The 67,912-nt window shown below is 49.7% G+C and overlaps 2 protein-coding genes across 2 annotated transcripts in view; both read left to right on the top strand.

The window, feature by feature from the left end:
* PRDM16 (PR domain containing 16) overlaps positions 1-8,945 on the top strand; it is a 325,812-nt gene extending 316,867 nt beyond the window's left edge. The window contains exons 15-16 of the mRNA XM_015411108.1: positions 2,786-2,960; positions 8,811-8,945. Of these exons, the coding sequence (XP_015266594.1) occupies positions 2,786-2,960; positions 8,811-8,945 (310 nt within the window). The remainder of the gene's footprint in view (positions 1-2,785; positions 2,961-8,810) is intronic.
* Positions 8,946-25,019: 16,074 nt separating this feature from the next.
* Positions 25,020-64,606, top strand: ARHGEF16 (Rho guanine nucleotide exchange factor 16; the record flags this gene model as incomplete). Its single annotated transcript, XM_015411097.1, has 9 exons — positions 25,020-25,119; positions 36,402-36,990; positions 48,613-48,664; positions 51,977-52,149; positions 54,361-54,417; positions 57,177-57,337; positions 61,618-61,770; positions 62,573-62,702; positions 64,532-64,606. Coding segments are annotated over exons 2-9 (1,362 nt in total), but the record flags the coding sequence as incomplete, so codon positions are not given.
* Positions 64,607-67,912: the final 3,306 nt, after the last annotated feature.

Here is a 67,912-nt window from a genome sequence, read left to right as displayed (position 1 = left end):
AAGGTAGCTGGTGGTCATTGGTGTCCTGCACATGTACCCAAGCATCTGAGGCCTCCCTGTATCTCTTTTGGCTTGGATAGTATCCAGTCGGTTGCCCTCTCTCTCTTCGGTAAGTAATGTGAACTAGGGAGAATCACGGAGAGGACACTGTCCAAGTCAAGAGGTGTGCTGACTAGAGAGCGTCTAGTAAGCAGTCTGCGTTACATTATTGGAAGCACAGCAGTGCCGAGAAAGTTGAGCACGTGTTTCACATTTCCTGACGTTGACCAGGCCTTCCCTGCCACCCCCATGGAGACACCCCAGAGGACAGGAGTGGTGGGGTGGCCTGATCTCTTCCAGCCACAGAACGGTCATACCTCACACCGACCTACGCAGGCAACAGGGAAACTTGAGATGCCTCGTTGCACATGTGGTACATCCAAGGTAGCTGGTGGTCATTGGTGTCCTGCACATGTACCCAAGCATCTGAGGCCTCCCTGTATCTCCCTGGCTTGGATAGTATCCAGTCGGTTGCCCTCTCTCTCTTCGGTAAGTAATGTGAACTAGGGAGAATCACGGAGAGGACACTGTCCAAGTCAAGAGGTGTGCCGACTAGAGAGCGTCTCGTAAGCAGTCTGTGTTACATTATCGGAAGCACAGCAGTGCCGAGAAACTGGAGCACGTGTTTCACATTTCCTGTCCCCATGGAGACACCCCAGAGGACAGGAGTGGTGGGGTGGCCTGATCTCTTCCAGAACATGGCCCGTGGCACAGAAGGGCTTTGGGACCCTTCTAGCTCCCTCCGGGACTCAGCAGATTTTGTGTGAACTCCGGAGGTGGGGAAGCAAATGGACAGATTCAAGTCCCATGGTCAGATCCAGACTCAATTTGGACCTGCCCCATTACCTCTAGGAAACTTCCAGCTGACGAATACAATAGAGTGCAGGGAGAGGGTACCCCAAATATTTCCCCCAGTTTGTTTCAGCAGATGCTGGGGCACGTGTTAAGTTTGCCCCGGGAAAGCTGCCTAAGCGAGGATCTCCCAAATCTGAGTTGTCCAACCATCCACCTTTTTAGGGCGTCCCATGTGGGTCAGCATGACCCCACAGCAGATTCATGACATCTCTTGGTGGAGGCATGGAGACTTAGGCCTGTGTTGAATATTCTCTGTCTTTAGTATTCTTAAAACTACACCATTTGATACAGCCAAACAACTTATTTAAAAGAACAGCAACACACTAATTGCCTTGCCAGGTATTTTTGGTGTTCTGATTCTGTTCAGTGCCCTTTTGTTCCCTCTGCTGCTGCCGCTACTTGGCACCATTTTATTTTCTTTTGCCCTCACTGCCCTTGACCTACCCCAAATATTTCCCCCAGTTTGTTTCAGCAGATGCTGGGGCACGTGTTAAGTTTGCCCCGGGAAAGCTGCCTAAGCGAGGATCTCCCAAATCTGAGTTGTCCAACCATCCACCTTTTTAGGGCGTCCCATGTGGGTCAGCATGACCCCACAGCAGATTCATGACATCTCTTGGTGGAGGCATGGAGACTTAGGCCTGTGTTGAATATTCTCTGTCTTTAGTATTCTTAAAACTACACCATTTGATACAGCCAAACAACTTATTTAAAAGAACAGCAACACACTAATTGCCTTACCAGGTATTTTTGGTGTTCTGATTCTGTTCAGTGCCCTTTTGTTCCCTCTGCTCCTGCCGCTGCCACTACTTGGCACCATTTTCTTTTCTTTTGCCCTCACTGCCCTTGACCCCATTTGCCCACTCTGCTGTTTAATCCAATTGGCTGTGACAGCATTTGTGGTTTTGATTCCCTTTGTCGTCATCACACCAATGACAAAATCAGACCAGTCACCATAGTCAATCGGATTATATTGCAGTGAGGGCAAATGAGAACAAGGGCAGTGAGGGCAAGGAAGGAAAAGGTGCAGAGAAGGAACAGAAGTTGCACTGCAGGGTGTCTCAAAGATCTGTCAAAAATAGTAGGGTTTGTTTTTTCACAGAAAAAATTGACATAAAATGAGGTAAGTACTTCTGGCTCAGCCCACAACACGATATGACAGCAGATGTGATAACATCATACAAGCAGGGTGGAGAATTCTCCACAGACACATATTCTAGACCGTTGTCATCATCTGTCTGCCACATTTTTATCCTGCCCTTCCTCCAAAGAGATTGGGGTGGTACATAGGGTTTTCGTCTCCATGTTATCCTCACAACAACCCTGTGAGAATGGCTAGGATGAAGCACAAGATGATTGCTGAGAGTCACCCAGTGAGATTGTCAGCTGCAGAGGGATTGCCTTCCCAGACCCAAATCCAGTACTCTAACCATGACACCACCCTAGCTCTTATGAATGCCATCCATTGTTGCAACCAGAGTAATATGTCTAAGGTCACCTTGATGTTACACCATAATCACATGATTAGTCAGCTGACAATCACTTGGGAAAATCTCCCAGGAGAGGCCTCCAAACGACCATCTTTGAGCAGCAGCCCCCAAAAAGCAAATGCCAGCAAGGCTGAACATTCACCACAACACCTGTGATCTGAACTCACGCAACCACATTTCCCACGCTTCATTCTGTTCCTTGTGTCATGTGTCAAGTCCCTTGTCTGCCTTGTCGGTCGTCTGTGTGTCTTCCCCTTTCTCGCGTCCCGCATGTGGCTTCTGGCAATACCATGGTATGTGCATGTCTGCTCTGAGTTTGGCGACACTCACCTTGGCCATATTTGTGAACCGTCAGATGCGCTAACAGGTCAACCCCTTCCCTCCCCTCCTGGTCATTGGTACAGGTGTATTGAGGAGGACGAAGCCGGCTTGTTAGATTTGGAGCAGATGCCGCATTTTGGGAAGGGGCTGGATCTACGCAAAGCATCCGAGGAATCTTTTGAAGTTAAAGATGTGTATAATCCCTCCTTAGACTCTGAGGCAATTAAACAGACTCTGTACAGGCAGGCTAAAAACCAGGTAGGTGTGCCTTGGGACTTTTCTTTAGCTGCCCTCCAGCAGTTCTATGGGATTAGCCAACTTGCTTTCTGTCCGGATAAAGCTAGGGTCCTCAAGACCAGGGTCCAGTGCGGGAATCTAACAGCCCAGTGGTGTTCGGGAACTAGACAGAGTGTTTTCATCCAGTTTTACAAATTGAGTTTTGCCCATTCTGTGCTCATAAGAGATGGGCTGTGTTTGGATGCCGTGATAAACCATGGTTTTTAAATCTCTGCTTGATCAAACCCTGGTTAGCTGTGATGTTACAGTTCTCATAATAAACCAAGATTTATAAACTGTAGTTTGAGTCAACCCTGGTGAGTTCTGATAGCCAAATGCGGTTAGTCCAACAAACTGGGGCTTGTTGGGCAGTGCCAAGCTGAGATTTCAAACCATGGTTTGCAATTGGTTTCTTAACCACAGTTCATACGATTTTGTGTGGTTTGTTGTAACATCTAAATGCATAAATTGCAAATTCATTGAAGTATTGCTCCCCTTTACAACCACTTGTCCATAGAGATGGTATGAGGAGGATGTCTTCCTTATTGTGAGACAACACACAGAAAGAGTGGGGTTTGCACACGGTCTGGGGTAGGATCCACATGTCATTGAATATTGCCAAATAGGAAAATTTGGGAGATGACTTAAAAATATCCAACAACATGTGGCTGTAGCCTGGAATTTATTACATACCTCTGGTAAACAAGCTGGAATTTGTTGCACAAACCACAGTTTAAACAAACCATGGTTGATTCTGAATGCAGTCCCGGTAGAAAAGGAACAGAGAGGATATCCACACTCCCATCATATGTTGGTTTTATATCTGCTAAACTATCATGGCTTCCCCTGAAGAACACTGAGAATTTTAGTCTTCTCTGTGGAAGATCCTTAGTCTTCTAAACCACTAAAAGCCCAATGTTTTCTGGAAAGAAGAAGTATCTACTAAAATTTGTTTAAGTTTGCAGTATAGGTATGCCCTGGGGGGAGAAAGAGCATCTGGCAAAAAATTACAGGTACACCTATCTAGGAGGAAATTTGGTTTCCAACTTCTTTTGCTGTTCAGGAGAGAACTCATTTTCTGTTTCCACGCATGCCTCAGTCTTTGTTGTCTTCTTACTAATACGCTTAAATTGTACTAATTATTTATGGACATTGTGTTATCTGTTGCTTTCCCTGTAGTGCTGGGCTTGTTCTGATAGAAGAATTTTGTATGTCAAATACACACACATATAAGTGAGACAATTATATACTGATGCAGGCAGCAAATCTGGGAGATGAATGAGGGAGAAAAGTATTTTCCATCTGAATCCCTGAGGTCTCCTGATATTCATTTGGGAGACCTCTGCGTGCCATCTGTGATGGACTGCACTTTCAAAAGCTTAGAAGTGCTGTGTAAGCAGATAAAGGACTGTGAAGGGTTAATTCTTTGCAGAGCCAGAGAGCCTTGAGTGACACGCTGTTCCAAGAGCATCAGCTGAGCAGAGAAAGACTTTTGAACTGGATGCTGAGGAGACAGTCAGATTTCTGCCTTGACTGAGTTGAGTCAGATTTCAGCCTTAGCTGAGAGCAGTTTTACACATGTGGAGAACTGGGGGAAAGTTGGCAAGAAAGGTTGGGAAGTTAGGTGAAGACTCCCATTCAGGCCAAAGAAAGGGGATAGCTTTTCTAGTGAGAGGAGAATTTCCCTACCCAGTCAGAGAGGGAGTTAGCTCTGAGGAGTGCAGAGACCCCTGGTCTGGTGTGGTTAGAAACTGCCTGTAGAGACCTTAAGAGTCAGTTAAAAACTCAAGACAAGTTCTGGTGTTTCAAGAGAAGGGGTTTGGGTACAAAGAGTGTACTGGCCTTCTGGAAACCAAAAGAGTCAGAGAACACTCAAATAAAGTGTGCTGGGGTTTTTGGGAAAACACTGGAACAAAAGCCTCTCGTCATAACGGTTTAAGTAACTGTGAAAAGCTTAAGAACCCCTCATTAGCCTGAAACATAAGAACAAAAGTTTGTGCATGTACTGGTTTTACCTTAGAAATGTCAACCCCTGATTTCACCTGACCTTTCCCCTCTACGTTAAATAAAATATTTTGTTATTTTTGAATTTCAAAATACCCCGAGTGCCATGGGGGCTCCTGATCCTTTCCTCAGGTTCCTGGGCTGAGCTAACAGCCAAAATATCATATTGTGAGAGGGTGGGATAGTCAGAGATCTTTAGCAAAGAAGAGAACACATTACTAGGGTGGTTCAGTCAGTAAAGGGAAAGAAAAACAAGAGAAATTTTGCCTCATACCATCATAGAGATTAAACAAATTCTCCACTTGCACCTGGCTGGATGACCTTGGGCAAGCCGTAGTTCTGATAAAGAGCTGTTCTTGAAAAAAGAGCAGTTTCTGCCAGAGCTCTCTCAGCCTTACCTACCTCACAGGGTGTCTGTTGTGGGGAGGGGAAGGGAAAGGAGTTTGTAAGCCGCACTGAGACACCTCTGGGTAGTGAAGGGCGGGGTATACATCCAATCTCTTCTTCTTCTTCTTCACTCTTTGTGGGTGGGAAATCTTCCCATCATATTGTGTAAGGTTGTGTGGTCTGTATTTGGCATGCGTTTCAGAGGTGGGGACTTCCTCCTGATACCCCTCTTCTATATAAGTCTTGTGCAGAAGGGATTTGGATTCATAATTCATTCGCAGAAGGTTGCCACGCTCAGCTCTTAGCATCTCCATCCAAAGAATCTCCAGCAGCCAGTGCTGCCCATCAGAACAGACAGGGCTATTTTTGGGCAGGAACGGAGTTCCGGCTGGCTCCCAAGTTGGCCACGCCCAGCAGGAACTCATTAGCATAATAGACCACCCCCAACAGCAGAAACTCATTAGGATTGGCTACATTAGGGGTATGTGGCCTAACATGCAAATGGGTCCCTGCTACAAAAAAGCCCTGAGTTTTGACAACGAACAAGGTAAACAGAGTAACAAGCAAAAGGTGGGTGTGGCTGGGTAACCACACTTCTCACACTTCTGGTAACATGGGGGTGCGGCCTAATGTGCTAATGAGCTGTGCTGTCAGGGGTGTGGCCCAATATGCTAATGAGTTCCTGCTGTTGGGTGTGGCCTATTATGCTAATGAGTTCCTGCTGGGCTTTTTCTACAAAAAGAGCCCTGAGAACAGATAACACTGAGCTAAGGTGGGCCAGTAGCCTGACCCAGTATCAAGTCGCTTCGTACATTCATGGACATACTGGATCAAACTAATGGTCAATGATCCCCAGCATGGTGCCTGTGGGTACCATACAGTGCCCACCAATAGGTTTCTTGGTGCCCATTTGCTTCTTTCCCAAAGCAAATTTCCCAAAGTCCTAGCTGCCTTTCACCTCACTGGAGCGAGAGGTATTTCAGAAGACCCCAGGAGGATCGCCTGTGTGTTTAAACAGGGTACCCCTTGACGGTATTTTAGGACGCCGAGAATAATAGCAGAGTATCTCTGTTTCTATATGCAGAGTATTTACATTCATTTACACTGGACTCTGGAGATAAACACACAGGCCTTCTGTAGCAAATTCACTATGCAGAGTGACTAAGTGCTACGCATACAGTTGATTCCAAATCAGAAAGAGACAGCAATGAACAAGCTGAAATATATATTTACATCCACCAATCAGGTTACAATATTCACAATAGCTGAGTCATGGTGACTGTTCCAGACGTCTGATGCAATCTTAGTCACCTGACTGTCAGACTAGATCAGTATGATCTGACACATTGGCTCATGACTCACTGACATCTTGCCAGCAATATTATAAAATGCTGTCACCCCTTTCACCTTTATCACAGCTCCCTCTGTCATAGGAGGATGCTTGTTGCGCAAACTCCCGACGTTTCGTGATCAGCTTCAGTACCCTACGGCAGCCACTGTGTGATTGAACACAGCCCCTCTTGGCAGTCATTTTGGGGAGGAGCCCACTCCTCATTCTCGAAATTCTATAAGTGCCTACAGGCTTCAAGAGTCTGGGCACCCCTGCTCTAGCCCTACGGTAGTAATCCAAATATCGCAAGAGATTTGAAGAGAATAAGGTACTAACAGTGATCCCGGTTTGGGGGGAGTAATGCACAGGGCTGTTTTTGGGCAGGAACTCACAGGAGCGGAGTTCCAGCTGGCTTCAGTTGGGCATTCCCACTAAAGCCAGAACCTCTGTGTGCATGGCTGCAGAGGGAAGGCCTGGAGAGCGACCCCCCTGGCAACTTTGAGGTGGGTGGGCCGGGGGGGGGCCTGGAAGGATCAGGGAGGCATTTAAATGCCTCTCCCCTGGCCTGCCCAAGGGCCGGCTTGCCTGAGAGTCCCACAGCTACGGGGCGCCCGAGTAAGCCAAGGAAAGGCATGGGGGTGTGACCTAATATGCTAATGAGCTATGCTGTCAGGGTGTGGCCTATTATGCTAATGAGTCCCTGCTGGGCTTTTTCTACAAAAAAAGCCCTGCGTTATATGGCAGCCAATTACGGGAGTGCACTTCAAAAGAAGTTCATTTTTATTTTGGATTATTTTTTTAAGGGGATAACTCTCAATATGCTGAAATTTCAGGGAGTTTGAGATGGTTTTGCAAATTTGGGTGCACAGTTTTCGGTTTGGGGATTTCAACACCTGAAAATCATGTCCTTTAAAAGCAACAACGTGAGATTAAAGGGATTTTTTTTGTCTTGTTCCATTTCCCCTCTCCTATTTTTCCCTCCTGCCACAAGGTAGCAGGAGAAAGGAAGGGAGGAAGCACACCCTGGAAAAAAAAATTTTCGAAATGCTACTATTTTCTGTTTGGATACTTGGCCTCCAAATTGTGGAGGCCTGGTCTACCCACATAGAAACCAACTGCACTGCAAACTGTAAAGTGCATGTCTGCTGCCCGAGGCATTTGTTCTCCCTACTTCCCTATTCCTGTGCCTCCGGAAACAGTCCTGAAATTCCAGGAGATATATGTTATTAGTTGTAGATTTTCTGGGCTTTATGGCCGTGGTCTTGGCATTGTAGGACCTGATGTTTTGCCAGCAGCTGTGACTGGCATCCTCAGAGGTATAACACAGAAAGATGGAGTACTCTCTGTGTCGAGGTGAGAAGAAGATATAAATTACCAGCCTCGCCATTCTCTCACAGCCATTGGATATTGAAGATGGCGAAGTGGATGATATTGAGCACTATTTACTGAGATGCTCGGGGCACGAATCACTTAGGCAGAGATTTATATAACCTATCTTACCTTTGCACAGTGGATTCTCAGAACAGGAGTTGGTTGTTTTTTTGCTCTCTGATATGGATGTACATGTTACCAGCAGAATGTCCTTATTTGCTTTGGCGGCAAAAAAGATAAGATTAAGGTTAGGATTCAGTGCAAGTCAGTGAAGGGATGTCTTCATGTAATGTACATGGGTGTGTATGTATTTTTGTTTTGTTATGGCCAATGGCTAATACAATAAACTTGATGATGATTATTGAAGATAATTGGGGCTTCCTGTTGATGAAGGTGGCAAAAACTTTGCCCCTAGTGATCACATCTCCTCCCTCTACTGTCTACCCAAAGAGGCATCTGCACAACTCCTTGCTAGCGGACTCCAGAGCAAGGGCCGAACAGTGACATTTAGACGCCAGAACTAGAAAACCCAAAATGATACTGACCTGGGGCACAGGCTCCCAAATCGTTCTCTTGCACAATTAATGGGACGAAACCCCACCTTGCAAGTCCTTGAGTTGCACCAAAATGAACCCCACCTTGCAAGTCCTTGAGTTGCAATTTGTTTATTTATCTGCTGATAGGGATCTGGCATGCCCATGCCCTTTCTCCTATGCTGTGTTTTCTTCTTTCTCCTGTAGGCTTATGCAATGATGTTGTCCCTTTCCGAGAACACTCCCCTCCATCCTTCTTCCCAGAACTCTCTGGACGCTTGGTTGAACATGGCAGGAGCGGCTTCTGAGTCGGGGGGCTTCAACTCCGTCGGTCACCTCTGAGAGGTTCGTGGAGGCACCTGGCCACAATCCCAGTGAGGAGACTGAGGTATCCCCCCCACCAAAAGGCCTCTCGGACATTCTAGAAAGTGGGGAACTCACCAGAAGGCCTTCCCACTGGGAGAACAAGCCCATCATGGACAAGTTGCCTCCCGTTTCCGATTTTGCTGAAACCGCCAACCTCAGCAACCCCGGGACCCTGCCGTCTCCAAAGCGTAGCACATACCATGAGTGAATTACTTCCTGCATGGGAAATAACAGGTGCACTTGTCGTTAGCGAATCAAATACTGTCCCTTTCTCCCGTTAGGACCGTATTGCTGAGCCAGCAAAAACCTACTTGTAAAACAAACAAAAACAAACTTGAAGTCCTCTGATCCTCATATCCAGTTCTACTTAAGAAGACAATGATGACTTTCCAGGCCAGGTCTATTTTAACGAAGTCACTGGATTTCCACTGAGATTAGGACATTGTTGATTTTCCTCTGCTTCATTCCCCCCACCCTCCAATTTTTACAACCGGTGTCAAATCCTATTTCCTTGGATCCATGTGCGTATGTAGTGTGAAACCCTTCTTAACGATGCCTTGGTGTGGTCAAGAACAGTCTCTGAACATACAGTCCTTGTGGTGGGTAGCTTTCCGGGTAGCTCAAGTTCACGCTTTATGTCACCACGCATCCCACCCCCCATGGCCTTGGGTCTACTTCTCACCCATTGTCTCATTTCTTAACAGAAGGTCTTTGGTACAGAGTCCACTCTGAGCAAAGGAGCCATCGAGACTGTGATAGGAAACCCATTTTATGATCTGTTATTTCGCTTCCCACAAGATTTTCTTATATTACAAAATGATCTATAAGACTAAAGTGAGGGGAAATGTGGTCTTTGTCTCTCTCCTGGTTGCCAGGCATGACAATTTCTGTATAGCTGAAAGCAGAAATGGTTCTGGAAGAAGGCATTGCTAAAAAGCAAAATTGGCTTCCCTGAGAAAGGGACCTGGTTTATGAATTTCTGTGACCTCTCTCAAGTGTATGAAGCTGTCATTAACCAAATTAGACCATCGATACCCCTAGACTGGTAGTTCCTGACTAGCAGTGGCTGTCCAGGGACTCAGGCCGTGAGAGGCCTTTCCCAGTTCTGTTTCCTGAGTTCATTTAACTGGAGGTAGTGGTGACTGAACCTGGGACCTTCTACATGTCTGCCGCAGAGCCAATAGGCCCTCCCCAACACATGAAATCTCACTAAAATCACCAAAACCCTTTCTGCTCTCCTCAGAATCTCTGTCTGTCTCACCTCAGCAGGGCTTTGCCAATTTGCCTCAGAATTTCACCTGTGGTGAAACATTGGTGGATATTCTAGCACAGCAGCATGTGTACCCACCAACATTAGATGACTGTATTTTTGTGTCTGTGAATTTTGGGATTGCTCTTTGGATATGCCACCCATCTGAAGTTGAAGTTTGGTTGTCAGCCACAAGAGAGAATGCCACAGTTTTCCTTTGCTGGTGGGCTGGAGAGGTCTCATCGGGTGTCTTCCACTTAAAACTTGTGGGTGTTTGATACCAGAAGTGACGTCAGATCATTTCAGGGTTGATTTTGTTTGGCAGCTCTTAAAACACAAAGGGCTAGCTTAGAAATCGGGTTGTTTTGTGTGTGCTAAAGGCCCTTTAGTTGGAACCCTCAGTGAAGAGAATCACATCATAGCAATCCCGGCATGCACTGTGTTTCAGCATCCAAGCTACTGCCCTAATATAGATGCATTCATTCACCTCATTCCTACCCCACAACAGAAGAATATGAACAGTCAAATTCCACTGTCCCCTATCCTGAAATCTAAAGGGTTAACTGTCCCACTAGATTCCGGGATCAAAATCCAGACTCAGGTTCAAAAGACCAGGTTTGCCCAGATAATATGAGAAGGAGGGTCGATTGGTTTGAGGGATACTCGTTATGGATTTTCCCTCAGTGCCAATATTTTCAAATCATCCCAAGGGACATATCGCTGGACTGGCAGAGTCCAGTCTTAAAATTTTTCCTGGGTTAATTCAGTGATTTTAAAAATACGTTTAGGAAAAATTCTATGGCAGTCCTGAGGAAGAGGAAAGGCCAGATGACCACCAGGAGTCAAAGAGTCTCCCTATTTGCTTCTGTGGCTAGAATGAGATGGTATGAAGGACAAATGGCTGCCACTGAAAACTCTAAGCCCTGTGCTTTCTCTTCCACAACACCCTGTAATGTCTAGTTAAAACAACAACAAAAAAAGGTTGATGCGACATTATCAAGTTCTGCAGCCCTCTACCCAGCTCACTTCATGGTATGTTTCTTGCATGGGTGGGGGAACTCACAACATGAAGACTCGAGTCCCAGAGGTCATTTCGGGGGGGGGAACGCAGTTCCCCCGGGTGAGGTACGGGGGCGGGGCACATGACGAAGTCCCGCCCCCTGCTTCCGGCCGCCCCGCTTCCGGCCCTCATTTAGCCAGGAGGAGGCAGGAGAAGAGGGAGGGTAAGTTGCTTCCTCCCTGCCTCTCCCCACCCCTGCCTGCCTGGGGCCAGGAAGGGCCTCCACAGGGCTTTCTTGCCCTCCCGCCGGCCTTTCAGATCCACTGCCGGGCCCCTCATGGGGCTCGGCAGTGGAGCTGCAAGGCTGGCACCGGCAGCCGGGACCGTTGGGGGTGGGGTGTGTGGCCTTATGACACATTTCCGGTGATGTCAGGAGGTGTGGCCTTATGACACACTTCCAGTGATGTCAGGGGTGTGGCATATGCTAATGAGTTATGCTAATGAGTCCCCCTAGCTCTTTTTCTACGAAATGACCCCTGCGTAACGTCATGCCCTAGCCTAAGAAGTCACCCATCTGTGAGATGTTATATTGAAGACTCTGCTTTGTGGAGGGAACAGACAAGACTTGCTCTCCTTTTTTAGCTCCTTGCACAAAACTCTTTTCACTGTATGTTGCCCACGGACGGTTAAAAGAGGTTATCCTCTAAAGAGCTGCTTCTTACATGGGCCTATCTACACATATCAGTGTTATATTAGGTTAACTGTCCTGACCTCCTTTCAAAGAATCGTCGTTTGGCAAAGCTTTGAGTCCAGTAGCACCCCAGAGACAAACAAGGTTTTGGGGGTATAAGCTTTTGAGAGGGAGCGCTGTCTTCATCAGAACCTCAGAAGCTCACATGCCAAAACCCTTTTTGGTCTCTAAGGTGTTACTAGACTTGAATCTAGGTGTTCTGCTGAATACTGGGGTCCCCCCAACCTCCAGATGTCACCTGGAGATCTCCCACTATCACAAGTCTTCTCCAGGTGACAGAGATCAGTTCCCCTGGAGAAAATGGCTGCTTTGGAGGGTGGACTCAAAATCCCCCCCCGAAGCCCCCCCCCCCCCCAAACCCCCCCCCCCCCGGGCTTAACCCCCCCCCCCCCCAGATCTCCAGATATCTTCCAATCCAGAGCTGGCAACTCTACTGCAGACCAATATGGCTGCCCTCTGAGAGTAGTTTGGCAACCACACTGAGGAGATTTTGTTTTAAGATTAGCAGTCCCACCCCTCCTCACAGAAGTGCATTTCCCAGGGTTCCCTGGAGCAAGGGAACAGCTGCTAAACCAGTTTGTCTGTAGTATAGATGCACCCTTCAGGTGACAATTGACCTAACTGTGAGGGATGCTTTGCAAGCCAAGGCACAGGCAGAGAGTCTCAAACACAAGGTTCGGATTTCCCAAGGTCGTCTTCTTCGAGTTGGGCTCATGCCTTATCAGTTGAATGGATTTTTTAAAGTTTCTTGAATGCCCTTTTCAAATTTCATTATTTGTTTCTAAATGTAGCATTCATGAATACAATGGGGGAAAGTCTGACAATTAGTGGAGTCAGTCTCGTTAGAGATCAACAACCCCCATGAAATTGTTTCACACCTCCTGGGTGTTTTTTTGAAGTTGGCAACCCTGGTCTCCGCTCTTTGTGTTTTCCCACATGTGTTATTTCCATTGGTCGTGTGGCCATACTGTGTCTTTTTTTCTTTTCCAGATGTGTTTTGCTTCCTCTGGTGGTCACTCCGATCGTTCATAACTGTTTCTCCCTTTCCTCCCCCTAAGAGAGGACTTGACGTTCTTCAGAAGCCTAGGATGTCTCTAGTGGGCTTATTCGCTAGTAAGTTCCTGTTTCTTGGGAGGGGGGGGTCTTTTTTGTGTGTTCCACACACGTTTTGCTCTCTCTAGTGGCTGATTCGATATCACACAGGTTTATGTCTGGCATAAAAACCTGCAGTTTAAATCTGTTCAGGAGATATGCTGGAAATAAGCCTGTGTGATATTGAATTGACCACTAGAAGGAGCAAAATATGTGCGGAACAGGGGGAAAACCCCCAAAGAAACAGGAACTTACCAGTGAGTAACGTGAGAATGTGGGGGAAACCCTGGTGTTTGTAGGACTTCCCCGAACTGCTGGGAGGAAGCTGCACAAACCAAGATCAAATTAAGGCACCCCACTCTGTGTCCCAATTTTCATCTGTACCTCTTGCTTCATTCAGTGCATTGCAGCTCACGAATTGGAGCACTTGGTGGTGGTGGTGGGGAGACATGCTTTGTTATGTTTAGCTGACTTCACAAACCTTCAACAAGCCTCTATCATCCAGAATTTGACCAACCCTTGGAGATGATGTCTTGCGCATCCTCTGTGTCCAGATGTGCAAAGAGAGTAAATTTGCACGACTCCTTCTCCTTCCTCACAGGGGCTGTTTATGCACCCCCCAGCCAGGGAAGAAAAGCTAATTTCCCTTTCCAGTGAGACCCAGAAGTCTTTACAGAGGTGCAAGAATCAACTGCCACCTGCTTTTAGCATATTGCGCAAAGCAGTGCTGCACGTGGTGGTGTCCTGGGTCACCCGCCTCCTGTTGGGACCCTTCAGACAGCCCAGGTTGTTCACAGTAGCATCCCCACAGAAATTTGCAATCTGTAAATGTCCTCGGCCAGGGGAACATTTCTTAGGCAAGCATGTTTCTCTATCATCCTCCTGCAAGAAGCCAGCCTTAAAGCTGAGGCAGAACATTCCAGATGTTAGCACTACCCATCCCATTCATGGGAACTGTGTGTTTTCAGAGGGGCCAATTTTTTAAAGAAATGAAAACTCAACTTGTTGGGAGATTTCAGGGGGAGGGGATGTGATGAAATTTTCTTTAATCTGTATATAACATGTAATTTTTTTGAGAAAGAAAAAAAATCCCATTTTTTCTTATTTTATTTCTTCCGTAACAGTATTTTTATTATATTTTTTTTGTTTTGCGTTAGATATCATTATTGTGAAGAAATAATGTTAATATAAGTAATTAGTGAAGGACCAAAATGGTATAAGTAAGGCTGTATGTCGTATGATTGATAACCAGGGAGTAGGGTTTGGTTATTCTTTTTTTTAAAAAATGTTGTCTTTAATGTGCCAAATGACCCATGGGTAATAATAGTGCTGTTCTTGCTGCCGGTTTCCAGACAATCATATGTTATGTTTAATTATTGTTTTTTCCTAAAAATTTCTGGGGCATTTGCATTTAGAATTAAGCATTCTATTTATTGAATCTATGTTTCCGTTTATGGTTTGGCAAAGGAAAGGAAGTTGCAACCAGAAATCTTAGAAGATGCCCTTAAAAAATAGCCAAGACATTCCACATTACGAACATGGTGGCATTCAGGGCAAATGTGCATCCAAGATACCGTTGACTTTCAGAAAAACCCTTCCCCCAAAAAAATCCCTCCTTGTTTTGCTAATGGCCTTATCTTAAGACTTGCTAGTCTGCTCCAAAAACTGTACCACCACCACCCCGCTTGCAATGTGCTATGCTTGTCTTGTTGTACATGGGGTCCTGGCAGATGTGTACCCACTCAGTACGTGATCAGCACTGCCCATTTTGCTATTTGCCTTTTCAAAGTACAGTAGAGGGTGGACTGACTTTGGACTCCACAAACTAGTGATCGGTACCATCAGAGTTCTTTTGTCTTGTGCATGTGCACTTAATCCAGTAATAGAGCCTGTGCCGTGGTCCTGATGTTGGATGCTGGGAACCAGCCCTAAATGCCCTCCATTGGAGCTCCATGTATATAGGCATATATGCACATACACAAGCTGTGCAGCAGGAGAGCTATACACAGAAATGGATTGCCCTGCTGGCTTACTGTAAGACTGCATTATTGGCCAGTAGATTGGTAGTCTTTTCAGCACATTGATGCTTGCTACCAATAAGGAAAACTGCTGTATTAGAGTTCTTGTCAACAGAGCAGATCCAAATGGAGTATAATGTTGAGATGTTCCAAAGAAACCTGAAAAATCAGCACCCCACCTGAAGAGCTATCTACAGGATGCTCTGGAAAGGTCAAAGTTCTGTGGCCTACTTCTGCCCACCCTGTGGGTATGTGCTTCCATCTAAGATCACCCAATTCAACAAATCTCAGTTAACGGGGCTCTTCCGCATTCTCATTTTCCTCCCTTTTGTGTTCCAGTTGCCTTGGGCTTTTTTCCCTGTTATGCGCATGTATGGCTCCCTCTAGTGGTCAATTTGATATTATATGGCATTATGTCCAGCATATCTCCCAGCAGATTTAAACTGCATGTTTTTATACTGGACAAAAAGTGATGTAATAACAAATTGACCAACTAGAGGGAGCCAAACATGTGAGGAACAGGAACACCCCACCCCCAAGCAACAGGAACACAAAAGCGAGGAAAATTAGAATGTGGAAAAGGCCAGGGTCACATGAAGTTTAATTAACGAGTTAATTTATTGGCTAAATACACAAAATGTTTGCAAAATAAATAATAAGATTACTGAAAAAAATATACCTTTTGGGGGTTTACTTGGTGCATGCATACATCTCAGCAAATAATATCTCAGAAAAGGAATTCTGGTCTAGCAGACAGGAAAGAATGTTTCTTCCAAAATGGTGCCCGCCTGCCTCCACCCTTACAGTCTTCGTAAATTCTTGCATTAAAACTATTTTTAAAAATTTAAAACTTCAGTTTGAATAATTTGGGGGACTTTTTTCTTGTAGTTGATGAACATCTGGCCAATTACGTATTTCAGGCCTCCCAGGTTTTGCACATTCTTGCCCATCATATCGGTGCAGTCCCTTGTACTCACTTGAAGCTTCAAATAATTATTTGGCTCTTGTAACCCCACAGCTGTAATATTTGATCAACTGCTAAACAGGGTGCATAGATCCAGATAGAATTCATCATGCAAAAACAGGTCCCTGTATCCAACATCAGATGGATTCTCTGACATGCAAAAAGAAGAGCAAAAGAAAGGAGAACTTCTGTGGTTTTCACCAGCATCTGATTTTCGCCTCTGAAATCTGCTCCTTACAAATGGTTTGAGTTTCAGCTCCGAGACTTCAGAGTTACTACCAACGCCCATGTGCAAATTTCAGTCTAAAAATGTCAAACCAAACGAGCATTCTTCAATAGTTTCTTAGCAAAGTGGGAAATTTAATTCTAGTGGGGCAGCAGGTTTCCCCCCCCCCAGTGCCATTTTAGGGATATGCCACAGAAGATGCAAGTTGGCGTTTGATGTATCCGGAGTCACAACCTCAAAAATCTGATCAGGCTAGAAGGGGAATTGGCTGTGAAAGGTCAATGGGGCATCACTTGATGTGGATGTTGCAATGGAATGCTTGCTTTGAACCAGCCAAGATGGTGGTGCTTTGGTGCTAGGGTTGCCAGTCTCCAGGTATTGGCTGGCGCTCTCCCAGGATTACAACTGATCTCTGAGCAACAGAGATCATTTCACCTGGAGAAAATGGCCGCTTTGGAAGGTGGACTCTACGGCATTATACCCCATTGAAGTCCCTCCCCTCCCCAAACCCCACCCTCCTCAGGGTCCACCCCCCCCAATCTCCAGGCACTTCCCAACCTGGAGCTGACAACCCTATTTGGCACATTATACCCCAAAGCTGGGAGCCTTTTGCCTGTGTTCATGACACATTTTTCATGCCAATACAAAGACCAGCAAACAAGGAAGGGATTTTAAAGGGTTTGGGTTTTTTTAACAAAAAAAGGACTGTTGCAAGTGCCAAACTGCATGTCTTGATGGAAGCAGGAACCCCATTTTGTCTATTTAAAACCCCAAGGATCAGCACTTAGAATTCTACGAGAAAAACAAAATACTTATTTCCCATCCCCGTGTCCTCGGTGGAGAATCCTGTAAAGCACTTGTTGGCCGACGTGAGGCCCAGGGGAGTTCTCTTGCATAAACTCCATGGGAAAGGCCCCTGTCGATTACAGTGTGCGCAAGAGGACGCCCTGATGGTTTGCGTCACATATACGGTTAGGCATAAATGAAGCATCAAAGCACTGGAACGAGGGTTTTTTTTTCCTCCAACGTACTGCAATCTACTGACTTAACATTCATTATGTTTAATATGCTGTATTTTTTTATTTCTTATGTTGTGGTCGGAGGGAAAGCATCATGGGTGTAAAGATTTACACTTTTTAAAAAATGAAGGAATAATGTAATCTGCTTGCGTCTCTGCAGATGGTCTGTGGGCTAAAATAATTTTCTTATACAATGGTCAGTAGTGTCGTTCACAAAGCCATGGAAGTGTTTTCTTTGATATTTAACAGATACTGTGATTTTTAAAAAAGAAGGTTTTGTTTCGCCTTAATCCAAGTGTGTGTTGTTGTTTTTCTGTTCTTTCCTTCCTGCGTGTCTTCCCCCCCCCCAGTCCTTAATACCACTTTTAGAACTATTTTTTTAATAAGCAAAAATGGCAGCTTCCGTTTTCCAACAAACAATTCACGTGAGAACAAATAATTCAAAAGCCATTTCTCAGACGGGCATGTCTACACCACAGACTCAAACTGGTTTAATGGTCATTCCCTCTCCTCAAGGAACCCTGGGAACTGTAGTTCAGTGAAGAAGGCAGGGTTAGCAGATGTTTCAGCACCCACACAGAAACTTCAATTCCCAAGATTCCTTGGGGGCAGCCAATCCCATTAAACTGATTTCTGACCGATACAATCTGTCCTTCAGATATGCCCGGTTGCCTATCTCAGCTGTCTTTCTTGCTAATTTCAAAATGCAAGCTTTTTTAATGCCCGTTGCCTGCCTGAAAGAAAAAGAAAAAAAGATGTAATTTTTCTTGTTTTTTAAAAGAAACTTATATATATAATGGTAGCAAGAATTATAATTCTGTGTATCTGTCATCATTCTTCCTTTTCAATCCCCCGCCATTGTTACAGTACACAAATTTGATCTAGGATTTTTTTCCCCTTGTAGAACTGTATAGTCTTTTTTTTAAAATCAATTGTAAATGTCGTTTTTTTCAAATAATGTTTTAAAAACATTGAGAAAGAGGAAGGTGCTAGTTCTTGGCATTCTGGGGTGTATATTGCTTCTGTTGTTTATAAGTAAAATTGCATGACTTGTGTTTCGAAAGTCATTCTCGTGTCCGTTTGTGAAATTTTTATTAAAAACAACAAAAAAATCCAGTAGATGCACTTATTGTATATGTGATTAGGGTTTTTCCCCCCCCTTTTGTTTGGATTTTTCCTGGGTTTTTTTTTCTCGTTAGGGGCTAGAAGCCTCGAACTGCCAAGGAAAATTTTAAATAAGTGGCAGTTATTAATTAATATGAAATCGCTTTGTTGGGAGAGTAAATGAAGTTAAAGAGAGAGAGAGAGAGATGACTTGTAGAATATAATTAAAAAAGCGATTTTGCAAAAATTTCACTTTGATGCTTGTGATAAAAAGATGACTTGTGTAGAGAAATTCCTTTAAAAAATAATGACTAGAAAGCGCTGATTTTGAGGTTAATGCTGTAGAATAGGAATGTATACCAAATGTAATCTTTCCAATGCTACGACGGATTTATACATGAGATTGATATGCAATAAACTTGTGTGCTTTTTTAAAAGAATGGCCCTGTCCATTTTCTTGGAAACAGTGTGGTTGCCAAACTCCAGGTGGGCGCTGGGGATGTCCCAGAATTACAGCTGCTCTCCGGACAACAGAAATCAGTTTCCCCAGAGAAAATAGCTGCTCTGGAGGGTGGACTCTATGGCATTATACCTCTGTCCCTCCCCTCCCCAAACCCCACCCTCCCCAGGCTCCATACTGGCGGAATGAGCTCCCGGAAGAGATCAGGGCCCTGCAGGACCTTTTAAAGTTTCCGCAGGGCCTGCAAGATGGAGCTCTTCCACCAGGTTTTCAATTAAGAGCTTCCACCCCCTACCAACACTGCTACCAACATCATTTTCAATTCTAATGGAAACCTGTAGAGCCTGGTCCCTGGTCAGCTGCCGACTGCCTGTGCGCGCCGATCACACTTGAGGAAGATCAGTGAGCTGTTCACTTCTACAACTTATGGATTGCACACGTATGGTAATGCCCAAGGCTTTTTTTGTAGAAAAAGCCCAGCAGGAACTCATATAATAGGCCACACCCAACATCAGGAATACATTAGCATATTAGGCCACACCCCTGACAGCACAGCTCATTAGCATGTGAGGCCACACCCCTGTTTTACCAGAAGTGTGGTCATCCAGCCACATCCACCTTTTGCTTCTTATTCTGTTTACCTTGTTTGTTGTCAAAACCCAGGGCCTTTTTTTGTAGCAGGAACTCCTTTGCATGTTAGGCCACACACCCCTAATGTAGCCAATCCTAATGAGTTTCTGCTGTTGGGTGTGGCCTATTATGCTAATGCGTTCCTGCTGGGCGTGGCCAACTTGGAAGCCAGCCGGAACTCCGTTCCTGTGCGTTCCTGCCCCAAAATAACCCTGGTTTTAATGAACTGTTCTGAAATGTTGTATGATACATTTTATTTTTGTTATGTATTTTATCTCGTGTAAGCCGCCCTGAGGCTGCTCCAGTGGGGAGGGCAGGATATAAATCTGAAAAATAAATATAAATAAATAAATAAAATCTCCAGGTATTTCCCCAGCAAGAGTTGGCAATCCCAGGGAAGATGTTAGCAACACATACCTGTAATGAACAGATGCAACTGCTCTATACCCAGAGGTCATATCGGGGGGGATCGCGGGGGAACACAGTTCCCCCGGGTGAAGTACGGGGGGCGGGGCACATGACCAAGCCCCGCTCCCTGCTTCCGGCTGCCCCGCTTCCGGCCCTCATTCAGCCAGGAGGAGGCAGGAGAAGAGGGAGGGTAAGTTGCTTCCTCCCTGCCTCTCCCCACCCCTGCCTGCCTGGGGCCAAGGAGGGCCTTCGCGGGGCTTCCTCGCACTCCCGCCGGCCTTGCAGGTCCACCGCCGGGCCCTTCATGGGGCTCGGCAGTGGAGTTGCAAGGCCAGCGGGCTCGACCGTTGGGGGCGGGGTGTGTGGCCTTATGACACACTTCCGGTGATGTCAGGGGGTGTGGCATATGCTAATGAGTTATGCTAATGAGTTCCCCTAGCTCTTTTTCTACGAAACGACCCCTGCCTATACCAAGCCAGACCACTTGGCCATCCAGCTCAGTACTGTGTACCCTGACTGGCAGCAGCTCTCCGGGGACTCGGGCAGAGAAAGGTCTCGCCCAGCAACTTCTCCTGGGGATCTTTTAACTGGAAAAGCCAGGGCTTGAACCAGGGGCCTTCAGCAGGCAAGACATGTGCTCTGCCAGTCAGCTATGCCAGGTGAGACCATTAGTCTCTCTAGGTCAGAAGTTGACGACCTCTACAAAAAAATCACATTTTAGAAGCAGCATCTGACAAAATTCCCCTCTTGTCCACAACTCTGCTTCGACTGATGGAGACCTTCCATAGTTTCAGACACAGAGTGGTCTTTCCCAGAAAGATCTCAGGCCTATCAATATCCTCCTTCCAGTTCTTTCTGTCTCTCGTAGTATCATTGTATAAAGTTTATTACTGCAACGTTGTCCATGGGGTGGTACCAGAAAGTTTGGTGTGGTGGTTAGGAGCATCGACTCTAATCTGGCAGAACCAGGTTTGATTCCCAACTCGTCCACATGGCGCTGCTGGTGTGACCCTGGGTCAGTCACATGTTCTCTCAGAGCTGTTCTCTCACGAGCCATTCTCGAAAGAGCTCTCTCAGCCCCACCTACCTCACAGGGTGTCTGTTGTGGGGAGGGGAAGGGAAGGAGATTGTAAGCCTTCAGGTAGTGAAAGGCGGGGTATAGATCCAATCTCCTCTTCTTCTTCTCATGGGCTGCTCCCATCCGTCTCTCTTCCATCACGAGAGAAAGCCTGGGATTTCTGTCTCCCAGGAGTGCCCATTGAGATTTCACAACTATGGGGGATATACTGGTTTATTTAAGGATAACTTGAAGCAACAGGCCAGGGTGGATATATCCAGAGGCAAGGGTGCATCTTAGTAGTTTGCCCTGTGGAAGGAGGAGGAGGGTCTGGGAGCCTGGAAAAAACCCTCCCCTCTGTAATCGGAGGCCTTTTGGGGAAATATTTGGGGTGTTGTCGCTGCCAGCTAGAAGGGTAGTTGGGCCCAAGTACTGTGGAATCCTAACTATCCCAAAAGCATATTTGATACCACCATACAAACAATTTAATCAACTTTGCTTTTTTGCAGTGTTTTTATTAATGCCCTTTGGTAATGACATGTAAAGCTGCAAATTAAGCCATGACTAGCAGTGTCTGAAACACACAAAAGGAAACAAAGGGAATGAGGGAGGAGTCCTCAAAAACCAAGTGCTCTCCAAAATCTGGGGAGAAATTGAGATCAGACAAATCTGAGAAGCATTGCTATAGCAAACAAAAGTAAAGTACTTAACTGCCACAGCTACTACTGATGTGAGTAAATTGCTTTTGGAGCACATTGGTGTGAAGTTGTGAATGCACTTTCAGGATACACTGTTCAGTGTCAAATTGGGGGGCTCTCCTAGTCCTCTGGCTTGCTTTTATCCTTGGCTGAAAGGATAAAAGGGCCACACACCAGAGCCCTTATACCATGCCAGGGAACCAAGGGCTACATCTGGGAACAGATGTACCGTAACTCTGATTCAACAGCCAGTGCTTTTGCTCCCACGCTTGGAGAAGATACAACGTCTCTGTCTTGAAAGACTGAGCAGCTGTCTGCAGCATCATACGGAAGTCCATGTGTCCAGGGGGTGGGCGTTGGAATTTCTGGAGAGGAACCACCTTGGCGAGGGCCAGATGAAGGCAGGCATTGCGTACAAGAGGTCGAGCCTTTCGCAGAAGGGCAAAGGACTTGACAGAGAAGACCCATTGTTGGAAAGATGGGAACACCCATACAAAATTGATCCATGTCCAGGCAGAAAACATATTCTCAAGCCACCAAATAAAGTCTAATGACCACACACGCACTGCACTTGCCAACGAATAATAAAAGGGAACGGCAGGGAGAGTGTCTTAATGTTACTCCACACTCAGTACTGTAGAAAGTCTAAAGGCATCTTTGTCTGTGCTTTGATTTTAAAAGCCAGACTCTCTATGGGGGAACTCTCTCTGCACCTCTAGCTTTACGAGCACCACAGGTTCCCCAGTAAGGGTTAGATTTGGCTCAGCGGGATTTTGTAACTTAAACCGCAAAGAAGCTGGAAAAGCTAAAATGGGGAATGACGATTGCTCGCCCACTTTCCAGCAGAGCTGCAGTCATTAGAGGGGACTTTGAATCCCACCATCCCTTCTATTTCAACCTCAGATCCCTATGTGGATTTTGTATTTCCCCATAGCTCTTGGTTTTTGTGCCATTTTCTATTTCCTAGCATCCACTTTCCTCCTGTAAACTGTACACATTTCTCATGTGAGAGAATGTTCTGCCATACAACTGCCCCCCCCTCCACCATGTAGAAAACTAGCCCAACAGAGAAGAGACCAGGCGAGAACACTTTCCTTGAAAGGCTAGCTTTCTGTGTGCAAGGATGTCATCCTTTTTATGAATAAGCATTCAATAATAGGAGATCCCTTGTGAACTTGAAGGGCTACAGCGCCCAAACATAGGTTTGACCAACTCACCAGCTATTTGTGTGAATCACGCCTCTTGTTGAACAACCACTTCTCCGGCACCTCAAGCATTTTTATTTGTTTACTTACTCCATTTGCACCCCGCCTTTATTCCCAATGGGGACCCCAGGCAAATTACATCATTCTCCTCCCCTCCGTTTTACCCTCACAACACCCCTGTGAGGTAGGTTAGGCTGAGAGAGCATGACTGGCCCAAGGTCACCCAGCAAGCTTCCATGGCACAAGTGGATATTCAAACTCACTTCTCCCAGATCCTAGTCTGCCCCCTTTTAACTGCTGCACCATACTGCAAGGCTGCTGCTGGATAAGACAGAAAGGCCTCGCAGGTACATGGTGGCCATCAGATTCCACAGCACTCCCAGTCATTTTCTGAAAAGGTAAGGAAGCATTCCTGACTCAAAGAAAGGACACTCTGCACGTGCTCAGGTACACATAAGAACCTAAGAGAAGTCCGACACTGTCTCACATGGTGGCCCAAACCTAGGTGTCATCAGGAGGTCCACTAGCAGGACCAGAATTCCAGAAGCCCTCCCACTGTTTCCCCCCAAGCACCAAGATTACAGAGCATCCCTGCCCCAGACATTACAGGTTATTCTCTACTCCCTTGGGAGTAAGGAGTTGCCCTTGCACTCAGAAGCACTGAGTCAGCTCCAACTTTTTCTGGAAATGCAAAAGAGCCCAAGTTGCAAAAGAAAGCCGAGATCCTCTTTCGCTTAAATCAACCCATAACAGACACCGCTGTTTGTTCCTGGCTGCAATGAACAGCATTGCACAGCAGAGGGCGTGCTGAGACAGCAGAGGGGGCCCTGCGCTACGATCCCGCTTTTACAATCAAACTGGGGAGCCCTGATACACTTGCGGGATTCCCTATAAACCTGTAGAAAAATTATAGAAGAAGAGATTGGATTTATACCCCGCCCTTCACTACCCAAAGGAGTCTTAGAGCGGCTTACAAACTCCTTTCCCTTCCCCTCCCCACAACAGACACCCTGTGAGGTAGGTGGGGCTGAGAGAGCTCTGACAGAAACGGCTCTTTTTTCAAGAACAGCTCTGACAGAACTATGTCTTGCCCAAGGTCATCCAGCAGGTGCAAGTGGAGGAATGGGGAATCAAATCCGGTTCTCCCATATTAGAGTCCGCGCACTTAACCACGGCACCAAACTGACTTATAATGTTTGTGACTTGCAACACTTTTCTGCGGCTGTCCTGTGTTGCGTGATGGGACTCTGAAAGGCTCTTGGGTGGGTCTCTGAGAATTGCTTCCCGTCCCAAGCTCTGCTCGCTGTTAGGGACACACCACCACACTGCAACCTGAGATCCAACAAAGAAAATGTAAAAACCCAACACATCTCCTTTCCAGAAATAATGCTTGGTGTGGACCCAACGTGCTGCTTGCCCTAGAAAGAGGAGATCGGGGGAGGCAAGTCAGTTAAATTGTCTTCCTGAACAGCTTAAAAGAGTCTCATCCAATGTCCCCTCTAAGCTCTGGAGTCCTGTGAGCAAAAATTCTACCTTGTGAGCTACTGCCATTAAAGTTGTGAGCAGGTGATTTGGCTGCTGCATAAACTAGTTTGCTCTGAAGCCCTCCTTCCTGAGCTAAGACAAAAATGTGTGAGCTGGAGGCTAAAAAACTGTGAGCTAGCTCACACTAACTCAGTTTAGAAGGAACACTGGTCTCATCTCCTGCAGGGGGAGTTTAGGACTGCGGAGAGAGTCCGCCCACGTAAAGGCACTCAGGAGGTTTAGCCCGGCGACGAGCCTGTGCATATTTACTTGGCGTGCCACCGGCTTTCCTTCCAAGCCTGCAGCTCGCCCCTTGCCCTGCAGTCCCACTCAGTTCATTGGCTGCGTAAAGTAAACGGCAGACGCTTCGCCGCCATTCAGCTGCAAAAGTGAACTTTTGGTAACTTTGCACCGCTGCGGGACCCCCGAGGCTCGGCTTCCCCGGAACAGCGAGAGGGGGCGCAGCAGCAGAAGGAGAAGCAGCCGCCTGACGAAGGCCCTGGCGGCTTCCCACGGTTTTGTCCCGGCTGAGCGAGGGCGCGCCCGGCCCAGGTGCCCTTCGGACCCTCCCCGCGCCGGGTGGAGTCGCTTCGCGGGCGCGCTCCCCGGGCGGCGTCTCCAGTTTCTGCTCTGCGCCTCGGCGGCGGCACCTGCCTTGCTCTGCGGCTCCAGGCCACGGCGACCGGGGCCCCTCGCTGCACCCGCCGGCGCTGAAGCTGAAGCGCGCCCTGGCATGGAGAGGCAGGTCGGTGCCTGGGCGCGTTTGGAGAGGGGTCCCTTTGGAGAGGAGCGGGCGCTGGGGAAGGCAGCCAATGGCTGGGGGGTTTCGCCAATGGCGGGTGGATTTCTACAGGGGAGGACGCCCAGCCGCCTCCCCCCTCACGTAGGGTTGCCAAGCTCCCGGTGTGTGTGTGTGGGGAGGGAGGGTGGAGATCAATGTTCCCTCTAAGCTGCGGAGCCTTGTGAGCAAAAATTCTACTTTGTGAGCCACTGGCATTAAAGTGGCGAGCGAGCAGTTTGGCTACTGCATAAATTACTTTGCTCTGGAGCCCTCCTTCCTGAGCTGAGACAAAAATGGGTGAGCCGGAGGCTAAGAAACGGTGAGCTAGCTCACACTAACTCAGCTTAGAGGGAACACTGGTGGAGATCTCCCGGAATTACACTTGTTCGCCCTACGACGGAGATCGGTGCCCCTGGAGAAAAATGGCTGCTTTGGAGGGTCGACTCTACACCATACCCTCGGCTTTAGTTGAAATCCCCTCCCCAAATTCCTTTCTCGACACGCTTCATTCCCAAATAGCCAGGAATTTCTCAAGTGGGAGGTGGCAACTCTGCTCTCACTGTGGTTTTTTTTTTGGGGGGGAGACAGTCTCACATTTTCAGGTCCCCCCCCCCTATGAAGGTGCGTTCAGTTCGGAGTCTGTCTTGGGCAGTCGGCGCGTGCCTGGTTCGGCCCCAGCCGCTTCCATTCAGAAGGGTCCCAATTGCCAGGAAGCTCCATCAGGCCTAGTTTACTTGTGAGTAGCTGCGGTGGCTCAAGTGGTTAAGACGCTGAACTGCAGCCTGTGGAAGGTCGGAAGTTCAGCAGTTCGAGACCCAGGTGCCGCATGACGGAGTGAGCTCCCGTCTCTGGCCCCAGCACCTGCCAACCTAGCAGTTCGAAAGCAAGAAATTGCAAGTAGATAAATAGGGACCACTTCGGTGGGAAGGTAACAGCGTTCCGTGCGCCTTGGGGCTTAGTCATGCCGGCCACATGACCACGGAAACGTCTTCGGACAGCGCTGGCTCTTCAGCTTTGAAACAGAGATGAGCACCGCAACCCTAGAGTCGGATTCGACTGGCTTTCGAGCAAGGGAACCTTTTTAGACATGCCTAGGTTTGCCCTGTGACCTCAGTGTGACGGGGCCTCCTACAAGTAACATCTCTGCTACAACAGACGTTCTAGTGAGGCCTCGTGAAGTCCTAAAGAGCTGGGTGCGATTTTCTCAGGAGTAAAACACTTGCCGCCTTGCTCTGTCCTGGGCTTAGGGAAGCCGGCATCTTAATTTCCCCTACTTGGAGACAACTGCGTGGCATTGGGGGGGGGGATTTTGGCTTCCTAGTCAAGAAGGGCCCCCTCCGCCTGCAGGGAACAGGTGGGAAGGCAGTCCCTTAACAACTTTAAAAATTAACAGCTGGGTGGGGTTTGGCATTAGAGAACTTTGTGTGAAGTTGGGGGATGAACAGATTTTAAAATATGCACCTTTGTTCCTTTCATGTCCGCCTTCTTAACCGGAGGCTGGAAGGTAGTCTCTGACATTCTGATTTTTCCTGGTCTGATCCAAAAAAAGTAGCCAGTAAGTTGCTCTTTCCTTTCCCCCTTTCCTTTGCTGATCACCCCAACTGACCCCTTCCTGGTGACGTACCCCCCTCTCCCTTCAGGGGTTTACATTGTTAGCTGGCCAGTCGGCTTTTCACCCCCCCTGGCCTGTTGCCTGTGCCTTTAAGCGCTGCCCCTGCTCAGAAGCTCAATGAAAATACCACATTGCATTGGAATAACCCTCCAGCACATTAACACTTCATAGGCGTTCTCAGTAACCCTTATGAATAGATATGATCAAATGATCCTTATGCAGCAAGTAGCTAAGCGGGACTAAATAATACTGAGAAGAGCAGTTTCGCTTCGGCTGCCGATGAGTTAAATATCAGAGTGGCATCAGAACGGGAAACCTCCCCATTCAGGCTGTCAACCTGACCCCCCCCCCCTTCTCACTGGGCAAGTAACTCGGCTTAGATTCTTTGTTCCCCTCCCCAACCAATGTTCCCTCTAAGCTGTGGAGTCTTGTGAGCAAAAATTATATTTTGTGAGCCACTGGCATCAAAGTTGTGAGCGAGTGACTTGGCTACTGCATCAATTAGTTTGCTCTGGAGCCCTCCTTCCTGAGCTAAGACAAAAATGTGTGAGCCAGAGGCTAAAAACTGTGAGCTAGCTCTCACTAACTCAGCTTAGAGGGAACACTGGCCCCAACCCAGTCTCCGATTCACTTGGAAGTAACTCCCATGGTGTTCAGTGAGGGTCATTTCCAGGTAAGGGAGCAGATGTAGCAAAGGAAGACCTTCCTGTTATGGCATGAGAGTGTTGTTTGAGATTCCTGGCCCGGTTGCAGTTTTGAGTTGGTTTTGTTTGAGCATGTGGAGTAGGCACGGACAGGGACCCCATAGATCCAGAGAGCCAGTTTGGTGTAGTAGTTAGGAGCATGGACTCTAATCTGGAGAAACGGATTTGATTCCCCATTCCTCTACATCAAGCTAGCTGGGTGACCTTGGGCCAGGCACAGTTCTCCCAGAGCTCTCTCAGTCCCACCTACCTCACAGGCAGGCCCGTGGCCAGGATTTTTTTAGTTGGGGGGCATTTAATTTCTTAGGGGGCACTGGCTCCATCTCTACTCGGGGGCCCTGGGCTGGCTGGGAAATCACGGGGCCTTGCCAGTAAGTTGGGGGAAGGCCTGGCCCCAAGTTGCCCCCACTGTAGCTAGAGGCCTGCTCACAGGGTGTCTGTTGTGGGGAGAGGAAGGGGAGGCGATTGTAAGCCGCTCCGAGACTCCTTTGGGTAGTGAAGGTAAAGGTAAAGGTTCCCTTGCTCGAAAGCCAGTTGAGTCCGACTCTAGGGTTGCGGTGCTCATCTCCGTTTCCAAGCCGAAGAGCCAGCGCTGTCCGAAGACGTTTCCGTGGTCATGTGGCCGGCATGACTAAACACCAAGGTGCACGGAACGCTGTTACCTTCCCACTGAAGTGGTACCTATTTATCTACTTGCAATTTCTTGCTTTCAAACTGCTAGGCTGGAAGGAGCTGGAACTAGAGATGGGAGCTCACTCCGTCATGCGGCAACTTGGGTCTTGAACTGCTGAACTAGCGACCTTCCACAGCCTGCAGTTCAGCGTCTCAACCACTTGAGCCACCGCAGCTTCGGGTAGTGAAGGGTGGGGCATAAAAACCAACTCTTCTTCTTCTTCTTTTGCCATTTCTGACCTAAGAGAAGAAGCGGCTGCTGGATCAGGCCAGTGGTCATCTACATCTTGGACTATGGCAGGCAGCCTTTAGAGGAACAGCGGACAGAACACAGAGGCCAAGGCCTCCCCCCCCCCCCCCCGGGTTTCCTCCGAACACTGCCTAGGCAGACAATGATTCCTTTTAGTCTAGTAGCTAGGCTTGCCAACCTTGGCTTGGGAAAGCCCTAGAAGCCTGGGGAGGGGGTGGGACCTCTGCAGGGGCACAGGGCCGTAGACGACGTAGGGGAAATGATCTCTGTAGTCTGGAGATCAGTTCTAACTCTAGGAGATCTCCAGGCCCCACCTGGAGGTTGGCAGGCCTCCTTTACCCAGGAGGAAAGGCTGAAGAGCCTGGGACTTTCAGTGCAGAAGGGACATGACTGTGATGAAGCCACGCACGGGGTGGCAGAGAGTTAACAAACAGAACTTTTCCTCCCTCTCCCAAAATAGTAGAACTCGGTCATCAGGTGAAGGTGGTGGGCAGGAGATTCAGGACGGACAAAGAGGAAATACTGCTTGACACAGCGAGTCGTTGAAATGGGGGATTCGCGGCCAGAGGATGGAGGGATGGCCTCAGGAAGAGACAGCCTTAAAAGGGGATTAGAGCGACTCAGGGAGGAGGAGAGTTCAATCAATGCCTCCTAGCCCTGGTGGCTGAGGGGAACCTCCACACTCAGAAGCACTAAGCCCCTGAATCCCAGAGCCAGGAGGCAACGTCAGGGGAAGGCCTCACTGTGTGAGATAAGAGGCTGGACGAGATGGACCCCCGGTCTCTTCCAGCAGGGCTCTTCGGATGTTCTTAGGAAGGGCTCGGCCTCTCTGCCCTGCAGTGTTCCCTCTAAGCTGAGTTAGTGTGAGCTAACTCACAGTTTTTCAGCCTCCAGCTCACACATTTTTGTCTTAGCGCAGGAAGGATGGCTCCAGAGCAAACTAATTCATGCAGTAGCCAAATTGCTTGCTCACAACTTTAATGCCAGTAGCTCACAAAGTAGGATATTTGCTCACAAGACTCCAGAGCTTAGAGGGAACATTGCTGCCCTGTTGTTGGCCCTTCAGAGGAACTGGTTGGCCTCTGTGTGAGACAGGAGGCTGGACTGGATGGACCCTCACTGGTCTGACCCAGCAGGGCTTATGTACTAGTAGCTGCTGGCGGACACCCCCCCCCAGAATGTGTCTGATCCCCTTTTAAAGCCATCTAGACATGGGGCCATAAAATAGGCTGCCTGCTCCTTTCCCCCATTGTTGTCGCAGCTTGTTCCACAGCAGCTCCTTCTCTGGCTTTGCTGCACTTTCTGTTTTCCTAACCTGGGTGGGATGTGTTATCAGGTGCAGCCCAGGCCGTGCCCAGACCTGCTGGCTGAGAATTCAAAGGGTGTTTCCCGCTGGATTGCTGCGGCGTTCAGTACAGCCCAGAGCCTTGCAGGCTAGAGAGCGTGTCTCAGCAGGTGCAGGTTGTAAATAATTTCCAAAGGTTCAGTAACTGGCGTGGTTGACACAAAGGCAGTCAGGTGTGGGCCTATATGGCACTGAATGCTAAAGCACCCCAAGAGGCCTACTGTAGAAAACAGGCACTGCAGGGAGAAAACTAGACTAAAGTCATTCTCGGTGAGAAGCTAGTTTTCTGGGTTCAAGGGGGAAAAAATTATGTGTCTGGAGCAATGTTCCCTCTAAGCTGTGGAGTCTTGTGAGCAAAACTTCTACTTTGTGAGCTACTGGCGTTAAAGTGGTGAGTGGGCGATTTGGCTACTGCATAAATTAGTTTGCTCTGGAGCCACGTCTCCTGTGCTAAGACAAAAATGTGTGAGCCGGAGGCTAAAAGACTGTGAGCTAGCTCACACTAACTCAGCTTAGAGGGAACACTGGTCTGGAATAGCATTTGGTTACATGACCTGTGCTTGGAAATGGTACAGCCCTGATTGATCAGCTTGGTAAGAACTAGGGAACAGTCTCCGGTCAGATTTAGACGAATTGAACCCCCACACGTGGAGTTGTGGGGGTTAGCTTGTTCGTTTGACTTTTGCTATCAAGTCACCGCCAATCGCCCTGACCTGGATGGCCCAGGCAAGCCCGATCTCATCAGATCTCGGAAGCTAACCAGGCTTAGCCCTGGCTAGTATTTGGATGGGGGACCTCCAGTGAATACCAGGGCTGGGACGCAGAGGCAAGCAATCAAGCCACCTCTCTGAAAAATGTCCACGCCCCAAGCAGGGGTTGCCAGAAGTCACCATGACTTCCAGGCATGCAAGTGCACACACACAGATACCCCCCCCCCCAAAAAAGTCACAGCCAATTCATGGCAGCCCCATAGGGTTTTCAAGGCAAGATATGTTCAGCGGTGGTTTGCCATTGCCTGCCTCTGCCTAGCAACCCTGGGCTTCCTCGGTGGTCTCCCACCCAAGTACTAACCAGGGCCGATCCTGCTTAGCTTCTGAGATCTGACAAGACTGGGCTAGTCTGGGCCATCCAGATCAGGGCACGTGGGCCAGCCCAGTCATTGCTGTTTTCTGTTGTTTACCTGTGATCAGACCCTTGTCGAGCCAAGAATGCCACTGGGCGTCCTGTGCCGGTTCTCGTTTTAAAATTCCATTCTGGTTCCGTTTGTGAACGAGGGCGGGCGGGGGGGGGCAAAACTAGGAGCCCAGCACCTGATGGTGAAGATAAAAATTACATAGTTCAACACCATTTTGCAAAACATTGACTTCATTATTTCTCATCAGCAACATCATAAGAGGAGCCAATGTTGGGTCAGGCCAACGGCCCATCCAGTCCAACACTCTGTCACACAGTAGCCAAAAATACCGGGTGCCATCAGGAGGTCCAGCAGTGGGGCCTGGACATTAGCAGCCCTCCCACTGTTGCCCTCCCCCCAAGCACCAAGAATACAGAGCATCCCTTGCCCCAGACTGAGAGTTCCCATCTATATATTGTGGCTAAGAGCCACTGATGGACCTCTGCTCCATATGCTTATCTAATTCCCTCTTGAAGCCGTCCAGGTTTGTAGCGCCTGCCACCACTTCCTGTGGCAGTGAGTTCCATGTGTTCATCACTCTTTGGGTGAAGAAGGACTTCCTGACTCTGCATTAGCATCTGCATCCAATCGGCCGATGACTAACATATCCTTTATTCGTTTGTTTGAAGGAAGCGGGTGCTTCAAGGATGCTTGAGGATTATTCGGTATTTCTTGGACAGGTCACATAATATCGGTCCCTAGGGTCACCACCAGCTCCAAGCTGGGAAATCCCTGGAGAGTTTGGGGGTGGAGCCTGAGGAGGGCAGGGTTTGGGGAAGGGAGGGGCTTCAACGGGCTATAAGGCCACAGAGTCCACCTTCACCTGGAGATCTCCGGCCACCACCTGGTGATTGGCAGTGCTGTCATCCCCAGTCATACAGGTTGAAGGGGAGTGTATGTGAAAAAGCAACAGGTACTGAAACCATCTCCACCTGCTAGTTTTTGCTCCAGTTCTTAGAAGTCACCCCGTCTGGTGCCCCGGGCTTGGGTGGTGAAAGCTGTTAGGTATGAAAACGCCAAAAAAACACTTCTTACAAATGCAATGTGAAACAGCGTAGTTCTGTCTTTCTCAATCTGTTGCATCATTAGAGCTCAGAACTTAGGCTGTGCTGTGCCTTCCAAACTGGTTGCCACTAGCTGAAGGGTAACTTTGTTCCGGTTTGCAGGAGGTTTTTTTTGGTGACTGGGTGCTGTTGAATATGCCGCTACCTCACTTTGCTGCCCTTAAACACGCTATGCACTCTCGGGCTTAGCCCCCCCCCCACAAATCTGCATTATGGGAGGGGGAAAATAAGACTGGCCTACCTTACAGGGCTGTGGTAAAGATAAAGTGCGCAAAGATTAGCCAGAAGCGGAACATTGCTATTGGTGTGGGGCCAGCGGACAGAGAAACAGAGAGGTCATCTGGGTGTTGTGTCTTGGAGACAGGGAGGAATCTTCAACACCTTTGTCAGACCTGAGCTGTGAGGCAACTAAACTGACTCTGCCCACACACCTTTTAAACACCATTCCTGAATTGTTTTCTTTACTCTTTTCGTAATTGCTCGGCTCGACATTTTCTTTTTCATCCCTTCCTGCTTCCAAAATGAAGAGGAAAAGGAGAAAAGAGCTGCCGCGAAAGGCCAAACTAGACGTCATTTCATTCACAGACAAAGCCGGCCATTTAAACATGCTGCAAGGGCCCGATCCTCAGCAGGCTTGGAGCACAGCGAGAACAGGGGCTGTTGTCTCCCCCCCACCACCACACACACACACATGCTGAAAGCACCCATGGCCACTGTCATCTCTAGTCTGGCCCTAAGAGGCTGCGTTGATGGGCTGGGCCTGGTTTGAACCGGGCTTCTCTCTTCTGTCCGAAGCGGCTCTCCGAGACCTTGGGCAGAGAAGGGCTTTTCCCATCCTGAACCCCCTTTAAGGGAAGATGCCTGGGATCAAATTCAGGGTCTTCCAGATGCAAATAGGGTCCCCTGAACACTGAACCCTGTCAGGTATGGGACACACGGCCACACGATTTCGATTGGGCCATAAGCTTATCTGACGGGGAATTAGACACATTTCCCCCACTATAACGAATCAGCTTAACATTGCTAACCTACCTCGTAAGGTTGTCGTCAGGATAAAATGGGGGGGATGATGTAAGCCGCTGTGAGTCCCCATTGGGGAGAAGAGGGAGGTCTAAATGAAGCGATGAAGTGGTTGGAGGCAGGTAACTAGGTGGTAGGGCACGCCAGGTTTGGTTTCAGGGAGAAGGTAAGACCATAAGAGAAGCCAATGTTGGATCAGGCCAAAGGCCCATTCAGTCCAACACTCTGGGTGCGTTCAGACGGGGCATTTGCAACGGAATAGGTGCCGGTTGCAATCGGTGAATTTACCGGCGTTCACACGTAGAACATCTGCCTTCCGTCTCTAACCGTTGCAAAGCCCTTTAAACCGTTGTACTCTGCCACTAGGTCCCCAAGTGGTGGTATCCTGAGTACAACAGTTGTAATCGGTTTACCCCCCGTCTGATCGCTCTCCACCGGTGTCTAGCTACTTCCGTTTGGAAGCCCGAGGCTTCCGATTTTCGCCCACCATTTTTTTTTTAGGTTGCCGATATGCGCTTGGGCGAAGCTTCGCCCCGGCGTTTGTTTAAAAAAGAAAAGAAAAGGGCCTTAGTTTAGCGTTTCGGAGGAGTCCAGGACTTCAGGGAGGCCAGTTTGGGCTTTAAACTTAAGTCCTTACCTTTAAACTTTAAATGTAATACGGGGTGTTTTGAGCATGCGCAAAGATCGCCATTCTGTGGATGGCTGCCTATGCACATGCTCAAACTGAGTTAAACAAAAAAAAAACGCCGACGGCCGCACCATGTGAACGGGCATACAGCGATGGGCTCCGCTGTGAGGGAGGTAAGTGTGATCGCGTTTCCAACCGGTACAGTTTATGCTGGCCGAAACGCCCCGTCTGAATGCACCCTCTGTGTCACACAGGGGCCAAAAATACCAGGGGCTATCAGGAGGTCCACCAAGTGGGGCCAGGACACTAGATTCTAAGGGACGCTAAGATTTTGTTTAGAGCACCTAGAGCACTTAATATGTTTTCTGTAATTTTTGTAATTTTGTAACAATGGTTTTTATGGTTTTAACTGTTTTATCTGTTGGCGTATGCTTAATTGTGAGCCGCCCTGAGCCTGCATTGCGGGAAGGCTATAAATTGAAATTATAAATATAAATAAATAAATAAGAGACACTCGTGTCTAAGGCAGGGGTGGCCAAACTTGCTTAATGTAAGAGCCACGTAGAATGAATGTCAGACGTTTGAGAGCCTCAAGACATGAACAAATATTACACGCGTGTTTTTATTGAAAAATAGGCAGATTTGCCACCCCCCCCACCCCCACCTCAAGCCTATCCAGGGTGGGGAACACTGTCTGGGGAAGGGAAGACCGATCGGGGAAGCCTGCCTCCCCTTCGCTTCCCCACCTGCCCTTCCGGGAGCCGCAAAATACGTGTGAAAGAGCCGCATGTGGCTTCCGAACCACAGTTTGGCCACCCCTGGTCTAACAGAAGAGGTGAGAGAGGGTGGTAAAATTACGCGCAGTGTGGAAAAAGCGCAGGGGATTTTGTCTCCCTCCTCCAAGCCAGGCCATTCCTCTAGCCTTCTTCTGGGTACTTTGCGATCTTCTCCCAAGAAGGGAACAAGCGCTCAGGATCCTCCAAGCAGCGCAGAGGGACTCGGTGTCCCGTGGCCCAGGAGGCACCGCCTGCGACTGCTCCTCTGCAAAGGGCCCCGGATGTAATTTTATGCTGTGTTCGTATCACACTGTAGGCATATTGGAAACTAGAAGAAGAAGAAGAGATTGGATTTATACCCCGCCCTTCACTACCCAAGGGCGTCTCAGAGTGGCTTATAAACTCCTTTCCCTTCCCCTCCCCACAACAGACACCCTGTGAGGTAGGTGAGGCTGAGAGAACTCTTGACAGAAACGGCTCTTTTTCAAGAACAGCTCTTATCAGAACTACGGCTTGCCCAAGGTCATCCGGCAGCTGCAAGTGGAGGCGTGGGGAATCAAACCCAGTTCTCCCAGATTAGAGTCCGCGCACTTAACCACGACACCAAACTGGCTCTCCCACTACACCAAACGAAGCATCCGAGTGAAGATTCTCACACCCGGAGGGCTCAAAAGTATTATTCCTGCCCCGGGATCCCAAAGAACCTTAATCCAGGATTTCCGCTGAAAGATACTGGATGAGTGATTCCATAGGCATATGCAGGGCTTCTTGAGGAAGAATAAATCTTTTCATGCGGGCCCCGCAGGGAGAACAGATCTAGCAGGCGGTGAGCTTTGGAAAGCCGCCTAACCGGTTGGGCTGCTTTTTCATGGAGCGCACAACGCGCTGTGACCTTTGCTTCTCCACAGTCTGAGGGAGGAGGAAGGTCTCCCGCATCGCCTTTGAGAGCCTGTTCGGCGTAGTGGTCAGGAGCGCAGACTCTAATCTGGGAGAACAGGGTTTGATTCCCCACTCCTCCACAGGCAGCTGCTGTTGGGACCTTGGGTCGCTCGCAAGTTACCTCGGAGCTTTTCTCTAAAGAGCAGTTCTCAAGAGAGCTCTCTCAGCCCCACCTGCCCTGTCTCTTGTGGGGAGGGGAAGGGGATTGTAAGCCGCTTCTTTGGTGGAAGAGCTTCATCTCCTGTGAATTGCAACAATACTCCAGGCTTGGATACAGAGATGTCCCTGTCTTGATGAGTTCCCTGCTAATTTAGGGAAGCTGCTGTCTCATCCTGGGCCCCTCTGTCTGTAGCCTCAGGCCGTTGCAGTCCCGGTCCAGCAGCTCCAAATGCCATTGCTGTTTTTTTTCTTGCCAGGAGGTTTCCAGTCCTGTGACTCTTGAATACAGGAACTGCTTAGGGCCTTATTAGGGTTGCTAGATCCAGATTGGGAAACTCCTGGAGATTTGGTGGTGGAACCCGGGGAGGACAGGGACCTCAGTGGGGTACAGTGCCATAGTAGGGTTGCCAGGTCTGGGTTGGAAAATACCTGGAGACTTTGGGGGTAGATCCGGGAGAGGGCGGGGCTTGGGGAGGGGAGGGGCCTCAGCAGGGTACAGTGCCACAGAGTCCACCCTTCAAACAGCCATTTTCTCCAGATTTTCTCGAGGGGAAGCTGATCTCTGTCGGCTGGAGTTCAGTTGTCAAAGTGGGAGATCTCCAGGCCCCACCTGGAGGCTGGCAACCCTATGCCATGCAGTCTACCCTCCAGACCATCCATTTTCTCCAGGGGAACTGATCTCAATCAAATCAATCAATTTATTTAGCTCACATGACCAATGGCCTCAAGCACAGACTACAACTGATCTCCGTAGTCTGGAGCTGAGCTGTAATTCCAGGGGATCCCCAGGTCCCACCTGGAGGCTGGCATCCCGACGGGCCTCCCATGGCGGTATATTCTTTCTTGTCTCCATGTTGGAAAGCGGAGTCCGTCACGCCTTCTTTCCCTCGGTTCCCTTTCTAGGCTCCCGGAAGCCGTCCGTAGCTCTGTCATGTCCCAGCGGCATTCCGACACCTCCTTGGCGGACGAGGCCCTTCTGCTGGGGCGCCGGCTTACCTCCGAGTTACGGATCAGCACCGCTGCGGTGCCCCCACAGGGAGAGCAGAGCGCCATGGCAGCCCTGGATAACCCCACCTTTTCAGATGACCTCTCCCCGTCTCCCACCGGGCCACGCCGGATCGTCCTCAGCACCGAGAGCCCGGTGGTAGCTCTGAAGGTGGGCACCCAGCAGCTCATCCCCAAAAGCCTGGCGGAGTCTCCCCGAGCCAAGCCCCCCTCCCGGCACCAGAGCTTCTCAGCCGTGGCCCTGACCAAAGAGACCCCCCGATGCGACCCCAAGCGCTTGTCGGCCCCCAGCATTTCTTTCGAGGAGCTGGAGGAGGAGCTGGGCGGGGGGACGCTGAAACGCAACCTCCGCAACATGTCCTACCGGGCGGCCATGAAGGGCTTCGGGAATGCGGAAGCGCCGGAGACGCCCAAATTCAGCGCCACCCTGAAGCCGCTCTCGGAAGAAGCCAACGGACAAAAAGCCCGGAGCCCTGCCAGAAATAAGGTAGGCCCTTGAAAGGGACCGAGTCTCGAGCATTTAGGCAGAGCCGGGCAAACTCAGCCCTGACCCGGATAGCTCAGGCTAGCCTGATCATGCTAGAAGGGCTTTACGGATCTGCCAGTTAGCATCTCCTGGTTGTCCCCAGCCCCGGGGATGTCCATCTTGCCTTGACTAGGGCCAGGGACTTTTCCACCAGTGCCTGTAAGACTGAGCTCTTCCACCAGGCTTTTAGCTGAGGCGGCTGGCATCCTCCCCTCTCTCTTGGGCCTCCCCTTCAGCGGGTCAGATTTATGTTTACCATCTAGGAACCCCAATCTGAAACCCCTCGTCTTTTGAGGCACTGATTAACACAAAGGAATGTTGTTGTATTTTTAATCTGATGTATTTTAATTGTTTTTAAGCTTTTGTATATGGGAATTGATGGAACCCAGCCTGAGCCTGCTATGTGGGGAGGGTGGGACACAAACCCAGGGGTCATTTCGTAGAAAAAGAGGTGCAGGAGCTCATTAGCATAACTTATTTGCCACACCCCCTGACATCACCGGCAACACCCACCGCTCAGGCTCCACTGGACTGTTTTAGATTGCTAGCTATTGGGGGTGGGGAACGTGCAGCTCTGTCCTCACAGAGGAGGGTGAGCTTGTACCTGAATAAAACCTGGTCTTAAAGGTGCCACTGGACTGTTATGGACCAGGGGGTAGGGTGGGGGCTCTGCAGCTTACCAGGCTGCTTCTTTCTCTGACTGGGGGCTGCTGGGAGCAGGGGGTGGGGCTTGTTGCATGTGCCCGCCCTCTGGGCTCTTTACTGCCGGAGCTCCGCTCCTGTGCGCTCATGCAGGAAATGACCCCTGCACAAACCTAATAAAAACAAATAAATAAGCAGGGTCAGCCCTGGTCAGTCTTTGGAAGGAAGTCCACCAAGGAATACCAGGGTCATGAAGCAGAGGCAGGCAATGGCAAATCGCCTCTGAACGTCTCTTGCCTTGAAATGAGGTATAAAATTGCAGGGGCCAAGTATGTCCACCCTACAGATGAAGTCTGGCTGCTGGGAAACAGAGACATCGAATATTTGTGCTTGTTTTGGAGGGTTTGGGTATTAAGGAGCTTTTCCAAAAAACCCTCTAAGCTGCTGAACTATTTGGAAATCTTTGGTTTGAAAAGAGCTTTGCAATTAGTTTTGGATTTTCTGTCTTCGGAATAACATGTTGTTGTCCGCAAGCTCTCATCTGTAAACATTGCCGTGAATTGGGGAAAAAAACTGGATTAAAAAGGGAGAGTCTGGTTTTAGTTCACTAACGGCAAAACAGCCATACTGATTTAAAAAAAAATAATAATAAGGTGAGAAGAATTTGGACATTTTGGATGTGACAAATCCCAAAAGAATGGCAAATGTGAAGGTTTCTGTTTATGGAGTTTTGACTGGATAAATCTGCCTCCCAAAGATTCAAAGGAGTGGGGAATCTGTGCCGTTTATGTAATTCTTCTAAAGCGGGCGGTGTTTGTTAATAGTGTCTCGATCCTTACGCCTTTGCAAAAAGCAAAAGACGGCCATTGCACTGACAATTTTGGAAGGTGTTACATCATGCCCAGTGTTTCTTAATGCGACATGATGTGCCAGGTGTAGGTCTGGGAAGGGTGCCCAGAGCGATGTGTGCCTCACCTTGTAAGTCCAGGTAACTGTAGATCAAGACGGGCAGCCATGTTAGTCTGTCTGCAGCAGTAGAAAAGAGCGGGAATCCAGGAGCACCTTAAAGACTAACAAAATTTGTGGCAGGGGAGGAGCTTTCGTGAGTCACTCCTCTCTTCTTCGGAACAAGAGCAAGAGTCTAGTGGCACCTTAAAGACGAACAAAATCTGTGGCAGTGTATTTGAAGGGCTGTCACATAGAGGACGGTGCGGAGTTGTTTTCTGTTGCCCCAGAAGGTCGGACCAGATCCAAGAGTCTAGTGGCACCTAACAAGACTAACAACATTTGTGGCCGTGTACTTGAAGGGCTGTCATATAGAGGATGGTGCAGCGTTGTTTTCTGTTAAGGTCGGACCAGAACCAACGGGTTGAAATAAAATCAGAAGAGTTTTTGGCTAAACATTAGGAAGAACTTCCTGACAGAGTGGTTCCTCAGTGGAACAGGCTTCCTCGGGAGGTGGGGGGGCTCTCCTTCTTCAGAGGTTTTTAAGCAGAGGCTGGATGGCCATCCGACGGCAATGCTGATTCTGTGAACTTAGGCAGATCAGGAGAGGGAGGGAGGGTTGCCAAACCTTTTTTTGTCTGCGGCGGGGGGCTCCCGGTCTTCTGCGCGCGTGCCACATGCACATCACCTGGATGTGACGTGATGACACCGGGCACGCTGGGGGCGGGGCCACAGCCATTTTAGGGGAAAACATAGAGTTTTCCCCTCAAATGGCTGTGGCCCCGCCCCCAGCGTTCCCGGCATCATCACGTCACATCCGGGTGACGTGCACGCCGGGGTGGGGTTTCCCCCGGGGCCCGATTCCGCAGCGGCGGAAATCGGGCCTCCAAAGCGGGGGGAAATCCGTCCCCCAGGGGGATTTGGCAGCCCTAGAGGGAGGGCAGGAAGGGTTGCCTCAGTGCTTAGTTCCTTTGGCCCTTTTTTACATGCCCAGGGAAATGCTGATCGCCACTTTGGGGTCAGGAAGCCATTTTTCTCCAGGCCTGTTTGGCCGGGGATCCTGGAGGGTTTTTTGTCATCTTCTGGGCATGGAGCAGGGGTCACTGGGTGTGTGTGTGGGGGGGAGTATTTATGCATTTCCTGCCTTGTGCAGGGGGTTGGACTAGATGACCATTGGTGGTCCCTTCCAGCTCGATGATTCTATGATCCTGCACAATTAAAAGGGAGACAAGGCGCACAGTTTGCCTTTCCTCCTGTGTTGTGTGCACACGTTCGGACTAGCATCCCCATCCTAGGATATCTGGAGCTGCTTGCTGAAGGAGGCCCGCTTAAGGGCATCTGGACTTAATTATCATGCTTGGGCCATGATGTGCAGCCAGGGAAGGGTCAGAGGTCCAAGCCTGTGTCGGAACATCATCGCTTAACCCTGTGGAGTGAGGGAACTGGTGGTGGTGCTTTGCGATGGGGGCAGGGGCTGGCTCTGGAGCGTGTTTGGAAAGGGGTGAGTTAACAGACTGTTTGAGGATCACTTTGGGATTTCAGCGAATGAAGCTTAGGAAGCGAGTGGGGAGGCAGAGAGACGACAGCACCATTGGAGACCCGGAGACCTCGCAACTGGGTTTTCCTGGAAACATGTAAAGAGGCGGAAAGGATGCTGTGGGTTAGAGTCCAAGGGCTCGTCCTTGAGGGAAGATGGAGCCCAGCTGATTTGGGTTTTTGTTTTTGAGCTGCTGTTCAGAACGTTGACTATGGGGAGGCGCTTTCCAAAGAAGAAGAAGAAGAAGAGATTGGATTTATACCCCGCCCTTCACTTGGCGTCTCAGAGCGGCTTACAAACTCCTTTCCCTTCCCCTCCCCACAGCAGACACCCTGTGAGGTGGGTGGGGCTGAGAGAAGCTCTGACAGAAACGGCTCTTTTTCAAGGACAGCTGTGCCAGAGCTTGTGACTGACCCAGGGTCACACCAGCAGGTGCAAGTGGAGGAGTGGGGAATCAAACCCGGTTCTCCCAGATTAGAGTCTGCACACTTAATCACTACACCAAACTGGCTCTCTGTGAAGGTGTAGCGGTTGGTGCAGGATCGCCCTGTCAGCTCAGGCCTTGACTCCAGGGAGTGGTGGAGTACAGTTGCCCACGGAGCCAGCCGAGTGCAAACGGGCCACATCATTGGCTCTGTGCCTGGCCGAGACGGGCTCAGGTGTGTCTCTGTCTCCAAGGGCTCCTTGGGCGATAACGTTCAGGCCCTTGGGGACCGAGGTCCACTTAAGATCAAGCTGAATCACTCTGGGGGAACATTTCCTTCTTGGGAACTGAAAGCAAACCTATGAACCAGTTGCCAGGCATGGGTCGTGCCTTGGGAGAACACCAGCGTGGTGAAGTGGTTAAGAGCAGCGGACTCTCATCTGGAGAACTGGATTCGATCCCGCGCTCTTCCACATGAAGCCAGCTGGGGGACCTTGGGTCAGTCCCAGCTCTCTCGGAGCTCTCCCATAAACGCTAAAAGGAGCTAGTACTTTAGGCAGCCAGGTGATCTTTGGTGATCTCCTGGCTGTACCGTACACAATGCTATGCGATAACTATTAATTATTTTTTGCACCTTGCGTTCATTTTATTTATTTGCCATCAAGTTACAACTGACTTTTGGTGTACACGTGGGGTTTTCAAGGCAAGAGATGAACAGAGGTGGTTGGCCATTGTCTACCTCTGCAGAAGGAGCTGCGGTGGCTCAAGTGGGTAAGACGCTGAACTGCAGGCTGTGGAAGGTCAGTAGTTCAGCAGTTCGAGACCCGGGTGCCGCATGATGGAGTGAGCTCCCGTCTCTAGTTCCAGCTCCTGCCAACCTAGCAGTTCGAAAGCAAGAAATTGCAAGTAGATAAATAGGGACCACTTCAGTGGGAAGGTAACAGCGTTCCGTGTGCCTTGGTGTTTAGTCATGCCAGCCACATGACCATGGAAACGTCTTCGGACAGTGCTGGCTCTTCGGCTTGGAAACGGAGATGAGCACCGCAACCCTAGAGTCGGACTCGACTGGCTTTCGAGCAAGGGAACCTTTACCTTTACCTCTGCAGAGCATCCCTGGACTTCCTTGGGGGTCTGACCAGGGCTGACCCTGCTTAGCTTCCAAGACCCGATGAGTAGAAAAGAGCAACTGAATGTCCTGGAAGGTTAAAATATTCCCCCACTGGTTTTTGGTTCTTGTACCGTCAAGATCTGACAAGACGGGCTAGCCCGGGCCATCCGGTTCAAGGCCTTGCATTCATGGCTTCCTTTAATTTCCCAGCATGAGGTAAGACCTTAAATGGGCTCTCCTTTCTTGTGTCTCTCCTCTGCATGCGCACCTATTTGGGACTATGTTGGGCAGGGGAACTGGGTTCAGATCCCTGGAGAGAAAGGGCTTCCCCGGTGAACTTGGGCAGACTACAGTCCCAGCTCAGCCTAGCCGTGGCTGGGGGACAGAGCATCTGCTCGGCCTGCAGAAGGTCCTGGCTTCGATTCCTGGCATCTCCCATTGTTTAAAAAAAAGTTGCAGGTCTTTGGAAAGACTTCTTTCTCCTGAGCTTGCTGGAGAGTCACTGCAGGTTCAGAACACCACTGATGGATCAAAGTCTGATCCTGAGGCATCTTCTCCTTTGTTGGTTTTGGAATATTTCTGGCCTGCCTGCTTTCATGTCTGTGTACACAGCCCTGAGTATTATGTACAGCAGAGTCATAGAACACTAAAACAAATATTAATGCATCATCCGACTGAACAAGTCTGAAAGCATCTTCAACATAAATCTAAGGTACTCCTGTTCCAGCCAATATACACACTGCTGGGAACAGGGGAACAGTAAAAGCTTTGTAAAGCACAGGTTTTTTTACTGATTTATAGAGGGCCTGTGGTAGGGTTACCAACCTCCAGATGGTGGCTGGAGATCTTCTGTTATTACAGCTGATCTCCAGGCGACAGCAATCAGTTCACCTGGTGAACAGGGCTATTTTTGGGCAGGAACGCACAGGAACGGAGTTCCGGCTGGCTCCCGAGCTGGCCACGCCCAGCAGGAACTCATTAGCATAATAGGCCACACCCAACAGCAGGAACTCATTAGTATTGGCTACATTAGGGGTGTGTGGCCTAACATGCAAAGGAGTTCCTGCTACAAAAAAGGCCCTGGGTTTGGACAACAAACAAGGTAAACAGAACAAGAAGCAAAAGGTGGGTGTGGCTGGATGAGCACACTTCTGGTAACATGGGGGTGGCGGCCTAATGTGCTAATGAGCTGTGCTGTCAGGTTTGTGGCCTAATATGCGAATGAGTTTCTGCTCTTGGGTGTGGCCTATTATGCTAATGAGTTGCTGCTGGGCTTTTTCTACAACAAGAGCCCTGCTGGTGAAGATGGCCGCTTTGGAATGTAGACTCTGTAGCATTACATCTGTTGGAATACTTGCAAGTTGTCAACGCTTTGCCCGCGATAGAGTCAAACTGATGTTGTGTGTAAACAGGATGTGACCTAGCTAAGTTGTAACCACTTAGAAGTAGAGAACGTTTCCTGGGTTAGAGTGGGTGGTATTTAGTGACAAAATTGTCTTGTCATTGGCTGATTAATATATTGGTTTGAAGGTGTGCTTTTGGTCACCTGCGCATTTGTTTGGTGTTTTATGGCAGCATTTCCTGCCTTTTGTTCTGCGAGTTGTGAGCAGAGACGGACTCGTCCTTGGCCATGTAACTGTTAAGATGTGGCCCCTGGACTCGCCGGTGTGACAGGACAGCAGCAAGAACTAGAAAGCTAGAATGCATTTTCTCCCACTGGTTTTTGGTTCTTGTACCGTCAAGATCTGACAAGACGGGCTAGCCCGGGCCATCCGGTTCAAGGCCTTGCATTCATGGCTTCCTTTAATTTCCCAGCATGAGGTAAGACCTTAAATGGGCTCTCCTTTCTTGTGTCTCTCCTCTGCATGCGCACCTATTTGGGACTATGTTGGGCAGGGGAACTGGGTTCAGATCCCTGGAGAGAAAGGGCTTCCCCGGTGAACTTGGGCAGACTACAGTCCCAGCTCAGCCTAGCCGTGGCTGGGGGACAGAGCATCTGCTCGGCCTGCAGAAGGTCCTGGCTTCGATTCCTGGCATCTCCCATTGTTTAAAAAAAAGTTGCAGGTCTTTGGAAAGACTTCTTTCTCCTGAGCTTGCTGGAGAGTCACTGCAGGTTCAGAACACCACTGATGGATCAAAGTCTGATCCTGAGGCATCTTCTCCTTTGTTGGTTTTGGAATATTTCTGGCCTGCCTGCTTTCATGTCTGTGTACACAGCCCTGAGTATTATGTACAGCAGAGTCATAGAACACTAAAACAAATATGAATGCATCATCCGACTGAACAAGTCTGAAAGCATCTTCAACATAAATCTAAGGTACTCCTGTTCCAGCCAATATACACACTGCTGGGAACAGGGGAACAGTAAAAGCTTTGTAAAGCACAGGTTTTTTTACTGATTTATAGAGGGCCTGTGGTAGGGTTACCAACCTCCAGATGGTGGCTGGAGATCTTCTGTTATTACAGCTGATCTCCAGGCGACAGCAATCAGTTCACCTGGTGAACAGGGCTATTTTTGGGCAGGAACGCACAGGAACGGAGTTCCGGCTGGCTCCCGAGCTGGCCACGCCCAGCAGGAACTCATTAGCATAATAGGCCACACCCAACAGCAGGAACTCATTCGGACTGGCTACATCAGGGGTGTGTGGCCTAACATGCAAAGGAGTTCCTGCTACAAAAAACGCCCTGGGTTTTGACAACAAACAAGGTAAACAGAATAAGAAGCGAAAGGTGGGTGTGGCTGGATGACCACACTTCTAGTAACATGGGGGTGTGGCCTAAAGTGCTAATGAGCTGTGCTGTCAGGGGTGTGGCCTAATATGCTAATGAGTTTCTGCTGTTGGGTGTGGCCTGTTATGTTAATGAGTTCCTGCTGGGCTTTTTCTACAAAAAGAGCCCTGCCAGTGGTGAAGATGGCCACTTTGGAATGTAGACTCTATAGCATTATATCTGTTGGAATATTTGCAAGTTGTCAACACTTTGGCCACGATAGAGTCAAACTGATGTTGTGTGTAAACAGGATGTGACCTAGCTAAGTTGTAGCCACTTAGAAGTAGAGAAAGTTTCCTGGGTTAGAGTGGGTGGTATTTAGTGACAGAATTGATCTTTAGTCTTGTCATTGGCTGATTAATATATTGGTTTGAAGATGTGCTTTTGGTCACCTGCGCATGTGTTTGATGTTTTATGGCAGCATTTCCTGCCTTTGTTCTGAGAGTTGTGAGCAGAGACGGACTTGCCGTCTCTCGTCCTTGGCCATGTGACTGTTAAGATGTGGCCCCTGGGGTCATGAAGAGTCGGACTCGACTGTGCGACTGAACAACAACAAGAACTAGAAAGCTAGAATGCATTTTCTTATTTATCACCAACTGGATACCCCCCTCCCTTTTCTAGATAAAGGTTACTTTTACTTTAAAGCTCAAACACACATAGCTGTGGCTCTCCTTTATTTACCTTGCTCAGTTAACACAACAATATCCCAGTGAAGTCCCTCCCCACCCCAAACCTCACCTTCCTCAGGCTCCACCTCCCAAGTCTCCAGGTATTTCTCTCTAGCCCCTCTAGCCAGTCTGGAGTAGTGGTTAAGTGTGCGGCCTCTAATCTGGGAGAACCGGGTTTGATCCCCCACTCCTCCACTTGCACCTGCTGGATGACCTTGGGCAAGCCGTAGTTCTGATAAGCTGTCTTGGAAAAAGAGCCGTTTCTGTCGGCGCTCTCTCAGCCCCGCCTACCTCACAGGGTGCGACTCCGAGTGAAGGGTGGGGTATAAATCCAATCTCTTCTTCTTCTTCTTCTTCTTTTGCCTTCTGTTTACAGAGCGGCAGCCTTCCCTTCCCTGGTGGCTCAAGTCGCTTCCCTCCTCCAGGTTCCCCCTTCAAACCCACTTTGTCACCCCAGCCGTTCTTGAAGTGTCCAGTGCCACGGCCTGACATTTTGGTCCCCAGCCTTCACTACGGACGACTAGGACCATATTTAAGATCAATGACAAAAAGTCGTTAAAGAAATCATAATGGACTTTGGGATGTGGAAGGGTATAGTACAGCCTGATCTTGTCAGATATTGGAAGCGAAAACGGGTCAGTACTTGGCTGTAGAAAAGAGCAAGAGTCCAGGAACACCGTAAAGACTAGCAAAATTTGTGGCAGGGTAGGGGGCTTTCGTGAGCCACGGCTCACGTCTTCAGAGAGGGATTGTAGTGGATTTTTTTTATTCTCAGTCCCTTTGGTATAATGTTAAGTCTTCTGCATTTGGTGAGAAAGATGATGTCTGTTTGTACTTATGCCGGCAAAATGCAGCCCGGCAGCAGCTTGTGTGAAATTGACACGTACCATCGGGGGCAAAAGGGAAGAGCGAGGGTGAAGCAGCGCTTGTGGGAAATCCGTGCAAGAGTCTGGTGGCACCTTAGGTGACGAACAAAATTTGTGGCAGGGAATGAGCTTTCGTGAGTCACTGCTTCAGATACTTCATTACTTGGCTGGAAGACCACCAGGGAAGACTGCAGAGGAAGGCTATGGCAAACCTCCTCTGCTTAATCACTTGCCTTGAAACCCTCAACGGGGTCACCGTAGTCTGTGATTTGATAACACTTTACACACACAATTTTTTTAAAAGGCAAATGCAGGGACAGTGTTTTATTGGGGACGGGTAGTAATGGGTGAGCACCTCTGTGCTCGGCCTGAAATGACTCTTCATTTTGCCAGGCATCCTTGTCAAACGCTCAAAAATTCAGGTGTGTGTGAGTCTTCCGGGTGTTCACAGATTTTTGCCGCAGATAATTGCTGCTTCCTTGTCCCTTCCCTGAAGGGAAACATGCCCCACTATTGTGTAGTAAGTCAAACAGCCTGTAGCTTAGCGGCCTCTTCTAAATTCGCCTTTCGTCTCTAAAACTGACGCCTCTCCTGGTGCTCTACTTTGGCTGAAATCTGTGGCTCTCCAGAGAAACGTCTTAGTGGGAAAATACAAAATAAATTCCCCTTGCCGTGAGCTGGCTTTCGCTGCGACGTAACTCTGCATGATCTGCGGTTGTTTTCCTCAGGCCAAATCCGGATGATCTTTCTTTTTTTACCCCCCCCCCTCATGATGATATTAGTACGCGGGTCAGAAGTGGCCGCGGGGAGGAGCGAGGCTTGGTAAATCATTAAGGAGTAACAGCCGGATGCAAAGGGGTTTGGCCACCAAGCCGGCCTGTTCAGACTGGATTTGTGTCTCCCTCTTGGAGGCTCTTTAACAAACATGTTTTGCTTCAGCCGCAGGACAAGGAAACAATTTTTAAAAAAATTATTGGACATGTGTATCCTGCCCTCCCCGCAAGCAGGCTCCAGGCGGGTCCCATCAATATTAATATAGTTTACAGTAACAATTTAAACCAGTTTAAAACAACAAATTAAAACAGTACAGAAGTCATAAAATACCGTGCAAGATCTAATCGGATGTCTCAGCAGTTAAGATGGGACGGGAGTGTGGGATTCCCAGGTGGCTGTTTGAATCCAGGACACCGATGGGAGGCCAACCAGAAGGGGGGGGGGGAGCCTGGCGGAAGAGCTCCGTCTTGCAGGCCCTGCGAAATTGTAGTAAAAAACAACAACAATGCTCGAGGCTGAAACTGGGGGCCATGAAGGGACAACCGGAAATGTTGAGCACTGCCTGAAAAACTTGCTCACATTCCTTCCTGAGTAAATAATAACAATCATGTTAACTGGAGAGGGTTCCAAAGGGAACCACTGTTTTGATTTGCAAGTCCCCGTTTCAGACATGGAGCTTTCCCCCTGCTCTGGATGTAACTGCATTTGGGGAGGGGCTACGGCTCCGTGGCAGAACATCTGCTTGGCGTGCAGAAGGTCCCAGGTCCGGTCCCTGGCATCTCCACTTAAAAGGATCAGGTTATAGGCGGTGTGAAAGACTTCTGCCTGAGACCGGGAGAGCCGCTTGCTGGTCTCAGTAGACTGTGTGCAGGTAGAGCCAATGTGGCGTAGTAGTTAAGGGTGCTGGACTAGTTTCTGGGAGATCCAGGTTCAAATCCCCACCAGTGCCATGGAAGCTCGCTGGGTGACCTTGGGCCAGTCACACTCTCAGAAGAACCTGCTTCGCAGGGTTGTTGTGCAGATAAAATGGAGGAGATGAGAATGATGTCAGCCATTTTGGGTCCCCATTGGAGAGAAAGGCAAGGGTACACATGAATTAAATAAAGTAAATAAATAAATAGGCAGTACTGACATTGACGGACCACTGGTCTGATTCGGCATAGGACTGCTTCATCTGTGTGTTTGTCTTTTAAACAAATTTGATAGCGCTGTTGCTATTAAAATGACATGAGCATAGCGTAATAACAATACGCGCGCATTATTACCAAACGCATGCGCATGAAGCCGCCTTTTGTTAAGTCCGATCCCGTGGTCTGCCAAGGTGGATCTCATCTCCTGAGACTGGCAGCGGCTCTCCAGAGTCTCAGGGGGAGGTCTTTCACATCACGGACAACCAGATCCTTTTAGCTGGCGATGCCGGGGATTGAACCTGGGACCCTTCTGCATGCTGAGCAGATGCTGTTCCGCTGAGCCATCCGTGGTCCCTCGCCCCAAACAGAGGAATCAGGATCAGCAGTGACAATGGGCAAAATGAAGACAAGGATGAGGCCGTGCTCACGGCATCCCTGCTAAACGGAGGGAGAGTTTCCAGACAACTCTGCCTGCACACAAAAGCAGAATCAAACTCTGTTGGTCTTCAAGGTCCCACTCGATTCAAACCTGGTTCTGCTGCATCAGACCAACATGGCTGCCTCACCTGAATCCAAGCGAGAGGATGGGAGATCTTACTGGGATCTGGAGTCGGACATGGGGGGAGGCTGGGAGCCACATCTGGATTTCTGACCGAGGTGTCCATGTACACATTGACGAAATATCTCTCTCTCTCTCTCTCTCTCTCTGGCTTTTGACAGAGAACCTTTGGGCGCAAGCGGATGCACCGGCATGGAGGCTCTTTCAAGGATGGTGAGTGCGGAGTAGGCAAGGCTACTGTTTTGAGGATTGGTTGATTTGATCTTCTTGCAGTCAAACTCTGTTGTTCTTCAAGGTCCCACTGGACTCAAACTTGGTTCTGCTGCATCAGACCAACATGGCTGGCCCACCTGAATGGGAGATCTTACTGGGATCTGGAGTCGGGCAGGGGAGGAGGCTGGGAGCCACATCTGGGTTTCTGACTGAGGTGTCCATGTACACATTGACGAAATCTCTCTCTCTCTCTGGCTTTTGACAGAGAACCTTTGGGCGCAAGCGGATGCACCGGCATGGAGGCTCTTTCAAGGATGGTGAGTGTGGAGTAGGCAAGGCTACTGGATTCCAGGGAATGCCCAAGCTGTTTCTGGGAGAAGAGGGGAGACGGAGCTCGGGCGGTGTCGTGGTTAGAGAGTCGTCCTAGGGCAGGAGCAACCCAGGTTCCAATCCCCGCTTGACGAACAAAGCTCACGGGGAGGTCTTCAGCCTGTCCTCCTTTCTTGCTCAGCCCAGACTATCCCATGGAGTCGCTGGGAGTCTGAAACAGAGGAGGAAACTGTGTACGCGCACTCTCCAGAGCTCCTCGAAGGAAGGGTGGAATAATAATGTGCTGTGTGGTAGCTCGGTTCGCAGTATAAATGTGTCAAGTCCGTAAGAGTCAGCTGTTGCAAAGGAGAGCATCAGTTCCCTGAATTTGTCCTCCAGCAAGATTTGGGAAGAAAGCAAGATTCTGCGCTTTGGGTGGCACGGGCAGTGTTCAGGCCAACCAAAGCGGCTCTGCCAGCGCATCACCCCAAATGTACATGTGCAGAACAGTGTTCCCTCTAAGCCAAGTTTGTGTGAGCTAGCTCACAGTTTTTTTAGCCTCCAGCTCAGGCATTTTTGTCTTTGGAAGGACGGCTCCAGAGCTAACTAATTTATACAGTAGCCCAATCAATCGCTCACAACCGTAATGCCAGTAGCTCACAAAGTAGAATTTTTGCTCACCGGACTCCGCAGCTTAGAGGGAGCGTTGGCTGCAGAAGTATGTTCGGTGAGATGCACGCTTGCGTTGAACAGCTAAGCAAACCTCACACAAATGCAAAGTGCGTCTGTGCTTCAAAGCTGTTGATATGGAGACCATCTACTTTCCAGATGTTTGATCTTTTTGTTGCCGGGGGGGCTCTGCACATGTTCAGAGGCTCTCAACCGGGGAAGGGCGTCAGAATGTCTGAACGCAAGGGCTCTTCTGAAGCTCCAGTGCTGCGAACGACGATTCTTGCCCTGGAATGGCTCTCCTGTGCCCAGGGCAGGTTTTGACCGGGCAGTGCCGAGGACTGAGATAGCCAGGAGGGCCCATTGAGCCTTATTGACATTGGCTTCTGCTTGCGTGCACTCTCTCTGGGTACGTCACATCACAAGGGCTTTCTGTGCCGCTCTGGCATTTCCCGTGTCAAGGGGTACGCAGGGAAACGTGGTTCTTCTGGGCCCCACTTAAAGGAACACGGTGGAGCTGCGATCTGAGGAGAGAGGCTGCGGCCAGTTAACTAGCTCTCTTCTCCCCCCACCCCGCCCCAACCGGGAGCCAGCCCTGCCTGTAACCCACTTAATTTATCAGCTGCGGCTACTACTGTTTATTGTATTTGGTCAAAGGCAGTTTCCCAGCAATGAATTACTAATACCAAATATACCTCTGGAGTTATAACATTGGGTTGGGCACACAGACCGTCTATAAATACTATTTTTCAGCAGCAGAGCCAGCTAAAATCACAGTGTTTGAAACATGATCTGTATCAACAGAATAGCCTGCAGAGCTTGTAAAGGCAAGAGACAGTGAGAAACCATTGTCTCTGGTTCTTTGTAGTAGGGGAGTTCCCCACCTCCCAAATGCTGAATTCAAAACCTTCTTGGAAAGATTTCTATACAAACTGAGAGGTTTTACAGTGGAGCACGTGTTTTTCAGAAATGTGTTTCAGAAATGCATGGACGGCTTCAAAAGGGAATTAGATAAGCATATGGAGCAGAGGTCCATCAGTGGCTATTAGCCACAAGGTATAGATAGGGGCTCTGGGGCAAGTGATGCTCTGTCATCTTGGTGCTTGGGGGGGTCAACAGTGGGAGGGCTTCTAATGTCCTGGCCCCACTGGTGGACCTCCTGATGGCCCCTGGTATTTTTGGCCACTGTGTGACAGAGTGTTGGACTGCATGGGCCTTTGGCCTGATCCAACATTGGCGTCTCTTATGTTCTTATGTTTGAATCGAGAAGCTTTCAGTTCCAATTAGATCAGAGGTAGCCCTTTCTTCTTGTGTCTCGTAAACAAGAAGTAAACGTACTGTGTGTGTGAGAGAGAGAAAGTCAGGGATTTTCTCATATCTGCTGCCTGGGGATAGACTCCTGGCTCCCCAGTTAAACGCCTGTTACATTCACGGTGCTAATTTGATGGGCCGATAAAATGTCTGCTTGTGCAAAAATGTCGCAGAAGCATTTCCACCCCTCGATGCTGCTTATTTGGGGGAATGGCATTTAACCAGCGATAAATGAACTGCCCACAGAAGGGTTCTTCAGAACTCTGGGGCCACAATCCAAAAGGCCCCGCTTCTGGTGGACACCAAGTGTGGCCTTCAGATAAGCTGAAACTCGGTCTCAGTTTGTTCGTTAGTTTTGTGCGTCTCCAGTCTGTCTTTCTCCTACCATGGAACTCGAGGGTTCCCAGGAATTCCCCAATCCAAGTGTCGCTTCAGCAGGGTAGCTGCATCGTGTATTGTGGGGTGGGTCTTGGCTGAGCCAGTTTGGTGTAGTGGTTAAGTGCGTGGACTCTGATCTGGGAGACCCGGGTTTGATTCCCCTCTCCTCCACTTGCACCTGGCTGGATGACCTTGGGCAAGCCATAGTTCTGTCAGAGCTGTTCTTTAAAAAAAGAGCTGTTCCTGTCAGAGCTCTCTCAGCCCCACCTGCCTCACAGGGTGTCTGTTGTGGGGAGGGGAAGGGAAAGGAGTTTGGAAGCCGCTCTGAGACTCCTTCGGGTAGTGAAGGGCGGGGTATAAATCCAGTCTCTTCTCCTTCTGATCTGAGACTTCAGGGAAGGGGCATGGGAGACCCCAGGAAGTAGTGGGGGAGGGGCTTCTCAGCAACTCCATACAGCCCCGTAGCTGGGGAATTTTGGGGGGAGGGGGCAGCTAATGAAATCAAAGCCCAGTGCAGGCAGCAAGTTGCACTTTGGGGTTAGCCCAGGACGGAGGGGGCCCAGAAGAAACACTAGGGGGCCAGGCCCCGCGGGCCCCACGTCAGCTATAGGCCAGCCTCCACATCTGTCCTGGCTTCTCTTCCAGACCCCCGCCTGTATCAAGAGATCCGAGAGAGAGGCTTGAACTCCACCTGTCACGAGTCGGATGACGACCTGCTGGAGGTGGACACCATCCCCGAGGAGTCCCCCGCCGCAGACTCCGTCATCATGGTGAAGAACTACCGGCCTGCCCACCTCACCTGGAGCCAACTCCCCGAGGTAGGGAGGAGAGGTCACCGCCTTTCCGGAAAGGGATCTTCCAATTAATATTTTTTCCCCTTGCGCCATGCCATGAGTTGCTGGTGAGCCTTCTGTAGGATATACCTATGAAACGGCTCTTTGCTAAGTCGGGCCACTGTCCGTTCTAACTGTGCCCATAAGCCAACGAAGCTGAATCAGACCATCAGTCCCTCAAGGTCAGTATTGTCTACTCTGACTGGCAGCCGCTTTCCAGGGTCTCAGGCTGGGGTCTTTCACAACACCTACTGCCTGGTCCTTTCACCTGGAGATGCCAGGGATTGAACCTGGGACCTTCTGCATGCCAAGCAGATGCTCCACCACTGAGCCTCACACACACCCTGCCATTGTCTACTCTGGCTGGCAGGAGCTCTCCAGGGTCTTGGGCAGAGAAATCTCTCTCCCAAAAGCTGCTTCCGGAGTTCTTTTAATTGAAGATGCCAGGGACCGAACTAGCATTCAAAGTGTACCACTTGCCACCGAGTATTAGGCCTTGGCGTCTAGTCACGCCGGCCACACGACCGCGGAGAAGTCTTCGGACAGCGCTGGCTCTTTGGCTTGGAAACGGAGATGAGCACGGCCACCTGGAGTCGGATTCGGCTGGCTTTCAAGCAAGGGAAACCTTTACCTTCATCAGGCATTGCAGTCAGGCTGGCCGCTCGCTAGACTAAGCCCGGCAGCGGTTGAAGGGTTCAAGCCCTCCCACCTCCCTGCAAGGCCTGGGGCAAATTGAGGCCTTGGATGCCTGCAGTTTGCATTTGAATTTGGTGCATTTGCATTTGCATTTCGAGAGGAGCAGACCTATTACAGGAAAAGCCGCTTTGGACTAGTATTCACTCCCGTTTTAAGCTGACTGCATTTGTGAGCCTTGGGGCAAGTCTGCTTCCTCACTGTTTGGATCAGTAGTCACCCTTTGCTCTCCCTCCACGCCCTTCCTTGCCTGTGAGGTTCAGCGATTGACACAGTTGCTGGGAATCCCCTGCAGTGGCCACACACATTTGAGGAAGTCGTGGGGAAGAGTTTGGCCCAAAGGAGCCATTCCCTCTGGGGCCACCCTGCCGCCCTGTGGCTGCTATTCCACCCTCCTTTCTCTTCCTGATGACATTCTTTGAAATGCCCTCCTTGGATGACGATGACGACATGGTGGAAGGATGATGACAATACTAATGCTGATATGGAGCGGCTCCACCTTACAGTAAGACTGCCTGAGCAGGCTCCTTCTGGAGCTTTGGCGAAATCCGCCTTTGCATCTGTGTTTGCTTTGGCCTGCAGAGTGCAGGTGAGATGACAGCTGATTTGGAAATCCCCCCACAGCCTGCAGTTCAGCGTCTTAACCACTTGAGCCACCGCAGCTCCTTAACAATGCCTTTAGCAGTGTCTTTTACCTTCCTCCGGGCATACAGCCGGAGCCACTGGGGGAGTGTGGGGTGGAGGTAGTTGTGAATTTCCGGCATTGTGCAGGGGGTTGGACTAGATGACCCTGGAGGTCCCTTCCAACTCTGTGATTCTATGATCTGGTTTCTGAATGACCCCCCAGATACCCCTAGGAGCAGGCTACGGAGGTCAGTTCCTCCTCTGGTCATTACACCCAGGAAATGGTATTTAGAGGTCCCCCTGCCTTTTGACATCTGGTGGCAGTGAGTTTCACAAGCTAATGGTGCACTGTGTGAAGAAATGTCTCCTGAAGCTACCGCCCATCCAAGCCACTTTGGTGCAGTGGTTAAGTGCACGAACTCTAATCTGGGAGAGCCGGGTTTGATTCCCCACTCCTCCACTTGCACCTGGCTGGATGACCTTGGACAAGCCATAGTTCTGGCACAGCTGTTCTTGAAAAAGAGCAGTTTCTGTAAGAGCTCTCTCAGCCCCACGTATCTCACAGGGAGTCTGTTGTGGGGATGGGAAGGGAAAGGAGTTTGTAAGCCGCTCTGAGACTCCTTCAGGTAGTAAAGGGCGGGGTATAAATCCAATCTCTTCTTCTTCTTCTTCTTCATGGCATGCCCCTGAGTTCTGAGAGAGGGAGAGTTTAAAAAAACTTACTCCACATAGTGCATTAATTATAAAAGGTGTCACCCCTCTCCCTGGTCATCTTTTCCCCTTAAGACACAGCCCCCTCCCCCAGGAGGCTCAGAGCAAGGTGGTGTGTGAGACTGGAGGTGTGGGCCTTCCTCACTCACTCAAGGTTGCCTTTGGCAGGTGCAGGAAGCGGGCATCTTGGAGCTGATCTCCCCTGAAGAGCGCAAGAGACAAGAGGTGAGTGACGCCCCAGGGTGAGAAAGAGTGCTAGAAGGAATCAGTGCCTGTGGATTCTGGGAAATTGAGAAAGAGGCGCACTGAGAAGTGCCTTTCCCCGGCTTAGCAGTTCTCCCAAAGAAGTAACAGTGCTTTCCCCCTTCCCACTAAGAAACTGCCCTGCGTTGCTCATCCTTAGAACTTCCAGGGCCTCATAGCAAGTCCATTGCTCCGGAACTTTCCTCTCTCCCAAATTCTGTGACCCATTATCCTGTGATGGCACGGCTTGGATCAGGGACCTTTTGCGTGCAGAGTGTGAGCTCTTTGGTTGAGCCGTGTCCCCTCGATTCACCACTGAATGACGTGGTTTATCATAGCGACCACTGTTGTGTGCCACTAACCAATGTGGTGTGCACAGATGATCTCCATTCTAACCCTCTTCATAAAATTCATTGAACAGGTGAGATGGGATTTGGCTACTCTCTGTTCTCCTCTATTTCTGGCCGTGTGCATGCAAACGTGGACGCACCGTGTGTTGGGAACATTCCTGATGACACCGTCTGAGTGTCAGGCCTTGAACAGGACTCTCTCTCAACAACACTCTCTTGGCAGTGATTTGTTTATTGAGAGACAAAGAGGTTTCAAGCATGGACTTCACCGTGTCAGAACTGGCTCTCCTGGCACCAGTTCTCATATTATACATGATTCAAAGATTTCCCCCCCCCCAAATTGTCAATCCAATCACACCCAGACTTTACTGTGTCAGAACTGACTCTCTTGGTGCCAGTTCTCATATTATACATGATTCAAAGATCCCCCCCAATCGTCAATCCAATCACACCCAGTCATTCAGCCTGCCAAAATCTACAGTGCCTCTTTCAGCCCTCCTCCAACACCTGCAAACTAACTGGCACATTATTTAGCAGTGTCTGGTACCCAAGGTCAGGCAAGCATACTTCCCACAATAGGGAGGCCCCGCATAAATGCAGTTGCAAGCCTGTGCTATGCCTAGCAAGGTGGCTCCATGAGCTCACTCACCCACTTCCCCCCCCCCCAATTCCCAGCCAAACATGAATTAGGGCATTGAGTTACAGAGACTGAAGCAGACAGAGGAAAATACATGGCTGTGTGTGTGGTGCTCTCTGCAGACATACAACGGCATGTGTGGCAGTCCAGAGCAATGCTCCCTCTAAGCTGTGGAGTCTTGTGAGCAAAAATTCTACTCTGTGAGCGAGCGATTTGGCTGCTGAATCAATTAGTTTGCTTTGGAGCCCTCCTTCCTGAGCTAAAACAAAAATCTGTGAGCCGGAAGCTAAAAAACTGTGAGCTAGCTCACACTCAGCTTAGAGGGAAGACTGGTCCAGAGTGGGATCAGTATTTGTGATGTTGCTTCCCCTTCCTTGCCCTGCCACACTTATTGTTCCTTCGTTCCTTCCTTCCTTCCTTCCTTCCTTCCTTCCTTCCTTCCTTCCTTCCTTCCTTCCTTCCTTCCTTCCTTCCTTCCATCCATCTCTCCCCATCTATTTGCTTTCCTTCCACTTCTCTCCTTCTTCATTCCTTCCTTCCTTCCTCTCTACCCATCCATTTGCTTGCTTGCTTTTCGTATTTTTTTAAAAAATGTACGCTCACTCACAATTTTAATCCTGTCAGGTCTTTTGACTCACAGAGTAGAATTTTGGCTTGTGAGACTCTGCAGCTTAGAGGGAACATTGGGTCCAACAGTGCCTGCAGAAGCAAGGGGGATAACCTTCCTCCCTCTGTGGGTGCCAGAGCAACAGCTGCTGGCCTGAAAATAACATACACATCTTACCAGTACTGTCTCTTCCAGGGGTTTCAAAGCAAAAGATGGGTGGGTACCTGGCCACTTTCTCACCAGAAATTTCACCCTGATCCGCAGCCATTGGTTTTGCATCCACTAGCATGCCAGACAAATTTATCTGAAACAGAGGCACTCTGTTGCAAAAGGCACTACAGTCTGGCAAACGGTCCGGATACCAGAGGGACCTTCTAGAATGCCTGCCTTTTAAGCTTATCTTTCCAGCAAAGAGAAGCTCCTTTCCCTGTCCAATTGCACTTAAAGGACTAGAACACAATCAAGCAGTACTTTTCCATTTAGAGGCACCTGCTCCTCACATATTCTTCTGGAATGTTAACAGGACCCTGTTCAGTCATGCTTACACTGGCCACTTCTGTTTGTGCCTTCAGGTGACTGGGGCCTTGCTGACGCCTTTCCGTCCCATTGCCATGGAAACAGCAGCTATTGAATTAATGTGTTGGAGAGTCAGGCAGGCTCGCTGTAGTGGTGCGTGACCATCTGTAGTGTGATGATTTATTCTGCACAGAGCCACGATCCGCTTTATCCCAGGGGTATTGAGGGGGTGCGTTACCTTACAAGCTTCTGTCTTCAACTCTTCCTTTCCCCTGGCAGGTGGCATGATTAGCTTTGATGTCTTCCCAGAGGGCTGGGATAAGCGCTATTGCCTCGATATCCTTGACGAGGAAAGATTTGATATCATACATTTCTTTGGGAACGAGACAACTCCTGTAAGTATCCTGTATCCAGCTCTGCTCTTTGACAAAAGACCAGGCACTATATGGGACTGAGAAGGATGACAAGTGTTGTGTTCCGTCCTTTCCTCTCTTTTATTTTCTTTTTTAGTTTTTTCCCCTTCCTTCCTTCCTTCCTTCCTTCCTTCCTTCCTTCCTTCCTTCCTTCCTTCCATGAGAAATTCGTCTCTCTCTCTCTCTCTCTCTTTCTTTCTCTCTTCCTTTCAACGCAGGCCATGTTTGAGATCATCACGTCCGAGTATACCTACATGCGCAGCCTGGACATTCTGGTGACCCAGTTCCTGAAGTCCGAGGAGCTCAAGGAGACGATGACGCAGACGGAGCACCACCACCTCTTCTCCAACGTTGGGGACATCCTGGCCGCCAGCAAGAGGTAAGGGGCAAGGGGTAGAAGACCTCACGCGGGGCATTCTTGGATGTCAGTGTGGGTGGGCCCACGTTGTACGGCTTTAGTCAAGCGAAGGGTCCTCAACCGTTTTGCACCGGTGGGCGCATCTGGAATTCTGACATAGCATGGTGGGCAGAGCCACAGAACGACTGCTACGCCATGGCTGATGCATACCATGGAGCCAGGCCTGAAGCTATGGTTGGGCTTTGGGGATCCTGCCCCCTTTCTTAAAGCACAGCCCCACAAGAATTTCTCCTGTAGTTGTTTTTTTCAATCCTTTTTTAAAAAAAATAATTAAAGGCATGCGCTCCTTTAAGCACAGTGGGGTCTCTCCCTCCCAGTCACAACCATCCATCCCCTACGTCTGTTTTAACTTCTGTCACATGGTGAAGATCCTCGTGCTGTAGGTGGTAGCTGCTGCTGAAGCAGTATTTTTTTAAAATCTACCCAGCCAATCCAGTCTCCAGTGGTCCACCCAGAAGCCTTGCCGGGCAAAAGACCCTAAGCATACTTCCCACAATAGGGAGGCCCCGCATAAATGCAGTTGCAAGCCTGTGCTATGCCTAGCAAGGTGGCTCCATGAGCTCACTCACACACTACCCCCCCCCCCAATTCCCAGCCGAACATGAATTAGGGCATTGAGTTACAGAGACTGAAGCAGACAGAGGAAAATACATGGCTGTGTGTGTGGTGCTCTCTGCAGACATACAACGGCATGTGTGGCAGTCCAGAGCAATGCTCCCTCTAAGCTGTGGAGTCTTGTGAGCAAAAATTCTACTCTGTGAGCGAGCGATTTGGCTGCTGAATCAATTAGTTTGCTTTGGAGCCCTCCTTCCTGAGCTAAAACAAAAATCTGTGAGCCGGAAGCTAAAAAACTGTGAGCTAGCTCACACTCAGCTTAGAGGGAAGACTGGTCCAGAGTGGGATCAGCATTTGTGATGTTGCTTCCCCTTTTTTCCTTCGTTCCTTCCTTCCCTCCTTCCTTCCTTCCTTCCTTTCTTCCTTCCTTCCTTCCTTCCTTCCTTCCTTCCTTCCTTCCATCCATCTATCCATCCATCCATGAGAAATTCGTTTCCCTCCCCCCCCTCTCTCTCTCTCTGTGTCTCTCTTTCTCTCTTTCTCTCTTTCTTTCTTTCTTTCTTCCTTCCTTCCTTCCTTCCTTCCTTCCTTCCTTCCTTCCTTCCTTCCTTCGCAGGCCATGTTTGAGATCATCACGTCCGAGTATACCTACATGCGCAGCCTGGACATTCTGGTGACCCAGTTCCTGAAGTCCGAGGAGCTCAAGGAGACGATGACGCAGACGGAGCACCACCACCTCTTCTCCAACGTTGGGGACATCCTGGCCGCCAGCAAGAGGTAAGGGGCAAGGGGTAGAAGACCTCACGCGGGGCATTCTTGGATGTCAGTGTGTGGGGGCCCACGTTGTACGGCTTTAGTCAAGCGAAGGGTCCTCAACCGTTTTGCCCCAGTGGGTGCATCTGGAATTCTGACATGGCATGGTGGGCAGAGCCACAGAACAGCTGCTACACAATGGCTGATGTATACCATGGAGCCAGGCCCAAAGCTACGGTGGGGCTTTTGTGGATTCTGCCCCCTTTCTTAAAGCACAGCCCCACAAGAATTTCTCCTGTAGCATGGTCACCTTTAAGCACAATGGGGTCCTTTAAGCACAATGGGGTCTCTCCCTCCCAGTCACAACCCATCCCTCCCCTATGGCTCCAGTCACACGGGCTGGAAAATGCGGGGGGGAAGTGTGGCTGTTTGCCCTGGAGCAAAATAACCCACGGCTGCAAGATCAGACGTCCCCTCGAGGTCCCGTGTTTAGGGGGGAGGTGCCGATCAAACAGCAATCCAGCAGCGCGGCGACGAAGCGGTGCGGCGCGGCAAACGGGGTTGTGTTTTTGTTTTTAAACTGAAGTGTGCGCATGTGCCGTTGGGTGTGTGTGCGCATCCCGTGGAGACTTGAAAAAAAACACCCTTTTTGCAAGGGGACATGGGCGGGCACCGGATGCCACCGGAAACGCGATCAGACGCCCGCCCTTGCCCCGCAGTTTCCGGAAACTAGTACCTCGGAGGTACTAGTTTTTAACTCCAGACCTTCGGCGGGAAGCCTCAGGTTCGTCATGGGAGCTCTACGCTTCCCAGATATTGCGGTGTGATCGCGCCCGGAAAATCTGCCTATCATCCATCTCAGTAGCGTGGCTAATGCTCCGTGTGACCGCAGCCTAAGTCTGTTTTAACTTCTTTCACATGGTGAAGATCTCCGTGCTGCAGATGGTAGCTGCTGCTGAAGCAATATTTTTTAAAATCTACCCAGCCAATCCAATCTCCCGTAACCAACCCAGAAGCCTTGCCGGGCAAAAGACCCACCTGGCCCTTCCCGCTTTTTATAAATACTCAGGTGCCAGGAAAGGTATAAGCAGGCCCGTGGTGGCCACTGGCACCATGTTGGAGACCCCTGGGTTAGGCAATTGTGGTTGTCAGAATGGTGCTCTGTCGACAGGCTGCATGTCTTCAGTGCCGAAATCCCCCTTGCATTTCAGTGCTGAGGGCTGAACTTGCACAATGCATCCATCCCGCCCTTAGCAGGTTTTGAAGACTTTTCAATATGTCTGGAATGCCAGTTACCACAACCCAATATGGTAAAGCCAGTGTCCCGCTATGACCTCTAATACCCTTTCAGATAACGATGGGTTCAGTCTCTGACACCAGAGCGGGTGAGAGCCAGGGTGGTGTAGAGAGACCCGGGTTTGAATCCCCACCCTGCCACTGACTCTCACTGGATGGCCTTGGTTAAGTGTGCGGACTCTAATCTGGGAGAACCAGGTTTGATTCCCCGCTCCTCCACTTGCACCTGCTGGATGACCTTGGGCCAGCCGTAGTTCTGTCAGAGCTGTTCTCTCAAGGGCAGTTTCTCTCAGAGTTCTCTCAGCCTCCACCTAACTCTTGTGGGGAGGCAAAGGGGGAAAAGTTTGTAAGCCACTCTGAGACTCCGAGTGAAGGGTGTGGTAAAAATCCAATCTCCTCTCCTCCTCTTCCTCCTCCTCCTCTTTCAAGCTAACCTCCCCTGCAGGCTTGTTGTGAGGGTAAAATGGAGGAAGGGGGGAAGGGGGTTGTAAGCCACTTTGGACCCCCTTTGGGTAGAAAAGCAGGGTATAAATACCTAAATAAACAAAATGGCTTCCACTGATCAGCAAAAGCAGAGTGAATTGTGCAGAGCAGGGGGAATGATCAAGAGAATCACAGAACCACAGAGTTGCAGGGGGCCAGACAGGTCATCTAGTCCAACCCCCTGCTCAAGGCAGGATCAGCCGCGAGCCTCCCTGACCCACAATGCTCCAGGTGCGGCCTGACCAATGCAGTGTACAGTGGGACTGTGATTATACTTAATTGCCTCCCAGGGCATGGGTTGGAGGGCCCCGAGGCAGAAACGAAGGCAGTCTGGATCTGCGTGACCACCCAGGAGGAAGCCCTACCTGGTTGCCTTGAGCTTTGAAGGTGTCGGGCCGGTTACAGGATCCTGCTTTTTCTAGTGCGCCGTCTTTTAGCGTGGAGCGGGCCCAGCCCTGGATAACGCCCTAGTACTGTTTGGGCATTCATTTGGGCACAAGCCGGTGCCAAGAGGGGGAACCGGTTAGAGTTGTGCCCGTAGGTCCTGCCTACGTTGTCTGTTTTATTCCAGGATCCTGTTGGAATGGCGCCTGGATGCCCAGGTCTCTCAGTAAAGAAGCTTCTTCTTGAAGAAACTCTCCTTCTTGGGAGTCTTTTTAAGCAGAGGCTGGATGGCCATCTGGCAGCGACACTGATTCTGTGGATTTAGGCAGATTGTGAGAGGGAGGGAGGGCTCTTGTGGTCCTTTCTGACATGCCCAGGGACCGTGGAGGTTTTTCTGCCTGCCTTTGGGCGTAGAGCAGGGGTCACTGGAGGAGTAGAGGAAGGGGGATAGCTGTGAATGTCCTGCATTGTGCAGGGGGTTGGACTGGATGCCCCCTGAGGTCCCTTCCAGCTCTACAACCTGGGACCCTCCATTTTCTAGTCTGTACCAGCTCAGGCGTGCGAGAGCTTGTGTATGTTTGGGTCTGAAAGTGCAGGCTCTGTGCAAACGGGATCGTTGACTAGCTGGAGATTGGGTCTGAGGCCAGTCGACAGTGACCCCAGTCGACCCCCTCTGGGCGTTCCTTTGACTCCAAGCAGTGCCTGAAAGAGACTTCTCTGGACCGTGAAAAGTGGTAGGAAGGGTAGCTAAAGATTCTCTCGTGTCTTAGTTTTTTTGAGGACTTGGAAAAGAGACACCAGGAGCACCTCCTGATCCCGGATATCAGTGACATCGTGGAGGATCGGGCAAACTTCCACTTCCATCCCTACGTCATCTACTGTTCCAACGAGGTCTACCAGCAGAGGACCCTGCAGAAGCTGCTGTGAGTGCCTTCGGCCATGCCTCACCTGGACGATTCTTAACGAGGCTTTGTTTTTGCCAGGGGTGTGAGAAGGGAGCATCTGAGCATAGGCAAAGTGCAGCTGAGAGGGAGCCTTGGTGAGCGGGCAGACTACATTTTTAAGACCTGTTGGATCTTGCTCAGGGTATGTTAAATCTGAGACCCTGCTTCCCACCGTGGCCCTTCGGATGTCCCCAGCACCACCCCCTCCACCCCCAGCAATTGGTGCAGGGAAGCCGGCTGACTCTGAGCATGGAAGTTTCATTCAGCTCTCATGGCCACTATCCAGCGAGAGACGTCTCCTCCATGAGCGCTTCTGAATCTGGAACCCTCGTCTGGCGTTCATGGCCAACGGCAGAACTATTCCTCGTCAATCTGCCCAACCCCCCTTTTGCATCCCTCTAAGCTGGTGGTGGCCACCACCAGGGCTTAGCTTATTTTGCAGCTTATTTTGCACCCTAAGCGAGGATCCCTTCTGGCATGGGGGTCATGCGCCCACCAATTTTCAAAAATAAATGCATTTTAGGAAGAATGAAAAACACAAATAATCAAGAAACTCCCAGAGTACGGGGCCGGGTGCAGCTTGGCGCCCCTAAGGGCCAGCCCGCTCTAGGCGATTGCCTGGTTCGCCCAGTGAGTGAGCCGGCCCTGGCTGCCACCACATCTTGTAGTGGTGAGTTCCACGAGCCCAGCAATCCGTTGCCTCTCAGCCAAGCCAAAGTACAAGCTGCTAAAAAGGAGCCCAAGCGAGAACTTAACATGGTGTCCCCTCGGCCTGTTCCAGGACCACCAACCCTGCCTTTAAAGACACGCTGAAACAAATCGAGCGGAAGCCAGAGTGCGGCAGCCTGCCCTTGATCTCCTTCCTCATCCTCCCCATGCAGAGGGTGACCCGCTTGCCTCTCCTGATGGACGTGAGTAACAGCTGGGAGTGGGGGAAGAGAGTCCGAGGAGACCCTGGCTTTCCTGTTGGCCAGCCAGGCTCCCTCACTGATTGTCTTGCCCTTCCAAAACGCATGAGTGAGCAAGACCATGAGACCCTGATTGGCTGGCCTCCTGGCTATGTTCATATTTATTTATTTATATTTATAAATTCAATTTATAGCCCGCCCTCCCTGCAACGCGGGCTCAGGGCGGCTCACAGTCAGGCATAGGCCAACACATAAAACACATTAAAACCATTTAAAATCATTATTACAGTATAACAACATTATTATTAAGTGCTCTAGATGTTCCATATGATCTTCCATAAAGATGACGTCTGAACGCTGGTATACCCACTCCGTGCCGTCAGTTCTGCGTGACGCTGTCGTTCTCTCTTCCAGGGCCAGATAGTGATGGTACAGTCGTGGCGGCTCCTACTCAAACGCCTGGTGGAAGAGCTCCGTCTTGCAGGCCCCGCGGAACTGTGCAAGGTCCCGCAGGGCCCGGATCTCCTCCGGGAGCTCGTTCCACCAGGTGGGAGCCGCCACCGAAAAGGCTCTGGCCCTGGTAGCAGCCAGCCTGGCCTCCTTGGGGCCTGGCATCGTCAGGAGATGTTGTGTCTCCGACTGTAGTGCCCGCAGGGGAACATATGGGGAAAGGCGGTCTCTTAGGTATTCAGGCAGGCCGTGTACTCAACCAAAAGCACCTGCTTAAACAGTGATAATGATCTAGTTTATAAAATCTAGTAGGATGGTGGTTCTCCTTAGCTTAGGGTCGCCAGCCCTGAGTTAGGAAATACTTAGATATTTTGGGGGGTGGAGCCCAAGGAGGGTGGAGTTTGGGGAGAGGAGGGGCTTCAGTGGGGGACAATGCCATAAAGTCCACCTTTCAGAGCGGCCCTTTTCTCCAGGAGATCTCCAGCCACCACCTGGAGGCTGGCAACCCTACCTTAGCTTCATAGGCACAGTGTCAATAGAATGTGGCCCTGCCCTTGCGTTGATTTAAAGAATTTGTGTGCTTGGTTTAGCAGCGCAGGGTTCTGTACAGGCATTGAAGCCCCTCCAGCTTGGTGTCGTGGTTAGGAATGTGGACCCTAATCTGGGAGAACCGGGTTTGATTTCCCACTCTTCTACATGCAGCTGCTGGTGTGGCCTTGGGTCAGTCACAAGTTCTCTCAGAGCTGTTCTCTCAGGAGCAGTCCTTGAAAGCCAGTTTGGTGTAGTGGTTAAGTGTGTGGACTCTAGTCTGGGAGAACCGGGTTTGATTCCCCACTCCTCCACTTGCACCTGCTGATGTGACCTTGGGTCAGTCGCACACCTGTCCTTGAAAAAGAGCAGTCTGTGTCAGAGTTCTCTCAGCCCCACCCGCCTCACAGGGTGTCTGTTGTGGGGAGGGGAAGGGAAAGGAGTTTGTAAGCCCTCTGAGACTCCTTTGAGTAGTGAAGGGTGGGGTATAAATCCAACCTCTTCTTACTCCCCCTTTTGGCCTGTCTGGGTATAGCCTCATGGCCAGAAGAGCTTTTGCTTTTGCTTTTTTTTTCAACGCTCTGAGATTCCTTTGAGTAGTGAAGGGCGGGGTATAAATCCAATCTCTTCTTCTTCTTCGCTCCCAAACCCTTGGAAAAACTCACTCCCCCTTTTGGCCTGTTTGGGTGTAGCCTCATGGCCAGAAGAGCTTTCGTTTTTGCTTTTTCCCCCCAAAGAGTGCCCAGTTTTCACGGTAGAGTCACTGTGATCTCCTGAAGAACAGCAGTGAATCCAGTGACCTTTGATTCGGCTAGATGCATCCAATGTTGAGGTGCCCTTTCTCCCAATTGCAGACGGTCTGTCAGAAAACTCGGATGGGCAGCCCAGCTTACGACGCTGCCACGAGGGCGCTGAAGGCCATAAGCAAGGTGAGTGGGTTTACTCACATGCAAGGCTGCAGCAGTGGTGGCTTTCTTGGATCGTGTTCTCTCTCTGGTGGCTGAAAGGCAATGTAAATGGGTCCAACAAAGAGCTTCAAGCATGAATTAACTGGAGGGTCAGTGTGGTGCAGGGGTTGAGAGTGTCAGACTAGCAGGGGTCATTTTGTAGAAAAAGAGGTGCAGGAGCTCATTAGCGTAACTCATTAGCGTAACTTATTTGCATATGCCACACCCCCTGACCTCACCGGAAGTGTGTCAGAAGGCAACACCCACCGCTCAGGCTCCACTGGACTGTTTTGGATTGCTAGCTATTGGGTGGGGGGAAACATGCAGATCTGTCCTCGCAGAGGAGGGAGAGCTTGTACCTGAATAAAACTCGGTCTTAAAGGTGCCACTGGACTGTTTCGGGGCGGGTGGGAGCTCTGCAACTTACCTGGCTGCTTCTTGCTCTGACTGAAGGCTGCTGGGAGCAGGGAGCAGGGCTTGTTGCATGTGCCCGCCCCCTGGGCTCTTTACTGCCGGAGCTCCGCTCCTGTGCGCTCCTGCAGGAAATGACCCCTGCAGACTAGTATCTGGGAGACATGGGTGCGAATCCCCACTTCAAGGCCAGTCACACTCTCCCAGCCTGGCCTACTTCACAGGGTTGTTGTGAGGATAAAATGGAGCAGAGGAGAATGAGTTGTTTTGAGTCCCCACTGGGAATAAAAGGCAGGGTTGTCAATGCATGAATTGTCAATACATGAATTGCATGGGCGTGTTTCATAGCTACGTGTACTGCGATACCAGCAGTTTGTCAATCATTTTAATCGATTTCTAAAAAGAACAACAACCAAGAAGAAAGTCAATGAAACAAACATGCTAGGGTTGCCAGACCACCCAGGTCAGGGTGGGGTTTCCCCCAATTTGGGGGGCTGCAACTTGCCTCTGGCCAGCTGGCTGGTGGGGGAAGCCCCACCCTGAACAGCCCCCCTCCCGTGTCCATCTTGCCAGTGCAGTGTTGTCACCCAGAAGTGACGTCAGTGTGCTGGGCACTTTGCGCTTCAGCACTCTAGCATTCTGGCCCAAAACTCTATGGTTACCATAGAAGATCCAGGCATAGACCAATGAGCCCCTCTGCTGGAAGGCCGGCAAGACCTGGCAAACCTAAAACATGCTAACAGGACAATTATTAAAGGAGTAGGAAGAAGGAAGATGGATTTGCTCAGTATGAGTTTGGTGTAGTGGTTAAGTGTGCAGACTCTAATCTGGGAGAACCGGGCTTGATCCCCCACTCCTCCACATGCAGCTGCTGGATGACCTTGGGCAAGCCATAGTTCTGTCAGAGCAGTTCTCGAAAGAACAGTTCTTCAACCTTGAGCCCCTTGGTCCTGTTTCTTCATCTGCACTAAGGGAGAGCAGTTCTGGAAAGTGCTCTCTCTCAGCCTCACCTACCTCACAGGCAGTGTTCCCTCTAAGCTTAGAGTTAGCATGAGCTAGCTCACCGTTTTCTAGCCTCCAGCTCACACATTTTTGCCGTAGCTCAGGAAGGAGGGCTCCAGAGCGAACTAATTTATGCAGTAGTCAAATTACTCGCTCACAACTTTAATGCCAGTAGCTCAGAAAGTAGGATTTCTGCTCACAAGAGTTCACAGCTTAGAGGGAACATTGCTCACAGGGTGTCTGTGGTGGGGAGGGGGAAGGGAAAGGAGATGGTAAGTTGCTCTGAGACTCCGAGTGAAGGGCGGGGTATAAATCCAACCTCCTCTTCTTCTTCCCTTGATAATTCCTGCCGGGTAACTGTGTCAGTTTGCAGCAGCAACATAAAGCAGGAATCCAGTGGCACCCAAAAGACTATCCTCATCCATTCCACCGAAAGTACTCCTGAATCAGAGCTTGCTTTATCAGATGCATAAGGTGTATGTCCCCGAGGTCAGTGCTTTTCCATTCATAAGAGAGAGGATTCCTCACTGACTACAGATGCTAATATCATGCATAACATTCTGGGCGTTGAATGAATCAATTCAGCCGTATCTCTGGAACTTCCCCCTGCATCTGCTTATCTTGTTTTGTCGTGCACAAGATGTTATGTTAATCCTTCTGTGCTTATCTTTGGGACACACCCTCTCGGAGGGAACCCCCTGCCCTCCCAGTTGAATCTCGTTTTGAACTGGCCTCTCTTCGTAACCTGCCCCCCGCTGCCTTCCTGTTGTGAATAATGGATTTGCACTCCCATGCATTTGATGAAGCGAGCTCTGACTCATGAAGTCCTTAACACCTGAATAAATTCTGTCTGTCTCTAAAAAATGCCGCCGGACTCCTGTTTTATTTGATCTGTGCTGCAGATTACATATGAGTTGGCTGGACAGACTGGTTAAACCCTCGTTCATTAAGTACTAGGGATACCAGCATGGCAAGTTGACAGCCTTCTTAGCAGAGATTCCATACAGTTTCGCCATTATCCGAGGAACTTCTGTGCGTACCGGTTGTCTTGGTGTAGTGGCTAAGAGCAGCGGACTCTGATCTAGAGATCTGGGTTTGATTCCCCACTCCTCCTCCACCTGAAGGCAGCTGGGTGACCTTGGGTCAGTCCAGGGCTCATTTCCTGCAGGAGCACACAGGAGCGGAGCTCCGGCAGTGAAGAGCCCAGGGGGGTGGGCACATGCAACAAGCCCCACCCCCTGCTCCCAGCAGCCCTCAGTCAGAGCAAGAAGCAGCCAGGTAAGCTGCAGTGTTCCCCCCGGCCCCCCAGTCCAAAACAGTCCAGTGGCACCTTTAAGACCAAGTTTTATTCAGGTACAAGCTCTCCCTCCTCTGCGAGGACAGATCTGCACATTCTCCCCCCACCCCCCAATAGTTAGCAATCCAAAACAGTCCAGTGGAGCCTGAACAGTGGGTGTTGCCTTCTGACACACTTCCGGTGATGTCAGGGGGTGTGGCATATGCAAATGAGTTATGCTAATGAGCTCCTGCACCTCTTTTTTCTACGAAATGACCCCTGGGTCAGTCACAGCTCGCTCAGAGCTCTCTCAGCCCCACCGACCTCAAAGGGTGTCTGTTGTGGGGACAGGAAGGGACGGCGATTGTAAGCCGCTCCTTCGGGTAGTGAAGAGCGGGGTATAAAACCAGCTCTTCTTCCTCTTCTTGTAGATGGATCCTGCACCTAAAAGACCCATAGCTCAGCCCTGTGTATTCTGGAGGCCTACAAACCCTTCGAGTCTTTCAAACCATCCTTTTAGCCATTAAAGCTGCCCTCTAATACAGTCTACTGATGTGACACAGATGGGCTGGGCTGTAGCTCACTGGAAGAGCCTCTGC

This window comes from Gekko japonicus, unplaced genomic scaffold, assembly GCF_001447785.1.
Source record: "Gekko japonicus isolate JY-2015 unplaced genomic scaffold, Gekko_japonicus_V1.1 scaffold411, whole genome shotgun sequence".
Classification (NCBI taxonomy): domain Eukaryota; kingdom Metazoa; phylum Chordata; class Lepidosauria; order Squamata; family Gekkonidae; genus Gekko; species Gekko japonicus.
This window is presented reverse-complemented; position numbering and strand designations above follow the sequence as displayed.